The 71,356-nt window shown below is 42.9% G+C and overlaps 4 protein-coding genes across 7 annotated transcripts; all 4 read left to right on the top strand.

Moving 5' to 3' along the window:
* The first annotated feature begins 2,260 nt into the window (after positions 1–2,260).
* Positions 2,261–8,003, top strand: nbl1 (NBL1, DAN family BMP antagonist). Its single transcript, XM_042088523.1, has 4 exons — positions 2,261–2,876; positions 4,123–4,303; positions 4,654–4,765; positions 6,943–8,003. The coding sequence occupies exons 2-4, from the start codon at positions 4,131–4,133 to the stop codon at positions 7,252–7,254; spliced, it is 597 nt and encodes a 198-aa protein (XP_041944457.1). The 5' UTR covers positions 2,261–2,876; positions 4,123–4,130; the 3' UTR covers positions 7,255–8,003.
* Positions 8,004–13,051: 5,048 nt separating this feature from the next.
* LOC121706624 (transmembrane protein 88) lies at positions 13,052–18,938 on the top strand. 2 transcript variants are annotated; one of them, XM_042088525.1, is made up of 3 exons: positions 13,052–13,433; positions 14,533–14,833; positions 17,104–18,938. In XM_042088525.1, exons 2-3 carry the CDS (start codon positions 14,534–14,536, stop codon positions 17,329–17,331), a joined length of 528 nt encoding a protein of 175 aa, XP_041944459.1. In that variant the 5' UTR covers positions 13,052–13,433; position 14,533; the 3' UTR covers positions 17,332–18,938. The 2 variants fall into 2 exon arrangements, with proteins under 2 accessions (XP_041944459.1, XP_041944458.1); XM_042088524.1 differs by having other exon boundaries at positions 13,054–13,559.
* A 26,150-nt stretch (positions 18,939–45,088) lies between these two features.
* On the top strand, positions 45,089–56,300 carry LOC121707655 (von Willebrand factor A domain-containing protein 1-like). The gene is made up of 6 exons (XM_042090356.1): positions 45,089–45,720; positions 48,284–48,838; positions 50,641–50,973; positions 51,985–52,269; positions 54,389–54,670; positions 55,207–56,300. Exons 1-6 carry the CDS (start codon positions 45,639–45,641, stop codon positions 55,218–55,220), a joined length of 1,551 nt encoding a protein of 516 aa, XP_041946290.1. The 5' UTR covers positions 45,089–45,638; the 3' UTR covers positions 55,221–56,300.
* Positions 56,301–57,524: 1,224 nt separating this feature from the next.
* On the top strand, positions 57,525–66,435 carry LOC121707408 (cyclin-L1-like). Of its 3 annotated transcripts, none has more exons than XM_042089943.1 (10): positions 57,525–57,880; positions 58,209–58,283; positions 58,576–58,685; positions 63,274–63,394; positions 63,743–63,807; positions 63,937–64,036; positions 64,317–64,572; positions 65,310–65,400; positions 65,628–65,693; positions 66,046–66,435. In XM_042089943.1, the coding sequence occupies exons 1-10, from the start codon at positions 57,638–57,640 to the stop codon at positions 66,302–66,304; spliced, it is 1,386 nt and encodes a 461-aa protein (XP_041945877.1). In that variant the 5' UTR covers positions 57,525–57,637; the 3' UTR covers positions 66,305–66,435. The 3 variants fall into 3 exon arrangements, with proteins under 3 accessions (XP_041945877.1, XP_041945878.1, XP_041945876.1); XM_042089942.1 differs by having other exon boundaries at positions 57,527–57,880; positions 63,271–63,394; XM_042089944.1 differs by lacking the exon at positions 65,628–65,693 and having other exon boundaries at positions 57,526–57,880; positions 63,271–63,394.
* The last annotated feature ends 4,921 nt before the right edge of the window (positions 66,436–71,356 follow it).

The following is a 71,356-nucleotide window of genomic DNA, read 5'->3' as shown; positions in this document are numbered from 1 at the left end:
AAGTTGAATTTAACTGCAAAATCAATAGGTGAACAGCATATTAAAATGAGACGGTGCAGAGTCTGACCAGGAATGGGAGATCTGCTTGTTTTCCAGGGCTGGAGTAGTTTCAGCATTAAAGGATAATTGCACAGAGGAGAGAGCAGTTAATCATGTACTAATGAGTGTTATTTCCCATAATTGTCCTCAAATATGCCGAAATGGACGCTCTCAAATCAAGATGTCGTCCGACCACAGAGCAGGGCAGAACGGCCAAGCGATGATTTCATCAGCAGCTGCTGGGCAATCCACACATACGCAGAAACAGACCTGCACAGCGGGGAGAAGATAATCAGAGGCAGTGCTCCACGTGTAATGTCTGCGACGTTCTGCTCTCTCTCTCCTTCCATACCCTGACCCCTACATAAATGGCCTGAGCTTAAGAGGGTTGCAAGCACAGAACATACCTGGTGGAACAGAGTGGCACGTAACGATTGGCTGTCACTTTTTTTTTTTTTTTTTTTTTTGAAAGCAGACTCCCTGCGAGCTTCTGTGACTGAAATATGTCTGCCCCGGACTGGTTTTGTTAGGTGCCATCATTTATAGTAAGTGAGAGTGTGTATGCATGTGTGTAGAGGGAGATCATAAGCCGTGTGTTTGCCCAGCCCCCTGGTGCAGCAGAATGCTTGGAATGTTCTAGAATGCCAGCTCTGGACAGGGGCTCAACAGTTATTACTAACAGGTGAGTCCGGCCCAGTGCAAAAAATCTCAATCTCATATACAGACAGATACCGAACAAAAGCATGCATATTCACAGATGCACAAACCCACAAACCACAAAATCCCACCAAAGCTGAATTTTGATCATAGCTGCTTGCTCTCAAAGTCACTGATGCATTTATTTTCTATGTGGGCAGACATGTTTGCACTTTTACAAAAATGCCTCAGTTGTTTGTCTTCTCCTGTCAATCAAGGCATTTGTCTGTAAGTGAAGTGAAAGAAGTGGCTTTGGGTGGAGGTTCTTGTGGATGGAATCCAAGCTGAACACCTGCAGGTAGAGTGCAGGCACAAGTGCTAACCGAAGAGGGAGGCAGGGGTATGAGAGAAGCCTTTAGTACCTGTCTGTGCCTGTCTAACAGATGCGTTTTACATAGAATCATGATTCTGATGGATCACCAACATTTAGTGTCCTAAACAGTCATGGTCTGCTTATTGTGGTTCTTTTTTTGTTGACTTCTACTGATGAACTCTTGGCAGGCTCTCAGGATTATCCAGCATGTTATCAAAGAGGACACGACCTCTGCTGTTAGAAAGGATGGTCTTGTACTCTTCCATACCTGGGCTGAATTTAAAACCTTTTCATTTTCAAGTTCATTGACTCTTAATAAACATGTGAGTAAAGATATCATACAGTTTGTCCTCAGCCTAAGAATTTTCTTGATATAGGCTAACCCCTGTATGTGATTGCTACAGTAGTGTGCATTTAAGTCAGCAGCACTTCAGCTATGGGTTGCACAGAGATGGACTTACAGATTGTTTGAGGTGTGGATGGCCCCACCCCTGATTCTGAGCATTCTGATACCGATTGGCTACCAGAGCAACATTTCTTACTCTCTTCTGAAATCTAATTGGTCTGACAACCAAATAATGTTCTGGACAAAAGCTAGGATGTAGAATTCCCTTGCAAATGTCCAGTGGTGTGATCATGGTCTACAAAGGCTCTATTCAGCCAGGACAGAAATGAACTGCAAAAGGTGTAGTCTACTGCTACTGACAAAACATGTAATGCTAGGATTTGCCTGACAAACACAGAATATAAAGACAAAACACATAAACACAGAATGTTTCTAAAGACAAAAGTGCCTCCAACCTTACTATTTGGAAAGCATGATATCATATACACACCTCATATGTTTATTCAGAGGGATTTGTTTTCCTATTTTAGTGTATTGTATTTCATAGGGCTTGTAGGACTGTGCAAAACCCCAGAGACAGGACCAAAGATGCATAAAAATCTTTATGTCTTAGCACATATTACACATTGGTTTGTTGACCATATACCATTAAATTGTCAACAAGTTTCTCCACACATGTCAAATAGGGCTCTAGGTGACTGCATCATGCAATTCAGAGGGGGAAAAACTTCTGACGTAACCTACACCTACTACTGAACCGTTGCAACATTGTCCTCTCAAATCATAAGAACCTCGCCAAAAGCAGGGGGAAGTCACCAATTTGTCCTCAAACATTATTTGGCTAGACTTGACAGGGAGGGACACGCCTTGACGACTGTCTGTATGGATTCAGAGGGTTCACTGATGTTGTCACCAGGCCGTAAACATTTCGACCTGACGAACTCTCTACATCCCCACCACTTTTTTTTTGTTCAATCAGATACGCAGCGTGCAGCCAGGCAAGCCTCGATGCCGCGCCTAGTCAGATGAGCCCATAGCACAGCAAGAGAAAGCGGTAGCGACAGGAACAGACTGACTGCGCACAAAACTTTTCAAATTTCTAAAATCTGTCTAATTTATTCCATTTCCACGAAGAAAAGGAGGAGAAGAGATATAAAGTACAGAGGGGAGGGACCCACGGAAGTTGATGTAGATAGATTGGCTTTCTTACGTGCGCTCCTTCCACGGTTTTAGCTCCTCATCCCTCGTTCGGTGATGTAATTGTTTAAGATCGGACGCGAGAGGAACATTGTCTGTTTTTCCATCCGCATTAGAAATTTAAATTTCCTATCTGCAACTCATCGTCATCACTCATTTCTTAGTCTCTCTGGTGTCCAGTGGGTCGGACAGAGAGGGGCCGCGGTGAGAGGCGGTCGGTTTGGGAAAAGGGGATTCAGCGGGCAGTATCTCTGGTGCCAGCGGACGTTTCAGTGGTTCCCAACCGTAAGTATAGTTGGTTTCTACTTACCTTAGCAGTGACTGCAATTTGGGGACTACTGTAGTCTATGCGTGAGGAAAACATGGACAGGATGGTTTTTAAAGTAGAAAATGGTCATTGGTCAGCAATGAGTTTATTTGTAACAGTATTTGTAACATGACATGAAACTCCCTCTGTTTAAAAGCCAGCCCAGCCTATAGAGAACGTTTGTTCAAAAAGCCAAGGCTACATGTAGGCTTATTAATTAACCTAATCCATAAACCGATGTCATGAGGGCACATTTGTTTCAAGACCTGTGATTAAGTTTAGCTCGATTTTAGCTCAATATGAGATGCTTCACTTCAGCAGCAACTTGGCATCAAAAATGTCTAATTTACCAAACTAACGATTCATTGATAGACCTTTAGTCACCCCTTCATGCATGTGTCAAATGGCCGAAAACAAGCAAACATATTTATTTAAAATGTAGCAATTGTTTCAATAGGAAAATAGCCTATTTAATAACCAATTTAGTTATTGTCCCCACCCTCGCACACACTCTTACTCTTACTCCATCTCCCTGATGCTTCTCACGCACTCGCTTTCACCGCCGCAGGCTGCTAGGAAGTCGGGCATTGATATTGAATTTGTGTGGAATGCCAGTTGTGTGAAAGCATGGCAAAGCAGTATAGTCTATTTGGGTTTATATATATATATTTGGTTATAAACGCTTTTTGTCACTTTTAATTACACGTGGGTGGCTTGAGATCAAATGTAACTTTTTGAAGCCGATTTTTACTCTCATGTACATGCGGTTGCAGTTTTAAAACAAAGGCTCTCTTTCGTGGCCGCATCGTTACGCAGTGTTCCTGTAGTTTATTGAAGTCAGGCGATATCTTACAGACATCTTTCCCCGTCTCTGGTTGCCCTAGTCTGAGCCAGCGGTATTGTTCTTCTCCACTTGGCGCACACAGGGGCCAAAAAGGCCGACCACATGAATGATCCGAATTTGATTTGTACAACGGCTAGTTCAGTCGCACTGAATGACAAAAAGACAGGGGTGAATCAAATAGTGGTTTAAATTTCGCAATTTTGACAATTTCGTGTATAGACGTCAAAATAAATTCGGAGACCTTTAAGTCCCTCTCACTCACACACTTGCTTTTTCGAACAATGATGGGCGTCAATTTCTTAGCTATAGTAGCCTACCACACATACAAATAAGAAAGGGGGAATTGATATGTCATAAAACTTCTCCCTGACCTGTTCCAGGTGCAGTTATGTGGCTTGGTGCGCTGATTGGCTGTGCGTTCCTCGCGCTGTGTTCTGCGCCTCCTCCTGCGCACATCAACCGTTTGGCGCTGTTCCCTGACAAGAGCGCCTGGTGCGAAGCCAAGAACATCACACAGATAGTCGGGCACACAGGCTGCCAATCCCGCTCCATAGAAAACAGGTCAGTACAACTAGAGGAAACTCACTGACCGAGACCCACAGGCGGAACACCCCAGCTGTGCTTCCTAAGGCAGTTCCTCAAAGATGGTTGCATAGATTGGTACATATAACTAAATATTATGCATATCCATGTAGGAACACATGGTTGATTTGATAAGATCATAAGATTACTCATACTGGTCAATACTAGCCTTAAAATCGAAAATTATGCTGTGTGAGTTATTTTATGTGAGTTAGTTGATTTTGTGACTACAGACCTGCTATTGCTTCAGTCAGTTTTTCTTGCCAAACTGTATCAATCTCTGGTGAATGTAAAAGATACTGAGCGATGAACTCCTGGCTTCCTGACAGGGCATGCCTGGGACAGTGTTTCAGTTACAGCGTGCCCAACACCTTTCCTCAGTCCACTGAGTCCCTGGTGCACTGTGACTCCTGCATGCCAGCAGAGACCCAGTGGGAAGTGGTGAGTAGGAGAGGCCACGGGCCCGCGTGTCCAGCTGAACGCTCTGTGCTTCAAAACAAACTCTTTTTCTCTCTCGTTGTCTGTCTGTCTGTTCTCTCTCTCTCTCTCTCTCTCTCTCTCTCTCTCTCTCTCTCTCTCACACACACACACACACACACACACACACACACACACGCACACACACACACACACACACACACACACAGACACACACCGTGGAAGGTTACTTTTAAAATGTAACATACATAAAATTTGTAGGGCTGTCAATCGATTTAAAAAAAAATCGAATTAATTACATACTCTGTGATTAATTAATCTAAATGAATCGCATATATAATTTTTGCAGTGAAAGTATTTTAAATATTTAAATTCAAATGAATCATTGAATAATCAGCATTAGTGGCATTAAAGTTCTCTTTTATTATTATTTTAATAATAGCCATAATAATCTATGATATGACCTAATATGCTGAGGAAATAAATTCAAAAGTGCTTCGGGAAGAAGTTTTTTTTATATACAAGGTATTTCAGGTCACATATATAACCTAGGGGACACAATGAAAATAAATTAACACTCCCCTCAATGTCAACACTATTTCTTTGCATTGATGTGCGACTTTAGAGTTGATGAACTCCGGTGATATGCAAATTCCTTGCTGCAGACATTGCAGAGGACTTTATTTTAATCAACACCATCAGGCCGTTTTTTAAAAGTAAATGTTCCAATCAATGATCTAGGCAGCACATTTTCTTCTCTCTCTTTCATTTTACAGTCTAATGGTTACTGACTACAACTGCTCGGGGTCAAAGGTCATACGGAATCGATTAATCTGCGTTATTTTTTCTCAAATTAATTAATCGAAATTAATCAGTTATTTTGACAGCCCTAAAAATTTGTAACATATTCCTGTAGATTACTCAAAGTGAGTGACATATTTGGAATACTTTGGATTACATCAGCATTGTATTATATTTTATAAGCAGCTGATAAAACAGTTATGAGAGATTATGAGATTATGTGTGTGTGTGTGTGTGTGTGTGCGCTCAGTCATTCCCTGGTGCTCAGAAACAGTTTGGGCTCTGTAAATGGGAAACAAACAAAGTTGGTTGAGACTGAGTCATACATCATTCCAACCAATCATCACATTGCTTAAGGCAGTGTTTCTCAAACTTTTTCAGACCAAGGACCACTTAACCAATAAAAAAAGCCTCAAGGACCACCTAGCTAAAAAAAGGACCTACAACAGTAGGCTATATTACACAATAGACCTACTCACTGAACAACCTTGCTTATTGTCTTTGCACCTTGCTTAGAGAATTCATATGATTTAAACTGGCATAGCTTACATAGGCAGTGTTGCAGAGCTGTTTGGATACAAGTTGATTCAATATTGCAAATAACTCATCTATATTATATTTTACGTCTGCTCGCGGACCACTTGGGATAGATTGCGGACCACCAGTGGTCCCCGGACCACACTTTGAGAAACACTGGCTTATGGAGCCTGGAATGGATGAGTGTAAATGTATTTGCTGTTGAGCTCAAATATCAACAAACCTTTGCCAGAATCACAGACTGCACATTTTTACAATCCTGGTCAAGTTTGTCAAGTTACAATCCAAGTTTGGTCAGGCAGTAGTGCTGCACATCGACAAGTCTCAAGCAGAAAGAATACTCAGCTAAAAAGGATTCCTATCTTTTCATCTGTGACACTAAATGACCGAGTGAATAGGAAGTGGAAGATGCCGATTCAGATTCTTTTTTCCCCTCCCCGCCCTTGTCTCTTTGATCTGACACATCCTCTCACCTCTCTCAGCAGTTAGTTATTCTGCTCCTTTCATTTCAGTATGCTGGCTCCAAAGACTGAGAACTGTGCTATATTTATGTTGAGATGATGCCAGGTAGAGTGGATGAGTAGGAGTGCAGCCACAGGTGACTGTGTGACCAGCCAAATATTCATCATTTCAAATAGCATTGTGTGTGTTTCTCTCTCTCTCTCTCTCTCTCTCTCTCTTTCTCTCTCTCTTGCTCGCTCTCTGTTTATGTGAAAGGGAGTGCGAGAGAGAACTTTTAAAGAGAGAGTAAATGAATGGTGGACCTACAGTATATATGTATCCTTCATATATTGAGTCCTATCTGTATGTGTATGTCACTTCTCTTTGTACTGCCCCCTCAGGTGACTTTGCAGTGTCCAGGCAATGAGGACACTCCTCGTGTTGACAAATTGGTGGAGCGCATCCTGCAGTGCAGTTGCCAGTCCTGCAGTAAAGAGGGTGACCAGGAGGGGGCCCTCACGCAGCAGTCTCCCTCGGAGAGCTCCATCGATCACGCGTCCCTGCCTGACGGCAGCAGCGCCGAAGTCCACCCCCACCCGCACCCTCACCCTCACCCCCACCCGCACCCTCACAGGCACAAACTCTCACACCCACACCATCCCGACACACTCGCTGATCCACTGCCACACACAGACACATCTGAGGGAGGATAAGTTCAACTGTGCTCCTCTCTGTATCTGTCTTCACCCTCCTCCCTCCTTCTCCTCCTCTCTCTCTCTCTCTCTCTCTCTCTCTCATCACTGTTTGAGTTGGTCTGTGATTTTGTACTCTGGCAGAACTTCAGCACTTTTATGAATAACACCACATTTTGCAAAAATAAAGCTTTTAGACAGGAATGTATGAAACAAAACCAGCGTGCATATACACAGTTACCAAAAATGATCACAAAGCACAAAGTAAACTGAAAATCTAACACAAACACACACGCAGACATTCACATACAGTAATATATTTGAACACTTTTCATTAGCATAGATTCAGATACTCCAGTGGCACACGTAGCACGAACATCCACGCTCTGTGTCTGATTATACATTGAAAGCACACTTAAATCATTGCTCACAGAGGCGCACATACATTTTCCCATTTAAGAGACAATCAAAATCATGTACACACACATACACACACAAAAACACAAACAAACATACACGCACAAACACACAAATCATCAGATTATGTCTCTAAAGGCCTCTGTGTTCTGTGCTGCCTTTTCTGTCGCCTCACTTGCGCAAGTCTAACTAAACAACACAGTAAATTGTTGAGTCAAGAAAAATGCCTTTCCTCCTAGTAACACTTTATATGGAGTTTTAGAAAGGTAAAAAGTTCAGTTGATCCACTTGAAATGATTCATACATTGGGTGTATTGTGCTGGCTTGGATAAAGCTGTTTGTATTTACAAACATCTGGCTCTCCATCTGTGTATTTATTTCTTCAGGACCACATGAGCCTTTGTGGTGGCGTCCCTCAGTCAATACCACCATGTATAGCTTTAAGCACCATAACCCCTAAGCTTTTGAAAAGGATTATCAGAACTCTGTTGCTGGCAGACATCATACATTTATTTATCCAACAATACCTGCTTCAAAGAACCAGATCTCCAGATTTTTTTTCAAACTCTTGTGTTGTTGTTTGCCTTAAATAATGGAAATCTAAAAAAATTGTTTCATCACATTGGTTTTCCATTCCTGTAAACCAGATGAAAGACATATGTCTCTAAACCATTATTAGAGTTTTTATTAAGTACTTGAAAACAGAATGTCTCTGTCTTTAAAAGCTTATAAATAGATGATTATCCGTGAGTAATTTTTAAGTGGCGTATACTGAAAAGATGTAATTATCTCAGTCATAAATTCTACTAAGGCCACATACTTTCCTATCTGGTTTGTGTGTGTCTGGAATACTAATTGCACACACATTAATTTTCTTAACATTTTCGTCCACACATGTGTAATTAGCATTACATATCAAAACAATGTTCTATAAATACCCCTGCCTGCTGGCACTTTCTCTGGACAGTTTTGTGAGACTGGCGAGGACCCTTATCATGGGCCCAGTAAAATGCAAATACCCCGGTGCACTCTGGGATATGAGGGGTTTATGGGGTAGAGGTGGTGCGGCCCAGCTGTGTGGTGCAGGTGAAAGGGGAAATGGCACAGCCATGGGGAGAGAAGAGTGGGGGGAAAATGGCTCTGACCTTTCCATTCCGTTTAGCCGTCGGGAGGTTCGCTGTGTGGCGAGAGAGTGAGAAGACGAACACTAGATGCACTGTTCATCTCCACCAAAGTGTGGTTTGGTACGCTGGGTTCTCTTTCTACATGTGGCCATCATTTGCGTCGAGAGACCACTAAGGGCTTGTGTAGATTGTACGCTGCTTTTTACTGCGTGTGATGTAGCTGGAGGTTTTATTTAGGCAGGTTGCATAAAAGTGTCATATGTTGTTGATAGTTTGAAGCATTATAGCCATCATCCTTGGAGAAGGGAGTCACAGAGATGGCTGTGTCAGATATGCTTATTTTGAAGTTTCAATTTTCCATATCAATGGTCAAATTATGCAATTTATATTAGTTTGTTCATCTGATATTTGTTCGTTTAATTAAAATCTCCAATCTTGAGATCGGTAGAATGGACAGGTTGAAAGTATAGAGAATGACAGAGAATCATTAAAAGGATCTGTATCTCATCTTCAAAAGTTTATCAGATCTCTCATGTAGGTCCTCTGCTGGAGACTGGTGGTACTGCACCTCAGCCTGAGAACGCATGAGTGGACCAGCTGAGTGAACACAGCAACTCTGAGGGACTTTCAGACAGCCTTATGAAATGGAGAATACTTGAAACTCAACTACATAAGTTTTTTTTTAAGTATATATTTTTGGACTTTTCATGCCTTTAATGTGATAGGATAGTGGAGGATGACAGGCAAAGGTTTGGTTGCCGTCTTTTTTTTTGTGCCTGTAACAGGGAGGGTAGAAGCAGAGAGAGAACGCAGCAGATTGTGTTTCATAATGACTGCAGTGTAAAAGGCACATTGCTTCATCCAGTTCAGGGTTCAAATGAGGTCTAGAAACTTTCTTTCAGTGATGTGCTCTTATTAGAGACTGCGATGAGTTGAGTAACTGACAGCAATTAAAAAAGTTATTAGGGGAATAATTCATATATCTGATATGCTTCAATGAATTTCATCTGGCACATGTCTTTTGGAGATTTGCCAAAGAGAATAATTATGTTATTGCCAAAGAGAATTATTATGTTTTAACTCTGCTCTGAGAGGCTCCTATTAACAAGCCTAAGAGAATTCATGAATAAGATGTCAAAACGTATAGGTGGCGAGTCCACCCTTAGTTTTACACACAAGATTAAGATTAAGAGGAAGGTGAGGCCTCCTACACACCTCAGACCGCTGGCCATGAGATAAAAAAAAAAAACTTGACAAAGGCAAAAGGCTGTCTTTTTCTGGTGGCTGTAACCATAGTAACCAAAAACAGGACATGCGTCAGAGGTTAATAGCCATGTGGGTCGAATGATTTTTTTGAGAGGCAACCGAATATAAGGTCACGGTGAGAGCTCTCCATGCCATTAGTCCCGCACTCGGCCTGTTGCGTGCTGGGTACCCTGTAGAGAGCTCTGTAGGAATACGGAGAAAGCTCCTGTTCAGCATAAACCGTAAGGACTCTTTTGTCATGACTTTCTGGCTAGTGCTTGTAGCTGAATGCAGTAGCCAGAAAGTGGGTTTCAATCAATCTAAGTCAGCAAAGCAAGAAAATGGAACACAAAGCGTCTTCATCCGAAATGTAGACAATGATGTAACCTATTTTCCAGGGCACTGCTAGAAAAGTTGTGCCCTATGACAGACAATAATTCTGGGCCTTATACAGTGGGGAAAATAAGTATTGAACATTTGTTTGAGTAAGTATACTTCCAATGAGGCTATTTGCATAAAATTCATCAGACATTATGTATTAACTCAGATAATCCACCCATATAAAAAAAAATCCAAACATCAAAGTTCATAAGAAGAGTAATGTGTAATAAAGTGGAATGACACAGGAAAAAAGTACACGCTAAGAAAAAGCAGTACACAAAGGCAAGGAATGGCAAGGAACCAGGTGGAATCTCGACGATTCTAAGGGCCCCTGTCAGTGCTGGGCCCTTAGAATCGGCATAAGTCCCCCGACCCCTAGCCGTGCCCCTGCCTATTTTCAAGTTAAGACTTAATAGCTGTCAGTAGTTAGGTTACAGTATGTTACTTCAATGTTCCAAATGTCATGGACTACAAAGAATAAGTGAATGAGGACTAATGTTGCAGTACATTCACAGAAGTGTGATACATAAAATACCACAAATAGCCAGCAAGTGTCAGTATGACCATACAAATGTTGTTTTTTTTTTGTCTTAAAAATTCACAGTATTGTTTAAAAATTCACCGGAATAGCACCAAGCACAAACCTCAGGATGTCACTGGTAAGGGTGTGGGTGGTCCTGCCCCCGCCCCCCCAAACAGACCTAGATGGCTAGTGTTATGCCCATGCCTTTTTCTCTATATCTGTCCATTCTTCTCCTCTTTTCTGTTTGTCTGAAAATTTGTCTGTCTCCTGTGCTCTCAAACATTTTCCTGTTTCTGTGCTCTTCTGCTCTGTCCATTTAATGGACTTCCATTTTCTCCCAGTCGAAAGAGGCAGATAAGAGAGACTGCTATTAGCCCTGAAATGGCAATTTAATTATCCGTCATTCCCTGTTCTCTCCACCTCCTCCTCCTCCGCCTCTTCCCCCTTTCTTCCACCCCTCCCTAGAGTCAGTCTCTCTCTCTCTCTCTCTGACTTTCTCTGTTGCTTTCCCCAACTGTGTCTTGTCTGTCTCATGCTTACACTTTCTTTCCCTGTCTCTCCCCTGTCACCACCCCACATCCTTGTCCTCTCTCCCTGTCCTCTCTGAATTTTCTGTTCCATTACTTGTACTTCTGTCAGCCTCCTTTGCTGATGCTGGAAGATGGCAAGAGAGAAAAAGGCACACATATGAGAGAGAGACAGAGAGAGAGAGAGAGAGAGAGAGAGAGAGAGAGAGAGAGAGAGAGAGAAACCCTAAATGGGGATGGATTTAATGCCTCCAACGAATCAATCAATCTCCCTCTTATCTCCAAAACACAGCACTTGCAGCCCAATCCGTTCTATTTATACCAGGCTCATCAAATCATTCTCAGTTTGTCTAATGACAGAAATGAGTGAGTGGGTGAAAGAAAAAGATTGTGTGCATGAGAGAGAATGTGGGGTGGTTGTGGTGGGGAGTAAGAGAGAGAAAGAGAGAGAGAGAGAGAGAGAGAGAGAAAGAGAGAGAGAGTGAAAGGGCAAAGGACCAAGGGTATCATAACCAGCAGGATAAATGAGTGATGCGCCTATCGGCCGTCCTAAGTTCAGACCCGTACAACTTGTTCAGTTTTCTGTTATCACCTTCAGCACCCCCCCCCCCCCCCACCGAAACACACACCTCCAACACCAGCACCACCAGCAGCAGCAGCAGCAGCACCACCAGCACCACCAGCACCACCAGCAGCAGCAGCACCCCCCCCCCCCCAAACACACACCTCTAACACCAGCAGCAGCACTCACCCCACCCGCCCCCCTCTTCACCTCTACTCATCTGCCTTGTGCAAAATGTATGAGGCCCTGTCATGTCTAATGAGCTTAGGGCAGCTTACAATAGGATCAGCAGTCAGCTACTCAGAACAATGCCCTTCTTCCTCTCTCCTCCTCCTCTTCCTCCTCAACTGTCCCTCCTCCTCCTCCTCCTCCTCTTCTCTCATCTCATCTGATCTCTCCCCCTTCTCATCCACTGACTCTATATGCTCCTTCTCCTTTGACTCTCTTTCCCTCTCTTGCTGTATCTCATTTTCTCTTTTCAAGTTTTTAATTCACTTCTTCACCCCCTCATTTCTCTCTAAAATCTCTCATTGAACTATTTGCCCCTCTTCTCTTTTCTCCTCTCTCTGTGGCTCTCTCTCTCTCCCTCTTCTCTTCTCTTCCTTTTTCTGCTCACTCACTACCTGTCCTTGCCCGGTTGCAGTTGCCTAAGATGGACACCCAGCGACAGGTCCATTCCTTCTAGGGACCGTAATGTATTATGTATAATGTATAATATATCTTCCCCCTATATCCCCCTCCCTCCTGCGACACCACCTCCTCCCTGGTGCCACCTCAGCTGTGATGCATATTTGATTCCGCCGTTTATTGATTCAGTTCTGCAGTGGTGGCAGTGAATTGGACACAGCCTTAATAAGGTTTGCCTTTTACTACAGGCATTTTTGGGTGTCTTGGGGGGGGGGTGTCACTGGCAAGGAGGTCAAATAATAAAACAAAGGATGAATGCAGTGCTGTTTTAATTATTCTGTTTGTATTTTTCACTTGTTTGTTTCAGATGCCACATGGGATTAGAGAGGACAGATCATCTGGATTGGGTTGGAATGGGAGGGGGGAATGCATAATTATTGAGAAAACAAATTACCCTATTACTCACATGAGTGGTCATTCAGTATAATCTCTTGTTGGTAATAAAAGACTACTCAGGAAGAGAGATGTTTATGAAAATGGTGGGAATTTCTTATTGTGGTGACCAGGGTCTTTCTCTCTTTCTCTGTATCTCTCAGGCTCTCTCGCTCTCTCTTTCTATCCCTTATTTCGCAGAGCCACGCTGCAGGGATAGACAGGGAGAGAGAGAATCAGCAAGAGAGTACGGCAGCGAGAGGACAGAGAAGTGAAGTGTGTGTGTGAGAGAAAGCAAGTGAGCGAGAGAGACGCACGCTGGCAAATTTCGGACTGCTTATATCGGTAACAAGGCATTAGAGGTGTGTGACATTCTGCAACAGCAATATTGTTATAACACCGCGCGTGTCTGGAAATATTGTGAATTCAAAGCAAACCGAGCGCATTACTGGAATCCGAGGTCTTTTTTCCGGCAACAACATCAGCGGGTATGTAGCAGTTTTCGTAATGCAAAGGAAAGTTATAGGCTAAAAACACACAACATAATATATATATATATATATATATATTATATATTCTGTATATATATATATTACTTTTATCGTGATAGATTTGCTTTTAATTTAAAAATGACAGTTTGTAATAAATTTTGGCACGATGGGTGGTCGGGATGATGATAAAAATACTCCTCAAAAGAATGAAATGACATGTTGAGATGTTACGTTTTGGTGGTGCCACAGCTCTGAAGAAGAAAACCAGAGGTGCTCTAATAATTGAATTTCGAGTGACAGATCTATCAGAACCTCGGAGGATCGGATCGATTTGCGCAATCAATTGGCTTCAGTGAAATATGTCATTTTGATTCATCATTACTTAATCATCAAAACCAATATTTACCTTTCATATTTTAAGACTGTGAAACATCTTATGTCCAAAGCATGACTTCCCAAAAGCCATGTAATTCTGTGCGTAATGACATTTTGCCATGCGTAAAATGTTTTATGCACCCATGTTTTCAAACTAAACCTTAACCCAACCGAATGTATTTATCATATGTGGTCTATATCTGACTTACCTGGTTGAAATGTATTGGAATCGCCATTACATAGGTTACAGGTAACTTGCTAGAGGTGCAAAGCTTCTGGGTACTACTTCAAGATGTTTGACGACATTGATACCTTTGTAGTTGTTTTGACCCGGTTCAACTGTAGGAGGAATTGATTCTTTCTGTAAACGCCCCGGCTAGCAGTGCCATCCCATGAATCTCCATTTCTCTGCACTCATGCTTTCTCAAAAAGCCTAATGTAGTCCGATGGCAGCAAGTTAGCAATCTGTATTTTACCATTTTATTCTTTCTCATTACGCCTTGTGCGCTTGTTCCATTATATTCCCGCGTCTCATAGTCTACCAGTCAGATGTAATTTCTTCCTGTGTTTTGTATGTATGTATTGTATATACTAGGATGTGTGGCGTGGACTCGGATTTGGATGACGGTGGCGTGGGTGATGACGAAAGAGACCAAGAAGATGAGTTCGCCATGGCCGAGGGGGTCCGCATGCTTCCCCCTCCCACAGCGCACTGCGAGGGCAGCGTGTGGGGCGGCCGCCGGAGTCGGTGCGGCTGCCTGGTGTTCGGAGCGTGGCTGGTACTATGGAACGTGGGCCTGGCCGTGACATGTGTGATACTGCTGGCGACCGTCTTCGCCATGGTGCTGCTTCCCGCTGCACTGCTGCTTTACGCAGGCTTTCTCTGCCACTCGCGGGTGAGACGTTCAGAGTTGACTATGTGCCATCCGTTGCCTTACATACCCATTAAACACAACCATCATTCAGAGCCAGAGTAAACAAGGGCACCACACAACCTAAAATAATCCTTGTAAAGACGTAAAAGCAGTTTAAGTGTATTATAGACCCCAATGATAGTCTCCCACTGCTGGAGAAAGCAGCACAATCATTATCTCATTTGCTGCAACCTGCTGGCTTTGTTTACAATTATGCTAGTTGGCTAGAGCTCTTGATAGTCTTTTATATTAAGGTAATTCCAAACAGGCTGGACTGTGTCTATTTTATTGTCTTGTTAGAGCAGCAAGGCTATATTGGTCTGAGCTGTGGTGGACTATCAGCATAAAGCCAATAGTTTTAAATGAAACACCAGCCACACATGAGTTCACTCAACACAAAGGCAGACCACTCTGCACAGGGAAGCACTCCATGTAACTCTTGTCACAGAGCCGGGAAGGTCATACAAAAAGTGACACAAGATAATATTTTCTTTCATATTTGGCTAATGGACAGATCAAATGGAGCTATTTTGATCCACTGACTTACAATTCCCATTTTGTTAGACAAAATGCACTCAATGAGCCACAGTTGAAATTAAAATTGAAGCTACAGTCCCAAAAGGTCGCAAACCAAGTTTCTTTTCAGACACAGTGAGGGACTTTTGTCAGGATCACACATTAATCATTCAGTGTGTTTGGGCCGGGCCCTTCAAACACAACTCGAGGGAGTGTCTATCAGGGCCCGCAGCTCTGTACAAGCTTGTGCGGGGTGTCTGTGCAGACCTGACCCATAGCGCTGTCTGAATGAGCTCAAAACAAACAATCCAAGTTTTTTGGCAATCGGCACTGCCAGCCCCTCGGGCCCAACACAGGGGAAAGAGCAGGAAGGATGTGTGGCACCGCACAGTTGTCTGAGGTGTGCTGATGAGGCTGGTTGGAGGGGGTGATTAAGCCTCTCCCTAGTGATGTGGGCTGAGGGAGGTTATGGCATGCTTCTGAGAAATGCTGACACGTAAAATGGCCACATGTAAGGAGCTCTTTGATCCCTGTGTTCCACCTGAATCTCTCGCTCGCTCCACTTCCATCTCTCTCTCTCTCTCTCTCTCTCTCTCTCTCAGCCTGTCACCCATTTACACTCTCTTTCCTCTCTCCCTCTCCCTCCCTCTTTCTCTACCTTGCTTTTCGTCTATCTGTATATCTCTCTCTTGCTCTCTCTCTCTTTCTGTCTCTATTTATTGCTCTGTCTCCCTTTCTCCTCCTGCTCTCCCAAAGTGTGTGTGTGTGTGTGTGTAGTATATGAGTATGTGTGTGTAAACATTCTTTAATCTGTGTATATTTGTCTAGAAGGTCATTACAGCCGGACGATATCTATGATATATCTGCACATTAGTCCTCCAGCTATGTGTAATTTATGGGTGCTTCATGCAGTATATCATTTGTGTTGTGTTGCCCCTATTACGCTATTGGCTAGGAGTTTTATGGTTCAGCTCATACTTTCTCTTAATATTCTACTCATTGTCTTGTTCCCTATTTGAATCTCTTTTGTCTACGCTATGCTTTCATCTATCTTTTTTCCAGCCTCTGTTTTGTCTCTGACAGCATTGTCCTCCGCACCTTCTTTTTCCGTTTCTGTTGTTCAGCATTTGTGTCTTTGTCTTCTTTTCTGTTTTTCTTCCCCAACTGTCTTCTCCAGCCCCCCTCTCTTTCTCTACCTTCTCTCTCCCTCCATCCCCCCCCCTCTCCCTCCTGCTCTGATATTGTGTGGAGCTGGCAGGTGATTGACAACTCAGGGGGGAGTTATTGACAGCTCAGGGGCCTGTATCTTATCTAACATGAGGAGGGAGCCAGGACAGGAGCCTGTCACACACTGTTACCTTCTGTCGCACGGTCTCACACACACCCAGTATGATGGCACAGAGGCACACCTACACATATGTAAACACACAGTACAAACATTTACACAAACAAATACACACAAACCTGCACCAACACTTACAAACACTTGCACACAATGCCACACAAAGACAGATTCAGAAACATAACTATTTAAATAAATACATATGCGTTTGTCTGTCAGCAAAGGTACATATGAGTAGTGTACACACACACACACACACACACACACACACACACACACACACACATACACACACACCCACACACACACACACGCACATACACACACACGCACACACACACACACACCACTCACAGACTTTAAACCAACTTTAACCACCTTCTCCCCTCCACAGGTGATGGCGTCCCCCTCTGCCCTATGTCATTACCTTGACGACAACAGCTGTTCTGCTCTTATCATCCTTGGCTTTGTCATGATGTCACCGCTGGTGGTGGTTGCTGCAGCAACCTTCTGTGGGTTGCTTCGCCGGCTCCGCCTATTCTGGCTGTTTCAGCCAATCAATAGCGCCTGGTACCGCGGCCGCAGCTTTGGGTGGAGTGGGGACCTGCGTGCCTGGGTGTGACACACACACCCATACATACACACACAGTGGGGAGGTGACCTCAGTGGTCAAAGGTCAGCTTCTGAGGAGCATCATATAAACATCACTAACAGGTTTTCACAGTGTTGGGGACTGTGCGTTTTGACAAGCACCCATCCTATTGTTTTAACACGGTACTTTGTTTAGATCGATGCACTTTGCCAGCGGGAGAGTAAATGGTGATGCCAGGCAGGCTGTGTGTTTCAGTGTGATTCAACATAAATGACAGGCTAATACCAACGTTCGGCTATGCACTCAGAGAAGTACACCATAGATCTTCAGTTCATAACGAAATTCAGCAGGCCTAGATGATCTCTTTTTTATTTATTTGCAAACGGGCTAGACAGACGTGTTTTGGCACGTTCACAGAGGCTAGTTATGTAGATGATTCACACCCTTAAGGGCAGGCCGGTCATTTGTACCTCAGCTGTGTCGTTCCATTTCCACATCCACATCTGCAGGTATGTTTCACCTACCAGGCTGGAAGCAGGTTATATGCTAGAGTCGCCTTATCTCAAATCATAACAGCAACCTCATTAGTCTCAGGTCCTGGCTTACTAAAGATATTAGTGACAATTTGATATACATTGGAAACCCATACACACAATCTAATTGGACTAAAAAAGGTTGAGGTGCATGTCTGTTTGTCATTGAACAGATGCAATATTTACCCAGTTAAAGGTTAGGCTTGGACAATCTTTAATAAGACAGGAGATGAGAGGAGGATGTGTTTATGCAACTTTCTATCCATCCGACAGACTCTGTGATTCTTTAACTAGAAATTGGAGGTCAGTGTAGCTTAGCAAAATTCCCCTGGGAAATGTACTGTCTATGTCTCTTTCCGTGTTAGAACAATGGAGAGGGGTGCTTAGCAGGAGTATCAGAAGGGAAAGAAGGACTTTCACAAGCACACAGTACACCAAAAGTAATGTCCATCTAATGTTATGTATAAAGTGTTCTTTATTTATTTCCATCCAGTGGCCTACTATCTAACAGCTTCAGTAGTTTGTTTCTGTTCAGTTTGGGAAGCACTGCTTCAGAAAAGGATATCGTTGCGTAGAAAAGTACTGAGTTCCTGCAATCTCGTTTATGACCAATGGAGTAGTCTACAGCTGTGGGTGTAAATGTATTTTAAATATAAATACTGTATTTTTGTACCTTATTTATGTATTTATTTAACTTTAATTGTCAATTTTCAATATTCATTTTAAGGAAAGAAAAAATGAGCACATATGAAACTAAGGTTGCACTGTATCACTAGAGCTGAAAAGGATGCATTGTAAGAGTGTCACTCAACTTACAGTGTAACTCACTAGGTTATGTACTATACGAATGGGCCATGATACTGTAATATGCTGATGAAGTTTCTGGCATTTTCAACAATCATTTCAGCAGCCTAAAAAGGGGTGGACTCACAAATCTCATCCGTTTGAGGGTCTGCCTATGGTGACCTAGAACAAATAGTGCTGACTTGCTTTGCTTATGGGCAGTAGGCTTAGTATGTAGCTGTGTGATACACCAGATATAGAACTTTATTCCAAAGCTTTAAGGTCTTTCAGAAACACCATATTAAAGTGGCACTAAAACATTGCAGAGTGGAATTGTACTCTTGTACTTGCTCTTTCAGTTCAGTGAGCTCTTATGAGGCATTTATATAATCTCTGAAAGTGTACTTTCACTGGTCAGACACAGTGTTGATGACGGTACGGCAATGTGGCCATGATTGCATACAGATATGCAGTAGGCATTTGTTCAGTAAACAGCAATAATGCTGTGAAAACTACGGAATCTTGTTACACCACGAACACGTCGCATTTACAACAGCAGCGGCAGGAGAAGAAAAAATAGTGCATTTGTATCCCTAAGTTATATCTACTCTACATACCTGTCATAACAACTTTATTGCCATAAGGTATTTATAGCCACTAGTTATGCTGCTCACTATGAGTTTTATTTTGGGGATAGTGAGAAGGCATTATCATGCTGATGCTATCTTTTGAGTATATGAATATTTCCAGCTTTACGAATTATGTAAATTAATTAATGTTAGTGAATTAGTCCATGCTAGCTCGCGAGAGGTGCTCAGGGATGGATGCAGTTAGAGTGGAGTTACTGTACGTCAAAATAGAGCACAATATGTCTGTAGTATGCTATGTTTCAGTATGATAAATCTACGTTTAAGACTCAGTTTCCAAGAGGTTGGTTTAGATTTGTTTTATATTTGAGAGTCACTTGTAAACATCATTAGAAATGGTGTTTGTGTCGTTAAAGGAATGTGGAGGATGTGTTGAATATAGTGTGTGATTCAAATGTCGTGATCCAGAATTGAGTACACAGACTCAGGCACTCAGCCTCAGAACAACTAGCATTAGGAACCCTCTGGTGGTAATTTTCCAGATCGAGCGGATTGAGGACAGAAGTTAGCCTAGAAATCTAGACGCGCCCCTAGCTAGTCTAGCAACTCTCCGTTGGCTTGTGAGCTCCAGAAATCGAAACTCAATCAGGCCAATGAAATTGTGTATAGAGTCGTTAGGTGGGCTTAACATAATGATTGATGGCAGAGTTGCAACGGTTTGGCTCGAATTCCCTGCTACTTGAAAACAAATAAGATGGATGTTGCTGTTGGCGAACAGTGTGACACCGTTCCACTCAGTGAGTTGCACAGTTTTGAAAACGAACGTTTAGGGGTTGTTTTTGGACATGTTTGAGTAGCCTACTACAGTATGCCCATTGCCAGCCACCCTGAGAAGTCAAAGGCGATTCAAAACGAGTCAGAAAAGTCGAGACAGGACCAATCGTCAAAATGTCGGTGACCACCACTCTAGTAGACCACCCTCCAGAAAAGGGCCTTAAAGTGCTAAAAAACAGAATTTTCCTTTAAATGATTTCATCTGAGTAAGTAAACATCTATGCTTGTGAATTTCCAGATGCTGTTAATATGTATGCACTAATTTTCGTGTGACTTCTATGTTTCTGATTATCATAGTAGCAGGTCCGTGTCACTGTTACCTAGATGAATGTTATTAAAGAGAAACCAGTAAAATAAGAGAAACTTACTGAAGTTATTCTGTTTTGAAGCGAATGAAGATCTGTGACTCACATTTCAAAAAGGAAAACAACAAAACAAAACAAACGAAACAAAAAGTGACCAACTAATAAAAAAAAGACCAAATAAAAAATATTGGGTACATTCAAAAACCTTTTTTGGAGCCTTTTAGTTTTGGGTGAAGGCTACTATCAGACATTAAATGCGTTTTTGTTTCCCCCTAATCTTTCCTGGAGGTTGTGCTCATCACCTTTCACCGTCCTATGGAGGCCATTTTCCTTATCTCCAGGTGCTCACAACTCTGCGGGAGCTCCATCGTCCGCTGCCAACCACGTCGCTCCAAAACATGTCACCACACAGCATCACATTCCACAGGCGGCACAAAAAATAGGGTAAATGGACACGCGTAGTGCTATTACATATTTATGACTGTCAGAAAGCCCATCTTCTTTGTCTTCTGAAGCAGCAGCATGCTAATGCCATTTTCTGATGTATTTACTCAATTACTGGTGGCAGCTGTGTTGGTGGGAAGCCATTTTCTGGGACATTCACCACGACAGTCGCCCATACCAAACGCTGATGAATGTACGGTATTATACAAGAATATCACAGTAGAAGCTAGTGGTTCAGGAGCTATTTTTTGGCCTCAGGGGAAGTTCCGGTGGGTCTTGTGGTACACATTTCCTCCATATCGACAGGAAAATGGAGATTATAGAAATCTTTTAATCAAATCAGTGATTGATGAGGCGTATTATACACTACAAGATGTGAAACGTGATTGCGATTGCAGGACTCAAAAAGAAAAGAAGTCTGATGTTGGGCACACATCGTCAATTGAATCCCCATTCAGCGCAGGGTGTCTGGACACTTGGTTAAGTGTGTGTATATGTCACATGAGCAGGCGGCTGACAAGAATGCTGTTTGCACAAATGTCTGAACAGAAGGCCAGGGCCTCTGAGGATGCCTGCTCAAACAGTATGCTAATGCACAGCGTCTGTTTTTCTTTTTTTTTCAGGCACCACATATACACCTGAAAAAGATGCACTCAGGTCACCACAACAAAAATAATCGAAGCATCTGCAGTGCTGTAACCTGAGAGAAGCAATCGGTAGACTAGACCCATTTGGTATTCTATGCAGGTCGGTGCTAGATAAACCAAATGTGTTATGAAAGCAAAATGATGGCAGCTCTTGTCAAAGAGTTTTTTGAATGGGAGTTTAGCAGCCTAGAACTGGGACCTTAGCTTAGGAAAATCAAATGTTAAAAATGTTAAAAAGTGCCCTGTCCCACAACTACCACATACTGATTTGTCACCATGGCGACGAGGCTCTCGCCATGGCAACAAAATGAAATGGAAAAAGACCAGACATTTTCTGGTAATGATGGTGATGATTATTAGCCACACTGTAAGAACCCTGTACAAAAGGTAAAGAGATCAGTGATGTGTAAAGCATGGGATGGACCCAATTACACATGCTGACCTTAGACAAAATAGCAGAGAGAGGAACAGAGAAATAAACCCATATAAACAAAAGGGAAAAATATTAAATTGACAACAGTAAATGGTAGCTATCCTGAGGACAATCAAATTGCTTTAAAAATTAAATCCACATTGAAGCAACTTGTTCATAATGAAAAGCAATTAGAACCACTCCAATAATGGATCCAAACTTGTTGACCAAATATACACACACAAACACACACGAACATGCACACACACACACACACACACACACACACACACACACACACACACAAATACTGTTGACCAAAACTGCATTCGGTTATCAGAGACCCCTGTCCCCATTTAGGTGGATTCTTGCTGTTGAACGTTTATCAACCGCTGCAGCTGCTCTGTTCGTTCCTCTTTCATCCTCTCCTGTAAATCAGCAGCAGAAATATCCACCAAAGTCCTCACCAAAACTCACACACAAATCAAAGGCCAGCTCACACACGCACGCACGCAGAGTCATAAATATAGCCAGCGCTGTGGGGGCTGTACGCATCCAGCTTTGAAACAAACCATCGGCCCTCATACAGCGGAGCCTTCACATTCATACAGATGCATATGCAGTTCATGTACAGTCAGTGCATACAGTCAGATGAGGTATATGCATATACATTGCTGTATTACACATAATAAAACCCATATTTCCATAACACTGATAATGCAGTGATAATGTCCATAGAGTGGGTAAACATACATGATACATGGTATACATCAAATGCATCCATTTGATTATACAGTTATACATACATATATACATACATTTACAAAATACATTCACTCTGTACTGCATGGTACCTAAACATGTAAAATCCATGACAAATTGGTGATGATGAATGCCTTTCAATATCAGAAAGTGAATCTGTTCATAATGAAAGCTGTTAAACATCATGAAGAGATAGTAACGTTTAGTTGCAATGAAGGGAATTCAAATCCCCCTTTAATTAGATGAGGTGTAAGACAGCCTTTAATGAGTCTCCTATGCAGGTGTTGAGAGTGTGTCAATGCATTCAGCACTTACACACCACCACTCCTCGTGCAGAAGGCCTGTGCTCCACACATGGACCAAGCTGGACTGAGTCCTGCTCTCACATTCCCTGGATTACACCCCGACTTAGAGAGCTGTTTGAAGTGTGCAATGCAGACGAGGTGCATGAGTGGCCGGAACTGAAACGGGTGGTGGTGCTGAGGATAGGATGTGTGTGTGTGTGTGTGTGTGTGTGTGGTGGCTTGGTCTCGCTTCGTAAGACCACAGCTGTCAGCCCCATAACCCAGAGCATCTGGCTCTCTGAAATACGTCAATCTGGGCTCCTTTTCAAGGACTGCAGAAAGAAGTGACACTCAACATGGCCCACATAGGAAAAGCAGAGCAGTGCAATAGAAGAAAGAGAGAGAGATAGAGAGAGAGAGAGAGAGAGATATGAAAAGACAGACAGACAGACTGACAGACAAAGACAGTGTGTGTAAATAGGAGAGTGAGAGATGAAAGAGAGAGAGAGTGCTTTTGACATATTTATGTTGAGAGAACCTGACCCTATAATAAGATTTGAACTAGATCAACAGTGCACTCCTGTAACTGTCAACAAACTTAAACTTAAAAGGGCTAACCTTTTAAAGGTCAAAGGTAGTGCCTGTTATGCTATTACTCAGCAAAATCCTCCTTGAGCTAAGCAGCTTGTATGAAACAGAATTGAGAAACCCAGATGTAGCTGGCCTGAACCACAACTTATGGGAGTATACTGTATGTGTGTAATGCACCTGAATTTGAATTACGAATTGAACGTCCGGAGGCCACAGGTCTTCACAGTTGACTAGCCACATTTGGATCATGTGTTCTCTGACTCATCAGACTCCATTTCTGGGGCTAAGTGCTAGACGTGTCGCTCCACTGCTCTCTTGATTTACTGCATCCCTCCCTCATCACTCTCCCCTCCCTCCATCTTTCCTTCTCTCTCTCTCAGTTCAACTCAATTCAAAAAGCTCTATTGGCATGACAATTCATAAAGAAAGTGTCGCCAAAGCATACAGTACAATATCCTTATTTTTCTTTCTCTCCACCCCACTAAATCTTTTTTTCCAATATCTCTCGCTCTAATCGCGCTTTCTCTAAACATGTCAATATAACTGAGTCAATCTCCATCTCTCTCTGTCTCCCTCTCTGTATCTCCCTCGTTCCACCCAATCTTCCTTCATCTCAAACACATGCATGTTCTCTTTCTCTCTCTCTCTTTTTCTCTCACAGCCTCCCTCTCATCCCCTCATTTTCTTGCCAATTACTCTATCAGCTCAACACAATGGGCTCTGATGACATCTCCATAATGGTGCCGGGGCTCAGACACTCTCGTGCGGGCAGAAAAGAACAACATCATGAGCCTGAGGGAGGGAGGGAGAGAGAGAGGGAGGGAGAGAGAGAGGGAGGGAGAGAGAGAGAGAGAGGGAGGGAGAGAGAGAGGGAGGGAGAGAGAGAGAGAGGGAGGGAGAGAGAGAATGGTGCATGGTGTTTTGTCTCTGTTCTTCTTCTGCTTCCATGAAATCTGTGTGACTGCAGTCCACATGTGTGTTTAACGGTCCCTGAACTGGGGAGACAACTGTCTGTGTGACTCAGAGGAGGGCTCTGTTCACATAGTAAAAAGGTCTTCGGTTGCACACTTTGCCACCTGCCCCCTTGGCAGATGTGTGTCTGCTCTTGTGTGTGTGTGTTTGTTAGTATGTTGGTATGTTTTTCATTACATTTGTGTTTTCTGTGTGTTTTCGGATCTGTCTGTGTGTGTGCTTGTAGGTGTTTGTCCACGCAAGTGTCTGGGATTTTTGATTTATCTGTGTTTCTGGGGTGCAGCTGTCCGAGTATATGTGTGCTCAGAAGTGTGAATTTTTTTATTAAACTTGTGTATGGATGTGAGTCTGTGTGAGCACTTTCTGCTTGAATGCACACATTTTGAATGCACACATCTGTTTATGGGTTTTCGATTGTGTTTGTCTTAGAGTGAATTTTTGTTTATCTCTGGTCCTTCTGTAAATGGGTCTATATGTGTGTTTTTTATTATATTGTATGTGGTGTTTGTGTGTGTGTGTGTGTGTGTGTGTGTGTGTGTGTGTGTGTGTGTGTGCGTGTGTGTGTGTCTGACTGAGTGAATATCCCTTTGCGATGATCATCTCCGATTATAGCACTAGCATAGCACCGTATGGCTCTGAAATCTATGGCACACGGATGAATTCTCCACACATTAGCATAAAAGACTTCACTCACTCTCCCCTCTAAAGTCTGCAGCAGCAGGAAGAGTGCAGCAGCAGGGTGTGGTGCGATCAGCGGTTAATCATCACCATTAATCACCTCACTTCCACACGCGCTTCTCTCTGACGCTTCTCGGTTAGGACCAAAGAGAAAAGCCCTCACGGGGAACTTGACATAGGAAAAAAACCCTGCTGTAATGGCCGATAATTAAACCAGCTCTCGTTGAAGAGCCTGCTTAACCCACCGGGCTACAATTAAGCAATCGAGTTGCCAAAGAGGGAGAGTGTGAGGAAGAAGAGAGCGGATGGAAAAATGACACCCCACCACACCACACAATGGAGGGGATGATGTGGAGATCTGAAACACAATCAGTGCTCATTTTTACCCCCCCCCCCATGCCACGGGCCCAACTGTGGAGCCAATCAGCTCTGATAGTCTGTCTCAACGTGCCACCCGTCTGCTCCTCCCTGGGCAGTCTGACACACAACCACACAGTGTCACACAGGCTGCACAGGCTTGTAGACAGGGTAGTGGGGCTGCGGATAGGCTACGCAAGCCAGCAATATCTGGTGATGATACAGAGCATGATGCAGGGGCTACAATTCCATATATTGCAATATATTGTCATACTGTAAGCAAGTTGATATATTGTGATTTTTTAAATATAATTTATAATTTAATATAATTGAACTTTGGCCTCTCTATGACACGGGAAGTAGTCTAACTCTCAGAGTCAGTCAGTGGTAACATTACCAGTCAGCTAGGTTTGCTAATGCTAACATTAGCGATGCACCTATATACACTTCTTAAGGCGTATAATTGCTTCAGTGATATTCAGCTTTGGCATGGTTGTCTGTCTCTGATACAGTCTGAATGTGCATAATTAGCTGGTGGGTGTGATGTGATAGAGAGGAGGAAGGTCTGGAGACGTGTCCCTGTTTAAAGGAGGAAGGTTTGGAGATGTGTCCTTGTTTAAAGGAGGAAGGTCTGGAGACGTGTCCTTGTTTAAAGGAGGAAGGTCTGGAGATGTGTCCTTGTTTAAAGGAGAAAGGTTTGGAGATGTGTCCTTGTTTAAAGGAGGAAGGTCTGGAGGTGTGTCCTTGTTTAATAGAATAGAATAGAATAGAATAGAATAGAATAGAATAGAATAGAATAGAATGTACTTTATTGTCATGCCTGCATGAAAATGATCTTTGGTCTCACTGATAGGAATATCATAAAAACACATAGGAAACATAGAATAGACACATTCATTCCATTACACACAGACATATATCCATATATATCCATCTTCCCATCTTTCCCTCAACTCTCTCTCCATCCCTCTCTCTACCACCCCCACCCCCCTGCAAAATGTATCTGCCCCTTCTGGCCCATGTGCAGTCGTCGCCCTCTGCCCTCTCTCTCACTCTCTTTTCCACTATTTCACTCTTTCTTTTCCTCTCTCTCTCCTACTCTAGTGTCCAATTTCCCAACAGAGAAAATGACCATCATTGTTGTATTCGGCACCCACAACTCTTTACACATGTGAGTGGATAAGGGCAGCATGCATCTCCCTCCCTCCCTCTCTCTGTCGCTGTCTACCTGTCTGTGTATCGTCCACTCATCAGTCAGTGCAGTCCTCCTGACTGTCTGCATGGCTCTATTTGTCTCATGCTATTGATTCCTCTCTCTATAACTCAGTGAGTCAGGTAGACAGATAGTCTTTCTGTCTGACAATCTGTCTGTCTTTCTTTCAGTCAATCTATCTATCAATCTATATATCAATTTATATATCTATATCTATATATATCTATCTATCCTGTCCATTACATGTAATACTTTCATACCTATTCTTTTCAATGCGTTGAGCTTGCTCCCTCCACCCCCACACTTCACTCTTCCACACTCTGCCTATTTTCCTTTAGTGCTTTAGGAGCCCAAATTGAGCCTGCGATCACAATGGAATCTATGCTGCACCCACTCTCCCCTACCCCCGCTTGCATCTCCTCTCCATCCCTCGTAGAGAGCGCAGGCTGGCTGGCTGGCTGGGTGACTGGGTGGCTGGGTTGGGGGGAGCTTCATACCACAGGCATACGTAATCTCTGGCCACGCTCAGTTCTCTTCTCCTTCTAAGCTCACTCCTTCCTTGATTACTTTCCCCTCCAAATCCAGATCAGTGTGTCTCTTTTTCTTTTGTTATGGTTGTTATTGTGTTGTTCTGTCAATCTTTCCCCCCACTTCCCCCCTGTGTCCTCCAGCCACACTCAGGCGGTGTTCTTGCAGATGATGTGTTGGTTAGTCTGAATGAGGGCTTTTCATTTGGATCCAGGTGCTGGCAGGCCAGTTCTCTGTGAGAGTCCCTGGACACACGCAGGAGGTTATAGTCCGAAGCCTGGGGGAGGTAAATTGGATCTCCCTCTCGCCGAGGAGATGGAAAAAATTAATCTGCGTTGTGGATAACAAGGCCATGGAGCACCCAGCGGGGGCGACGGTCTCCTAAGTGGCTGTGAGTGTGTAAGCGCTTTCAGATATAACCTCCGGAGTATATGGTTTGTCAAACGGAGGTCCTACCCTTCGGATGATTCAGATATGATGCTAACCTGCGGACCTTATACTGACCTAATACGGATGTATGTGTGAACGACATACACGCACATTACAGAATCTCCGTGTGGTTGTCGAATGAGGGGTGGGGGCTTGTAAAGTTCACAAGATGCGAGATATGACGCAGAATATATGCGGCCGCTGCCTGTCACAGCTGCTTTTTGTTTACAAAGCATACCTGTCAACATTTAGCTTTCCAAAAACGGGAGATTTTTTTTCGGGGGGGGGGGGGGGGTCAGTATTTATACCGGATCTGTGTTTGCATATTTAATACGTTTCATATATGTGTTTCAACACTGCATTTCGGTCGTTGCTTTTACCTTACCATTACCTTACGCATGGCAGTTATGTATCCACCAGCTGCCTGCCTGCAGCCTACTTCCAAAACTCCAAAGCTGCTTGCTGTCAGATTTGGCTCCGAGGGAACAAGTTCAGTGTATCAACAACACTCAATAACAGTTTATGTGATGTGTTAATCAATTAAATTCCCAACAATTTCACAACAGCTAGTTCTGGAGTAGGCCATGCATTCATCTAGCCCGCTTGCTTATGACGAGACTCAGGCTGCGCAGTTGGCACCCGCTTCCTTATTTGGGTTTTGGGTTGCTAGGTTTAAGCCTATGACAAAACGGTTGAAATTGAAACTAAGTGATTGTGTATGTGTAGGGTGTATTTCATACACAATCTGGCAACCTGAATGCATCAATTATTTTAAAATGAAGTTTGATGGCCATGCAAATTACGGAGTTTTCCGGGAGAAATAACAAAACGGGAGGGTGCTGGGAGATGACCTTGAAATACAGGAGAAACCCGGGAAAAACGGGAGTGTTGACAGGTATGTTACAAAGTGTTAGCCTGGGTGTTCCCATGCTGCCTTGCACGCGATTTGATTCACGCTGCTAAGGCAGCCTGGAGACCATGGAGCAAATTTTCGCCTGAGATAGGGGACCAATCACAGAACAAGGGGGAAAGCAAGACGATGATGAGCTATGCACAGACGCATTTGATAGACATCCGTGGCACCCAATAAACGGATTTGGGCATTTTTTTCAAATATGAGAAAATTAACGTTTGGTTCCCAGACCACGTCTCATTGAGAAGTGGTGGCGCTAGCCAGGCTAACAAAGTGTAGCCTAAAGAAGAGAAATCTATTGTCCGTAGGCTAATACTTGAAGTAGGCTAGTCACGTAAGTGCCCACTTGAAATTGACCTACAGTATTTGTATGTGTGGTTCGAATAAATACATTTATCTGTTTTCAACGTTATGTACCAGAATTAATTGGCTATAGAACCCCAAATCGGGTTTGCGTTGGAGAGAGAGCATGCACAAACTTTATGGTAGGCTACCAGCCAATTCAGTAGGCTAACTCAAGTCTTCAAGGCCATCATACAAGGTTTTTAAGCAACAAACAAAATACTAACATTACAGTGAAGTTGTTCGTTTTTTCATGGTTTATTTTTTCCAAAAGCATCCTCTCATGTATCTATTGCATTTACGTAAGGAGCTAGGAACAAAGTTGCGTTTTCTTCGTTTTCATTTTCTCTAGCCATATTGCTCAACAAATATCAGCGAGCTCAGCTGTGAGGTCATGAGAAGGCTATCAATGAACAGAAAACCGTGTTGGCTAACAATTTATTAAATACTCCTGTTATTGTCGTCAACGACGTCGCTGTAGGCTACTGCCTTTTCACTTCTGCTTATGATTCAGTCTTTTGAATTCGTTTGGCCTTGCCATGCAGTTGTAGGCTACAACGTGCCGTTCCCTTCATGTGTTCTATCAAAATGTTGTATGCCCTCGTGGACAATAGCTCCGTGATGTCTGCATCTTTCCAGGTCGGAGATTTTCTGGACAGCACTATGCCACTCCATCATAACACTGGCATTTAAGTCAGATCTAACCACATGGACGCACGAAAGAAACGTCACCAACACGCCCTCTCACTAGGTGTGAATTTTAACCGCATGTTCTACGCCTCGTTCAGACACAGCACATTTACATAATGTCCGGAGGAAATACTAGGGGGGGGAGTAGTAGAACAACCGGCTAAATTCGGACTTCCATATGACCGATTATGTCGTTCAGATATAGCCTACGGCCCCACCGTTTAACATCGGCAGAACCTCCGGTCTTACACTTATGTCTGAAAGCGCTTTGTGTGTGTGTGTGTGTGTGTGTGTCTGTCTATGTGAGTAAGTGTGTGTGTGTGTGTGTGTGTATATATGTGCGTGTGTGTGTCTGTCTGACTGTGTGAGTAAGTGTGTGTGTGTGTGTGTGTGTGTGTGTGTGTGTGTGTATATATGTGCGTGTGTGTGTCTGTCTGACTGTGAGTAAGTGTGTGCGTGTGTGTGTCTGTCTGACTGTCTGTGTGAGTAAGTGTGTGTGTGTGTGTGTGTGTGTATATATGTGCGTGTGTGTGTCTGTCTGACTGTGTGAGTAAGTGTGTGCGTGTGTGTGTCTGTCTGACTGTCTGTGTGAGTAAGCGTGTGTGTGTGTGTGTGTGTGTGTGTGTGTGTGTGTGTGTTTGTATGTGTGTGTCTTTGTGTGTGCATGCGTGTGTACATTGTGCATGTATATGTGTGCATCTGTGTGGTGGAGAGGAGAAAATTTGTCTATGCACATGCACAGTTGCACTGATGTACTAACTAAAGTATTTTTTATATTTCACTCACTGGGGTACTATATAGAAACTCAGCAACAGCATATTGTTAAGTCCACATGTCTCTTTTTATTCTTCTCCAAAACTACATGTCTCTCAGTGAACTCCTGCATGTAACTTCATACTACTGCACCCTAGTGGCGGATTCATAAATGCAGGATACAACAGTATTGTTTTTTTAAAGTGCTGTTTTTTCAAAGTGATGACAAGTGACAAGTTACAAGAGAAGATTATATAGAGTTTCAACAAGCAGTTTTGAGAATTTCAGTTTTTATCTGAGAAATGTATCAAAGCGACTGACAAAAACTGCAATAGACAGAAGATACAGTATGTGACCTGACAGGCAGGAATGTCAGATTCTATAAAGTTTTACTAATACAGTAAATCTGGCTTTGCTCTGGCCAAGGGGTGTTTTACTGTATTTGTCATTTTCCCTTTGCACAGTGCTGTAAAAGCCTTTGTTTTCTTTATACTCAATGTCTGTCAACAGTAAAACTTTGAAACATATCCACTTTCTGCAATCAAAATACTTGCTTTTGAGACATAGACTAAGCATTTTGAGCCAGATAAACTCTTTTGCAGGCAACACACTATGTGGTGCAGTTTGCACAAATTGTTTTGAGAAATGCACTAACTGTTATACAAATTTGAGAAAAGCACCAAAGCAACTGAGAAAAACCTCAGACTTATTAATCTACAAACACAGCAAAGCAATTACACACAGTGTGACGCAATGAACTGGGAGACACATTCTGAGTAACATCTAGCAAAGCAAGCATACTGTATACTGCAAATATGCATTTACAATTTCTGCAACATTACTAAGAGTGAGAGCCACTTATTATAATAATGATATATTAATTTGATTACAGGTCACTGCCAAAATTATCATTATCATGCATCACAGTGAATACTATGGAGTACTATTACTGTAGCTAAATGTTTTACAATGATCAGTTGTCAGTATACGCCCACCTTACATATCTTCAGTAATACAAATGCAAACCTAGGCAAAAGCGCATTTGGTATATAAGACCGCTGTACTCACTGGTACAGTTCTACTAAGTCAGTGACAAGACCACCATTACTTTGAAAATATATTGAAACTGAATGAACTATTGAAACAGTATTAATTATTTCCTCTGTCACCAGCGAGCATTGCTGCCAGGGAGCATTGAAATAGACCTCTTCAGTTTGTCATGATCTGAATAAGTATGAAAGGAATGTACTGTAAATCAAATAGAGGCGGATCACCACCAAGTGATACCTGCTTCAGCTGAGAACACAAAAGTGGAGAGCCAGTAAGAACATGATGAGAGTGCCACAGAATTAACTAGGATACTGTCTTTGTCTTTCTCTCCCTCTCTCTCTCTCTCTCTCTCTCTCTCTCTCACACACACACACACAGTACACTCATCAGTCTCACTCAACACATGCAGACACAAACAAACAGACACACAAACACAATGACACAGACACACTGACACGCACGCACGCACGCACGCACGCACAAACATTTAAAGGTGTTGATGAGGAGTTGCGTGTCAGCCAGCAGGAAATGGGAGAGTGTGCAGTTAGTGAGAACAAGAAGAAAGTGCTTCGTCAATCATTCAGTCATTGAGTCATGGGCCAACATACTCTGTCAACCACTGTCAACTCTTTCTCACTTAGAAAGTCACTCAGTTCATTGCTAGGCACACACCCACATGCACATATGCACACACAAACACACACACACCCACACGCACGCACGCACGCACGCATGCATGCATTCCCTAACCAGAAACCCTGGATGAACAGAGAAGTTCGCCTTCTCCTCAAGGCTAGAGATGCAGCCTTCAGGTCGGGAGACCAAGAGGCCAGCCAGATCCTACCTGGGGAAAGGAATATCTAGGGCCAAACACACCTACAAGAAAAGGATTGAAGAGCACGGCCTACATAAAATCACCTACAAATCCCCATGCAACTCTTCCCTACCCTCCTCTACTTCCTTCCCAGACGAGCTGAACCACTTCTATGTTCGATTTGACCGGGAAAACAAGGACAGACTCAGACTGAAGGCAATAGGCAGCAAACTCGCTCAGTATTTATACAATTGCATGAACTCCACCAACACTGTGGCAATACTACTAACATGAGGATACTGAAAACTAATGTGAGTCTGCACACGAGGGCACCACACCCTCAACAAAATAAGAGTCTTTCATACATGCACACATGCACACACACACAAACACGCGCACACACACACACACTGTGTCTCCATAATGTCATGCACTCAGCCACAGGGCAGTTTAAACCCAGGAAACTCTCATGTGCTGATGGAAGCCATGCAGGTAAGACAGGTAGATGTAGGGGATGGGGTCTGGCGGAAAACACTGCCTCAGGGAAACTCCTGCACACACACACACACACACACACACACACACACACACACACAGACACACATAGACACACACACACACATGCATGTACACCCCCTCCCTCCAACCAGCACATGAGCACATGACATGACAGTACATGCACACTGATAATCTCCTCTACACCACTTTAGGAGCCAGCAAAGAAAAAACAAGAGGAACAGAATGTGAGTTCTCACTAGTGTGAAAAAGAGAGAGAGAGGAAGCGAAAGAGAGAGAGGGAGAGAGAGAGAGAGAGGGAGAGAGAGAATGCTGGTTTAACAAAAGGCGTGTCGAAGAGGAAGTGAGATGAAGAAAGGCAAAGGAGAAAGGAGAGGTTTGAAGGTGCTAGAATAAATATATGTGACTGTTTAAAAGCAAACAAAGGCGGGGAACAGCTGCTTCCTTGTCATCGTAGGATCACCAGAGGCACATCTTGCATTCCTCACTCTCTGTCACATCTGGAGACAGGAACAGGTGTGACTTGTCTTCTGATCTCTCTCTCTCTCATCCTCTCTCACTCTGTCTTTCCTTCTTCCTTTTGCTTATGTACAAACAGGCCGCAATGATGTAAAAGCGCAAACTGCCTGTCGGAAGCTGAAAGTGGCAGATTGCGTTTGTCATGTCATGCATACCGGTATGCATTCATGGGAGGATCCAGGGGAAAGTGGGAGTTTAGCGTAAAAAGATGGGAGGGGAAGAGTAAAGAGCACCTAATTATGTATTCCGCGGTATGTACAAAGACTGCTCCTGAAAGCGCACGTCTATTCTGCGCCTAAATACTTATTTTTTGTGGTGAAAGTATTTGTACTACCAAAAGCAACCTTAACTTTTGTTGGCCTTTCGAATGTCTTACTTTCACTTTCACGTCATTCACTTAAACTTTCCTACTTGCTAGATTTGACCAATCATCCATAGCCTACGTGCACAAGTAGTTTGAGTAGAACTACTGATCTTCATTATCTCTCTGCTTGTTTACATCTTATCATGTATGGTATTATTTCATGATCGCTAAACATTTGATTCTTTTTAATGTTGTCATCAGTTAACTTCATTCAACTGCGCTTGTATGTAGGCGCTGCAATTCAGTTGTGGACGTTCGTAAATTGCGTTTATGGGCGGAGAAAGGCTGAGAAAGGCACAGTTTACACTAAGCGTTGAACGATTGATAAGTACGACGGAAACTTGGGTCTGACAGCGTTCGCAATCTGCGGTGTGTCCATGACGCTGATAACGCTACGTTCGCAAATGTACATCTGGCCCTATGTGTGCATAAGATAAATTGCTGATATCCTCATAGGGGCAGCCGTGGCCTACTGGTTAGCACTTCGGACTTGTAACCGGAGGGTTGCCGGTTCGAACCCCGACCAGTAGGCACGGCTGAAGTGCCCTTGAGCAAGGCACCTAACCTCTCACTGCTCCCCGAGCGCCGCTGTTTTTGCAGGCAGCTCACTGCGCTGGGATTAGTGTGTGCTTCACCTCACTGTGTGTTCACTGTATGTTTCACTAATTCACGGATTGGGATAAATGCAGAGACCAAATTTCCCTCACGGGATCAAAAGAGTATATATACTTATACTTACACTTATACTTACTTATTAGGCATGGGCCAAATGATTCTATTCCCGGAATCAGTTCTTTCAGTTCCCTTCACCTTCACAAATCGTTCGTTTGATTCGTTCTTTCAGTTCTTTCAGTTCCTTAAGTCAAAATATGCTTTAGAGCACCGTATTGGTTGTCTTAAGTCAAATATCCTTTAAAACACCGTCTCATATGGTGTGTTACATCATTTATATAAATATGAAGCTTAATATTAAGCACAAAAGTGCCTTTTTTCATAAATATACTGAATAGAATTCAGTAAGAATCATATGGCGTTTTTCCAAGTTCTAGCGCTGGCAGGCAGGCACGTAAGTAAAGCCAGGCCTATCATTTGTTTACCCATAGCAACGCGGTTGCTACCTGCTGTAGTACTCTCATTCACGTTTTAGACTCAATCGCGATATACGGTCGAGGGAGATGAAGCTCTGTTCGTTTGTATCTTTTATTAGGTGACCATATTTTTGTATGTTAAAAATAACCAGTTCTCTTGTTTTGGGAATCAGTTCTCGTCGTTCACCTTCGGGATTCGTTCTTTCTGACCGAACTGCCCATGCCTATTACTTATCCTCATAATGAACCTTATCACATCCCCCTTCTTTCTTCGCTCTTTCTGCCACCTCCTAAATAATGAGAAAAAACTTTTCCGCCGTGTCTAGATTCTCTCACTGCCACCCAGACTCGCTAGAGCCTTGTTTATACCTCAGGCGCTGTACGTAATTGCCAGCAAAAGCCTCTGCCCAGGAGAGACTTGGCAAATCCCATGCAATTGCATGCTCAGGCAGCTCTCAGGAAAACAGGAAAAACATACAGACATACAAGTATGAGTACATAAATAGAGTACATTCTGAGGGGTGATACAGTACCCTCCAGAATTATTGGCACCTCTGCTAAAGTTGATTAAAAACAGGTATACAAAATAATCTGTTGGTGATTTATTGTAATCTCACAATGAAAAAAATAGGAAAAATCCAACCTTGAAGGGAAGCAAATTTAGTTTGAGAAAAAGGAAAATCTCATAAAGAAATAAATATTTTTTTTAAAAACACATTACTCATAATTATGGCACCCCTGCTTATAATACCTTCTTAAGTTCCCTTTGCCAATAGAACAGCTTGTAATATTCCTATGACACCCCATAAAGTTGGAGAATACAAAGCAAGAGATTTAAGACTGTTCGTCTTTACAAAATCTCCCCAGGTCGTCCACATTCCTAGGTCTACACTTGTGCATTCTCCTCTTTAACTCACCCCACTTTTTATTCTATGGAGTTTAGATCAGGGGACTGAGATGGCAATGGCCAAAGCTTGATTTTATGTTCAGTAAACCATATTTGTTTCGATCTGGACGATAGTTTTGGTTCATTGACCTGATGAATGATCCAATCATGACCAACTTTTAGTGTCTTGTCAGAGATTGACAAATTTTCATTTGAAAATGTTCAGGTTTTTCATGTTGTTCAGGATACCATGCACCTTAATTAGATTCCCAGGGCCTTTGGGAATAAAAACAGCCCCACAATAGCACAGCCTCTCCACCATAATTCTCATTGGGTATGGGGTTCTTTTCAGTATAGTCATTCTTCTATACATGCCAAACACACCCAACGTGTTTCTAGCCAAAGAGCGCAATTTTCATTTCATCTGACAATAGACCACACTTCAAGACAAAGTCACTGTACCATTTAGTAACTCCTGCCCTTTACATTGGTAATTAAATGACTGCACAGGCTGTTATCTATGTGAAGAAATTTCAAGGGTCCAGGAGAAGGACCTTGATACACTCCATGTAATGATCTATGTTCTATTTATGTATCTTTTCAATTCTGTTGACGTTATTAGTGCATTTTTATATAAATATGTATCAGTACATTTTCCTATAAATATGGTTTGTGGTAAATGCCAATGAACGTTGAACTTAAAGCACTAAAATGATGGAGGTTTTCCCAATTTAGTGGGTCTAGGGATTATTGACAACCTTGTGTGTGAACAGGTCAAAACTGAAACCATGTATCAACTAGGATACAGTTGAAAGTGGAAACAGCCACTGAAATTAGATTTGATTATATTTGATTAGATTAGATTAGGTTAGATTCAACTTTATTGTCATTGTGCAGAGTACAAGTACAAAGACAACGAGAAGTGCAAAAAAGCAGAAAAGTGCAATGTGATATACAAAGTATAAACAGGTGGTCCATACAAGACAAGAAATAGGGGGGTGGGGGCTTAGTTGGTTGGTTGTCACCGAATCTCATAAATAATGTCAAAATGTAACAATAAACCAAATAAATCTCTTGAATAATGTATCAATTAGTGCTGCCTGAACATTAATGCATGTTAGCCCAGATTAAATGTAGGTGTAGCAACAAAGCCTCGGCAAGTCCCAATAATTGGGGTTGTTATGGGCAGGCATTCAAACATGGGCAGGCATTCAAACTACACCTCAACCAAAAAAAACAAACAAAGGACTACTCATTCCGAGCATATCTCTACACTATTAAAATTATATGGAATCTTTATCTTTTCATGTGCAATGAATATGGCAGAGCATCAGGAACATTCCAGAATTAGGACGTACCCTGAGGGGTGCTGAAATTATGTAAACGTGATAACGACTCTGGATTTTATCACAAATATTGGACAATATGAATATTGTTTTGGCTGCTCTCGGGGGGATGCTGTCAGTTTTTGAGAGGACAAGGGTTGTTTTATGAGGGATGAAATCACCTGTCTCCACTTTCAGGTTAAGGGGAAGGATCAGCAGGTAACTCAGAGGCCTCAGCTGTCCTTACTCTGCTTCCACAAGTGTTATTTAAATACACAGACATGCACACACTTGTGACAGTTTGACACACACACACACACACACGCAGATACAGAAGGACCAGCCCAGACAGATCCATAAAGAAAAACAAACCACACTGCAGACATCTCGTGCCTCTGTCCTGTGGATTGTCAAAACCTTTGCATAGCAACGTTCTCTGCTCATCTTAAGTGGAAAAAGCTCTTTTCTCATTCAGACTGCAGGCCTGGCAAGACTGACCTACTCCACTGCTGCAGGAAGAACTGAAGTGTTTTGTGAAGCACACAAAGGAGACAGGGAGGCAGTGAGGCTTGGGTCAGATGCAGGGGGTCTTTCAGTGGTTTTGTGTCTGACAGTGTGTTTATCAGGTGTCATCCAGAAAAAGGGATAACTCAACTGAAAGTTCCACGGGTATGGCTAGACCTGGTTCCCCCTGTTACAGTTGGATGGCTTCGGATACAGATGGGGGGATTTGTGGAGGGATGCTGCTACAGATGTGCTCTGCATGCACTGGTCTCCTGGCATTCCTGAACCGAATTTATTGGTCTACGGAGGGATGTATGCTAGAGCGAATTATACAGTGTGACAAAAATACCAAGGCAACAATGAATTTTAACAAGCTTTTATTTTTGCCTCAAAAATCTCTACAGGTCCCAGGCCTGCTCTGTTGTGTTTCCTATTCTGGCTGCCTATCTTCCCCATGTGATACTGACTATTATACAACCAACTCACCAGACATTTAGCACTGTACATCAGAACAATGTGATTCAGACAGAATTCTATATAATTATACCACAAACCTCTAGTTTGTCCCTGCCATGGAAATGTCTTTATCCTGTTTCAGATGTTAAAAAACACTTCTGACCTGTGTGCCAAACTGTTGCGATGAATCGGAAACAAATTTCAGATGAATCAGATGAAGGTGCCAATTTCTGGCGATGAGCGACAATTAAAAAGATAGTGACCGCTGGCTTGGTGTGTCAGAGCCTGAGCTGCCAGAGCTCCACACCGCGGTCCCGCTCGTCGGTGACTACCATTTGATGTCTGAAGCTTTGAGCTCAATTAATTACCACCTTTCCACCCGCTCAGGAATCCCCTGCGGCCCTGCTCATTTTTACACGTTTTTTTACAGATGAAAGACCCTGTGATGGGGATGTATGAATTTGTGTGTGTGTGTGTGTGTGTGTGTGTGTGTGTGTGTGGGTGGGTGGGTGGCTGTGTGTATGTGTGTGTAAGGCCCTCCAGGAGCTCCCGAGCTGCAACAGTAACTTTGTTGTCAACTAACTGTCGACTAACTGTCCAAGGACTCGGTAGATTCCTCTCTTCTCAGTTGCTCAGTCTTAGTTAAAGTAGACCTTCCCTCTGTGGTTTCAAAACATTAGTCACTATACTGCCCAGGCAGAGTCTATTTATAAAGCACAGATGAAGCACGTCTGCTGAGCAAAGTGATGTTTAAATGAATGAAATAAATAAAACACAAAAATGAAGCAGAGAATTAGAGTAAACTAGGACACAAAAACATCTGAGAAAAAAGTACATTTCAGACTGCTATATCAGAGTTGGCTAGTAACTTTATTGTCTCTGTAGAGAAACTGTATCTCAGTGAGTACAACATTGTAGTGTCCACAGTACCCCAGTGTGACACAGAGATCCTATACATTTAGTTGTTACCAGTTACTCAGGAAGGGACGAAGAATGAATCCTGACCACCACCCAAGAGTTATAAACGACTTGATTTGTCAACTTGATTGTAATTGATCATAAACTGTCAGGTCAGTTTTTCCGCAGTCATTATGCAGTAACTATAAAGGCGCGGTCGCCATTTAACAGGGGCCTTGCACTGGGCAGGAGTGAATCTAACTGAAGATCTTCAGTGACCTATATCGTTGTGCTCCCCCTGACACAAGCATGTGCGTAATGAGAAAGCCAAATTCCATCTCTCATTATTCCCTCATACCGTAGCGGTTAGCTCTACACATAGGGGACAAAGAGAGCTGTGGGGGAGAGTGCGTGTGTTTCAGGACATCGCTTTTTGGCATGGAGCCTGTGCATTCTTCCCCACATTCTCTGTCCGCCTCAAAGGGCCTTGAATCCTCCTAACGACTGGACAGCCGACGGATGTTTGCTAACTCTGTCAGTGGCTCTGGTGATTTGTCGTCTGATTTTTATTTATTTTGTGGTCAGGATTGTGTAAATGCTCCAGTGAGGATCCTCATGGCCTTCCCTCCACCCTCACCCTCCTCTCCACCTCTCCTCACAGGTGACAGGATATACAAGTGGTTTATTTTGGCATCGGTTCCAGTGCTGTAGATCACCAGAGGAACATATAAACAGGCTAGCGGGGCAGTCCATCAAGGACCTGTGAGGTGTCCAGACGAGGGTTGGCGCGCATGATTGTTTGCTGTTGGCCATCTGGCTGGCTGGGATGAGTGTGCCTCTCCTCTTCCTCACTCTTCATCTCGCCCTTTTGCTGCCATTGCCGACACCGCTGATGATAACATAATCACTGCTCCTAATGGGATTAGTGTGAAATGTGCTCAGACAGATTAATCTCTCACCCATATACATATGTTCTCACACAGTCATATTCACATTCACATCAGCAGACAAGTGCTGTTATCACGTTCACCCCACCACACAAACACCACCACCACCTATTCTTTCTTTCTTTCTCTCTCTCTGTCTCTCTCTTTCTCTCTTATTCACACACACACACAGGCAGACAGACAGAGAGAGAGAGAGAGAAAGAGAGAGACACACACAGTCAAACACACACACCACACCCATACACACACACACACACACACACACACACACACTCACATCACCATGATTCACACACACACACCCAGTTTCACACTCATATGCTCTCTATTGCTCTCACTCTCATACAGGCTCTCATACGTGCCCACTGCACACAATGATTTGTGAACCGTCGGTGACTCTCAGCACCGTGTGTAATCTCAGCTAATTTCATGGTTGTTTCCTTTCCGCTTTGATTCACGCTCATGACATTGTAACAATCTCGGCTAACAAAGAGAAACCAGAAAAAGACCTTCCAAATCAGGATTAAAAGGTTTATAATGGTTGGGCTCGTTTCTTTTTCCCCCCTGGCTAAAGAACGCTCTCTACTCTGCTCTCCTCTTCTTTGCTGCTCTGGTATTTCCAGTTTCCACATGGCCTGACTCTGCTTCTTTCCAGGTTGTGTCATAGCGAATCAGCCCTGGCATTTTCCTTCCTCGGTTCCTCTCCCTTTCTCTCCATCTCCACAGGACTCTGCCCTTTACAAAAACACCCAGACACTTCCCTCTCTCTCTCTCTCTGCGCACCCTTCCCAAGCAGCACACTCGCTCAAGGATGGAAAAATCTAAATTATTTCCATAAAGTTCCATCACATTTATTTCTTGTAACTGTACTTTTTCATGCAGGCGTCATTGTAAACGCTCCCAAATAATCATTTGATCACGACAGTCCAATAATTGCAGAATGGTTTGAATGATTCCCGCTGCCTGACATCAGCAGGAAGAGAGACGGGTCACAAGTTCACTCCGATGTCATTTGACAGACATTATATTGGGGGAGAACAAGAGCCATCCCTTCTAATTGAAAAGGCCTGGATGTGAAGGACTGGCCTGAATTAGTAAGATCATCATTGGTTTCAATTAAGACTTCCTTCCCCAATCGGAGGTTAACTCAGAACAGATTCTGACATGGCTCCTTTTGTCTCAGCGCCACTGGGGGGCCTTTTCAGCACGAGAGATTGACAGGCAAATCGAACGACATCAGACATCTGACATTTAGACGTTGGTGAATTTGCGACTCTGTCAGCCTCAATGAGGGCTTTGTCACACCGGGCGCCACTTCCATTCGCTCACTCAGCTGGGCATCCAATGCAGCTCTGCTGTGGCCGGCAATGGCACAAACCCACTCTCTATTGGCAGCACACGCAAATGCCAACCTCCGGTATGATGACATAATTACTGCAGTGGCATTAAGGGCAACAACTGCAGCCATGCTCGGCCGTCGTTCCGCGCCTTGCTCTTTGTGAATAATCACAATCACTGATGAGAAAGTGGGACGCTCCACAGAGCGTCTTGTTTGTGTGTCACAAGCGTTTTGCACAGTTGCTGCTGAATGTGCCCTGTGTGCACTACTGTGTGACTGTCAACAAGAGAGGAATCAAGAGAGGAATCAGTTTCGCTGGGTTCCCATACATTTGGTGTTGTATATACAAGCGCACACTCTTTCATGAAGCTTAGATAGCAGATAGCCATCTCTATCCTGGAATGCACTGAGATTGTGCTGTGCTAGCGAATCACTGCCTCGAACAAGTTTCCTCTGAATTAAACGTTTTAGTGAACTAACCGCACTGCGGGTTGACAGATATGTATACGTACATAACATTAAAAACCACACATGTGTAAAGAACACGCTGCCAATTTGTTGTGCAAACAAGTGCAGAACCTCAGCTACATAAGGGGATTTCCAAACACCTTGGCTGGTATGAGTTCTTCAGGAAGCGCTGGGTAGGAGTGAGGGGACCAGCAGGTCCAAACAGATACCTGCGCAGGGGAGGTGTGGAAAATGACAGCGGCAGAAAAAGAAAGTTTCCGTCATCCCTCGTGGCCTTTAGTTAATTCGGCCCCTGTAATGTGCCCCCAACCAGCCATGTAGGGCTCCCAGTATACCTGTGATGTTCCTGTCAGGCCGCTCCCTGGCTTTACGGCACCGCGCAGGAATGTGCCCCATAGAGCTGTCAAATTGGTAGAACTTTCCACCATCTAGAAATGTGTGTGTGTGTGTGTGTGTGTGTGTGTGTGTGTGTGTGTGTGTGTGTGTGTGTGTGTGCATATGTGAGGTATATTGAAAAGTGTGTGTGTGTGTATGGGGTGTGTGTGTGTGTTACAAAACAAAATAAGCAGAGGTGAAAATCAGAGCCGGACAGTAACGGAGTACATTTACTTGAGTACTTTTGAGGGATCTGTACTTTACTCGAGTATCATTTTTGGGGAGTACTCATGACTTTACTCAAGTACATTTGAGAGGCAAATATTGTACTCTTTACTCCGCTACATTTCTAAAGAAAAATCTCGGAAACCCTTAATTTGTTGTTTCACTTTCAAATGTGATTGGATTGTGCAGGCGACACTGATTGGGACAGTCTATTAGCAATCACCTTCTGCTTTCCGCCAAAGTCAACTCCATGGTCAGATTTAGATAAGAGACGAAACCATGGACGAAACAATGGATGAAGATGCAGCAGGTCCATTCTGGGAATGTGCCAACCCGTGGCCCCACCTCGCCAGAGTATTTCAATTTTCTGAACAAGTTAATGATAGTTTTCGCTTCAAGTGTTTCAATTACAAAATAGTATTTTGTATTTGAAATACGTATTTTAAATACATGTATTAGAAATAGGCTACTGCCTATCCCTGGCAACATGGTAAAAAGATGAAAATAACTTGATTTTACTTTCAATTCCTTTTACATTCTCCAGGGTATTAACATTAACATTTTTCATAACTCCATGTAGGACATTTCTGTACATAAATGTAAGCACTGTGGCAGTAGTAATGCAATATTTAGAAAATGTAGGCTACTCTTGTACTCTTGATACTCAAGTACTTTTAAAAACAAGTACTTCATGACTTTTACTTAAGTAGACATCTGACTGTTTACTTGTACTTTTACTTGTACTTGAGTAAAATTTAGCAAAGGGTATCTGTACTTTTACTCAAGTAATGAAGTCGTGCACTCTGTCTGCCTCTGGTGAAAATGACATCAACCACTGCAGTGATATGCAAAACATCATCAGCCAATATGCAAAGGCAGTACAAATGTACAAACCCGCACAGCCCTTAAATGTCAGAGCACCAAAAATGTATGAACAGCCTATTGTGTCTCAGCCATGAAGTGCTGTGCAGTGCAATATTTCCAGAAACATCAGGTCCTTGATTCACCATTACAGTTGTCCAATTGCAAACAGACTGAACGTATGCATACAGATCTATGGTCTAGAAGTAGTACGATGCTTTAACACATTCTCATGTCAACTTTTTGTTTTTCAAACACTTAGAAATTTGCATGGAGAAAAGGTGTGCACTCCTTCTGAAGCTCATCTTTCGTGCTGAACATTTAGTCAAAACCGTCTGTTTACAGTAATAATTCATCACTTTGCTCCCTCCAAATTAACAGCAGCCTGACCCAACACCACCCCGACCATGACTTCCCCCATTAAGTGGAGACACAACAGTAAGAGGCTGGTATTTTATCTGCTTGTGCCATCAGTGGAGGAAGGAAACTTGAGAGAGATTGGATGGATCCCTTAACAGGAATATGCGGTGGCCTCCTCAACAGATTGAGTGATGGAGAGTGTGTGTGTGTGTGTGTGTGTTTTATGTACACCAATGTCCAGATCGATGGATCCCTCTGTCGTTTCAATTGCTATGACAGAGTGACCCATGAAAAGGTGAAAACTGTGGGTGGCTCCCTTCTGTTCAATTACAAAAATAGAAACAAAACAAAACAAAACAAAATGAAAACACGCCCAAGGGGTACCGGATCTCTCACCTCCCAGACCAAACATTCAGCAATGGCAGTTCACTGTGTTTGAATAGTCATGGCAATCAGAGAACCACGATTGCATTATCACAAGCCTTTTCTGACTGTTTGTAGTCTGGCCAGCTTATCTCTGTGAGCTCAACCACAACATAGTCCACTCATGCATGAACTCTCTTCACTCACACACGTACGTGCTCACAGAAAGCTTAAAGAATGTGAATTTTCTTATGAACTCTCCTTAGGGACAAGCAAACTACATGTTATTTTTGTGCCATATTGTGTACAGTAAGGAACAGTGATTCAGAAACTGTTTTAACGTCTGGTTATTTATCAGGCCAGTGAACTCCCATCTATAGTCTTTATGGATGGAGACCTTAACCTCTGCTTCTCTGATAAATCATCATTCCTGTTGCGTATTTTTAGCACTCTCTTACGGGCACGCGCACACACACACACACACAGACTCAGGGGATGAGAAAACGCTAAACAATGGCTTGGTGTACAGATTACAAACACACACACACACACACACACACACACACACACACACACACACACACACACAAGCATCCATAAACCCCATTGTATGCTAATGAAACTTTTTGTTTTATCTTGCATTACTGAGGAAAAAATATCCCTATCTTGCAGTTTTACAGGGATATATGGATCAACCTGGGTGAGCTGTTATCCAAGGTTACATTTTCCTCACTTCGCTTTATCATAGGCCTATGCAGGCACATGCAGGTAAAGTGTCACTGAAAATCCTGGACCTGTCAGGATACAAAGACACGGTTACAGCTGAAAGATGGATGTGATGCCAACTCTTCTACATTTTCACTGCCACCCAAGGACATGAATTTGATAGAACTATTTGATCTCTCTCTCTCTCTCTCTCTCTCACACACACACACACACACACACACATTCAGAAACACACACATTCAGAAACACACAGAGACAGAGCAGAGACAGACAGACACACACACACACCTGTCTCTGCTTCACATTTCACAGTGTATCACAGTGTATCTCTTCTTCTAGATAGTGTATCTATCTTCTAGTATTTATCAAAGAATGAGGGGGAAGAACTGGTGAATAGCTTTCCACTTGACACTTGTTACAATACACACACACATACATTGTAGAAACATGGATAATTGCCCATCACGTTCTAACATGCAACAAAGTCTTCTTTGTTTGGATGAATTTACAGTTTCAGAGGTGGAGAAAAGAGAGACAGATACGTTTCATATTAGTTTATTTAATCACCTGACCTCTCCATGTGAAAACTCCCTTGTATGGTTGTTAACTGCTAACAAAAGGGCCAGTTCCAATAATGGTGACGCATTAACTCGTTGACTGAGGAAGGGAGTAGGCACGAGGCCAAGAAGACAATCAAGGAGAGGAGCAAAACGTCGTAGTCGTCGGTAGCCGTCCGGAGTGCTCAGGGGGAGAGGAGACGCTTGTATCATTTTGCTCTCACGGAAGGAGGGTTTATAATTCAGTAATTGACATAGAGGGTTGGCCCAGACTTTCAATGAAGGTATGCCAGACTGGAAAGTTGCGCGCAACTTTTGTTAACCTGTTGGAGGAAGAGTTTGCATTCCAATCGGTCAGGATATGCAGGTGGCCGAACCGCGGCAAGAGTTTCGACGCAAATTCTTGGGATTTGTTGTCATAACATGTGTCAATTTTGATCGCAAAAGAGGCTTGAAATCGATGTAATGTAATATAGGTTAGTTTCGAGACTGATATGTCCGTGTTGGGCGAAATCCTTGAAATGAGGGACGAACTGCGCAGCATCTTTGTCAAAGAATTAATCGGACGACGTCCTAAAGAAATTCGGCAGTAGAACTGGTCTCTTCGCCTTGTTAGTACATTGTTAGTGAGCACGTCAAGATGCGCTGGACAACGATAGCCCTCCTGATCGCTGGAGTTTTCCTTCGGCCCTCAGAAACGCAAGACACCGTACCTGTCACAGGTGAGTGTAGGCTAAATGAAGAGATGGTCAGTTTAGTTACTCATTGCCCACATGGTTATTAAGGGAACTGTTCAAAAGCAAAATCACTTAATTTGAAGATCATTAACTAACTAGAGTTCAATAATGAAGTATGCAGAGGTGCAGGACTTCCAGAAGGTAAACCGTCAAGTAGGCTAAGGCACTAAAACTGTTTTGTCCAAAGTGTCCAAACCTGTACAGCCTGCGTACACACACACACACACACACACAAATATGCACACACTGAAACTATTTGTTATACTTATACAATATCTACCCTTGGCAAGGTTAAAGAACATTTGTGATCCACTGACTTGGTGTCATCAGATTTGAGACTAATGCATACATAAAGAAAGGGCACAGCTGTGAACTGAATTAGAGGGATAGCCTAATCTCAAGTGTGTTTGTGGTGGTCTATGTATGTGTGAACTGATACAACACAGCATCACAGTTAATCTGTCATTCTCTGTGTGTGCGTGTGTGTATGTGTGTGTGTGTGTCCAGGTCCAGCAAAAAGACAGTTTTTCTTCACTATTATTTCAATCACAGAATCCTCAATGGCTCGCTTGCCAAAAACTATTGGCTGTAAATCAAAGCCATTTTTGTTACTATTAAATGTTAATTTGGAAGGCAGATAAGAAAGGTTACACCAGATGCACATAAATATACATGGCTCTGAAGTCTTAATCAAAAGGCAAACATGTGGCTTGCAGGTACAGGGCAGCACTCTGTTTGAACTAAGTGCCGAGAGGCTGTGGTTGTCCAAATGAAAGCTCTCAAAAACACATCCAAATACAGTATCCGTGTCACAGGGGACTTTTTTCCCATTGGAATGCAGGGAAGGCACATTCTTTTGATCCTCCATGTATAAGTTGCCAACACTAATCCAGTCCTTCACCCTCCTTCTGTCATTCCGGTATCCCTCTCCCTTTCTCTCTCTCTCTCTCTCTCCCTCCCTCTGTTTTTATCCGTCATTGAATTCCAATGGCTCTCCTCAATTGTATTTCTTCATATTGCTATTTTCATCCACTACTTTTAGCTGTTAATATCACTAGGCTGTTTGACACTGGAGTGAGAGGGAAGCGTTACATAACATTGCCTCTTTCTCTCACCCACTTTCTGTGTCTTCTGGTCTTTCCTGCCTCTTCTGGTCTTTCCTGCCTCTCATTTGTTCTTGAGCACTTCATAAAACTTTAATGGCCACCGGCTCTTCTTTTCAAGTAGTCTTCACCCCAAGATGAAAGAATAAAAGCAATACACGGGCTCAAAGAGAGACAAAAGAATGGAGAGGCAATGCCATTATGTTCACAAGCATGCTAAGAGCATTCATCATAAGATTCTAATTATTGAGTATTGATTTAGTGGGGGAATGTGTGTGTGTGTGTGTGTGTGTGGTGCATGTGAGCATACCTCGGCAGGTGTGGGCTAGCACCATTGTTCTGCGGTCTACCTTTGCACTATTTCACACAGGGCTCCGGGTTGGGCCAGTAAAAGCGTCCCCACATCTCTACTCCCGGGTGCTATCATGTTGCTGCTTCATTAAATGCACTCAGTCTCACACAATGCCCCTCAGGAGTCTATGTGTTTTTCTCACAACACAGAGCCAGGGGTGTGAGTGTGTGAATGTGAGTGTGTGAATGTGAGTGTGTGTGATTGTGTGAGTGAGTGAGTGTGTGAGTGTGTGTGAGAGTGAGTGTGTGTGACAGTGTGATTGTGTGAGTGAGTGAGTGTGTGAGTGTGTGTGAGAGTGAGTGTGTGTGACAGTGTGATTGTGTGAGTGAGTGTGTGTGAGAGTGTGTGTGAGAGTGTGAGTGTGTGTGAGAGTGTTTGAGTGTGTGAGTGTGTGTGAGAGTGTGATTGTGTGTGAGAGTGTTTGAGTGTGTGAGTGAAGCTAGAGGTGTGTTCTCTTCTCATTTTCTCTTCATCTCTTATTTTCCTCATCTCTTTCTCTTCCTCAGGAATAGGGTTCGCTTTGCTATCTGGCCACATTAAGTGGATTTAAAAAAAGAGAGAGAGAAAACAAATATGTGACGTTTATGTTGCTTGAGTAAAAACAAACACCTGTGGTGAATAATACCATTAGCAAACAAAGCTCTCGGTGGGTGTGAAATGGAGTTCATTATAACAAGCCTGATTGTTCTCTAAGACCCCCAGCCTGTGGAGGTAAACAGTATCTGAGCTGGTGTATAGGCCACAAGTACAAGGTTGGCTGCTGTTGTCTCCATGCAAATTTAAGCTGCCATGCATAACACACCATAACCATGTATTTTCCAAAAGGTATAGCAAAGAGATTCTCTTCTATGAATGTCGGTTATTTGTTTCATTTATCGAGGCAAAAGAAAATGAATAGGATCTTTAAAAAAAAGTACATATTACACTTTTGTGAGCAAACAAGCACTGTGTCAGGGGGTGGGGGGATTTCCACTGTTTGCTATAATGACAACATTGTGACTGTGTTTGCCTTTCTCTCTCTCTCTCTCTCTCTTTCCTGTATATCTCCTCCTGTCCTGGTGTGTGGTCCCCTCTCCCCCTACTCCGTTTCAAGTGTTTAACTGCTGCGAGGGGGACATTGTCATCGTCCTGGATGCCTCGAGCAGCGTGGCCGCCTATGAATTCACCCACATGGTCCACTTCCTGTCCGACCTGCTCCGACCCTTCCAGCTGGGCCGCGGCCACGTCCGGGTGGGGCTCCTGCAGGTGGGCACCGAGCCTCGGATTGAGTTCGTCCTGGACGGCCACACGGCCCAGAGCGGGCTGCAGTGGGCGATACGCAACACCCAGCAGCTCCAGGGCGACACCAACACGGTCGAGGCCCTGCGTCTGGCCCAGAGGCTGCTGGGAGTCCGTCCCGGGGACAAGAGAAGGGACGGCCCCCCCAAGGTGCTCCTGTGGCTGACGGACGGGGTGGAGCCAGGGCCGGTGGAAGAGCCAATGGGAGAGCTCCGGCGAGCAGGCGTGGCAGTTCTGGCGGTCTCCACGGGTTCAAGCAACTACCAGGTGCTCCGTCGCACAGTGTCTCCACCTGTGGAAGACCACTTGCACTTTGTGGACGTAGATGACATTAGCATCATCACAGAGGACCTCAGAGATGCCATCATTGGTAAGAGAAAATGGAGAGAGAGAGAGAGAGAGAGAGAGAGAGACACACACAGACACACACAGACACACAGAGACACACACACACACACACAGACAGACACACACACACACACAGACACACACACACACAGAGAGATGGGAAGGCGAATGATATTGAGATAAAAATATTGAGAGAGAGAAATGTAGAGGTCAAAACCAAAGGAGTAAGTGATTGAGACAGATTGTATAAAGAGAGAAAAAGTCATTTGGGAAAAAAATTAGATGAAAGATAATAGATGGTCGGGTGAGCTATATTGAGGCGCTGTCCGAGCGATGGTGCAGCTGGGCCCAGAGATGACAACGTGCGGACAGTAAGCGCGGCTAATTTAGTTTCATGAGATGACTGATTTGGAGCTCAAAGCGAATTACGAGGAGATGGAGAAAACTCACAGGCTCGTCAGAGAAAAGAGCAGTGTCCAAAAAAGACACCCTGGAACAATCCCCATCCCCACGTGTGCCTATTCAGTTTAATGTAACAGCGTTCACAATCGACAAATAATGAATCTTTTCAGATTTGCACGTGGCAAAACATCTCAGCTGTGCGGGGTGGGTGGCTTCTCAGGAGCACAGTGAGAGGGAGGCGAGGAGACGAGGGACGAGAGCTTCCTGACAGCGGCTTATGCAGCCCTCCTCCACTGCTCCACTCTTTGACTCGTTAAATGCTCCTAATGAACCCTGGGTTGTCTCCTTTCATTTCTCTCCTGCTTTTCTGTAACACACTTTCTCTCCCTCTCTCTCTATTTCTTTCTCTCCAACTTTCTCTCAGCCCCTTTCTTTCACACTCACTCACACACAGACACTCACACTCACAGGCTGTATGTATCAGATCAATCTAGTTTTTTGCCACCCGAAGGGTTGTACGGATTAAAACGATCGTACCGCACCTTTCTGTCTATTAACAGTCTCATCTACACCATCAAAAACAGAATGGAGGCTTTTAGTGCCCACTAGGCTGAAATGTAATTTTCACTCTTGCTTGAGTGGTGAATAAAAATGAATCCTTTTAGAATTACGAGTGGACACTGCCTCATAATGCCTTCTATTGCTAAAACCCCATTTGCAACTTTGCTTCAGCAGAGAATATCAATCTGTTTTACAGTTGTGGTTTATGGTTGATGAGAGCAATCTGTGTGGCTGCAGCTCCTCATACCAGACAGGCTCAGAAGTGTTTTGACTGCAGTTGATGAGATGAGTGGAATCAGTTGCCTGCCATACAGTTGTAGTGTAGTGGAGGTTTCTTCAGTCATGATGCTTTTTGATGAAGTATATTTTTTATGTGGATATAGGACAGTTGAGAGAGACGGGAAGTGTGTGGGAGAAAGAGTCAAGGGGGGTGGGATTGGGAAATGATCAAACCAAGGTCTTTATGGACATGTGCGGCTACGGCTGTCACCCTACTGAACTCTAGCTCTGCGTCCTGGTGACAACCAACCAACTAAGCCCCCCCACCCCCACCCGATGCCTCCTTGCCTGTGCCTGTTGAGGTGTCCACGACAACAAGGAGGCGGACTTTTTTGCCCATCATCAGCCCCCTCTCCCCCAGACAATTGCCTGTTAAGGTGTCCACGGCCATGGCAACCTTGACAGAGACAACAAGGAGGCGGACAGTTTGCCCATCAAAAGCCCTCAAACTGTATTTCGTTGACTTTGTACTTACACTCTGCACAATGACAATAAAGCTGAATCCATCCATCCATCCATCCATCCATCCATCCAATGATAGTTTTTCTTTATTTGTACCATTTGTTCTCCTCCTTGTGTCAGAGATCATCCGTGCAGATCGACTCCAGGTGCGTGATGTTACTTCCAGGAGTGCCATCCTGCAGTGGAGGCCTGTTTTGACTGCACACACTGGGACCTACGAGCTGAACTACGGGCCCTCGGCCGACGGAGTACCGACGGGAGGGCATGTCAGGGGCCCAGGGACCAGCACCAGCTCCAACCAGTGGTCGTACGTCAGACAGACCCTGCCGGGAGACCGCAGTACGTGGCAGCTGACCAATCTGAGGCCGGGTACCACTTACACGGCATCGCTCAGACCTGAGTCCAACCAGCAGCTGCTCAAAACTCTCAGTGTGAGCTTCACCACACTATCAGGTGAGAGACAGAGCAGGGAGGGTTGGAGTAAGAAAAGGAGATAATGAAGGAGAAGAAAAGGAGAGAATGACTGAGAAGGAGAGAGAGAGAGATAGGGAATAAGAGAAAAGAGAAGCAAAAGAGAAGGAGACCAAGAGAGATATGGAGAGTTGGAAGATGGAAAAGACAGAAGGCTTAACACACATTATTAAAACAATATTGGGTATTTAAATACTACAAAATAGAATCATTGACAGAAGGAAGAGAGGAAGACATGTAGAGAGACTGATGAAGAAAGAAAGAAGAGGGTGGGCATATAGACCCCCCCCCTCCCCACACACACACCCACCTCCACCTTCCACCTGTTCAGCCTGAAGCTACTAGACATTAGCTGCAGCACACCACCTGCTGAGACAGAATGGAGGGGTGGGGGGGGGGGGGGGGCGATGAGAAAGGGAGAAAAAGATGACCTGAGGAAGTGAGAGAGAAAGTGATACAGAGAAGGAGAGGGAGAAATAGATACAAAGAACTAGAGGAGGGCTGTGCAGATGGATGAGATGATCTGAAACTGTCAGTGAAACTAATTCCTGAAATATGAAGGAATAAAAGTCAGTGATTGTAGAATTAAAGAATTAAATGATGCAGCAATCATCAATTGGATTTTTTTTTCTGCACCACAGTGCAGTAGCCGGAAATTTATGGAGTCAAGAAGTAGCTCACTTCACTGGGTACATTAGCTCATATCTTTCTTTATCTCCCTGCCATATAGAAAAAGGGTTGGATTGAAGGTTAATGTTCTCTAATGGTTTATGGTTATAAAATATAATAGAAAATGGCTCAAATGGTTCTACAAAGCATGTTAGAGGAACCCATGTGTTTTGCTTAAAGCCATAGACTGGATGAATAAGGCTGAAGACTGTTCTATTTTAATGTTTCTGAAGGACAAATTCAATATCAGAAGTCTGCCAAAAGGCTTGACTGGATGTGTTCTCACTTATTTCAAAGCAAATACATGTCTTGCTACTTTTTCAGATGTTCCAGAAATTCTAAGTCCAACCACGGTCTCTATTTCTGAGTCGGGCCCAGACAACGTGCGTGTGAGCTGGGGCCCGCTGCAGCCCAGTCGGGTTCGGCGGTACCAGGTGGAGTATGCGGTACTACCCTCTGGAGTGGTACGAACAGTCACCCTCCAGAGTCACGAAAACTCCACCTTGCTGACCCAACTGCAGCCAGATTCGCAGTACCTGGTCACAGTCACCGCGCTGCACTTCAACGGCCAGGAGAGGACGATGTCGGTCAAAGCCTGCACTCAGGAGGGTAAGACAGGATCCTTTGTGTTTGCATCTACAAATGGACAAGACAGGGAAACGATTTATTGCACTGCCACAATCCATGACAATCCATCCTTTTTTAATAAACAGAATATTATGTAGTCAGACTTATTTGGCTTGCACTCTGAAGAACCCATAAGATAAACACAGAGCGCACTTACTGCCCAAAGAGAATACACCATGATGGGAATAGTACACAAATCCCAAGAACAGACTTTGACATTTGTTTTCATAGTCTCCAAAATCCTGAGAAATGAATGTCATTACTGAAGAGAAAGCATTATTCTCTTAAAAGACTGGTCTATATGTTGGATCTAGCCTGGCATCACCATACCACAAATGTCTCTTCAGTCACTTAAAGTAAGTCATTGAAAGTATGGTAATCCATTAAGATTTGTTAGTGGAAGACACTTTACTCGTGGGCACAGAACAATAAAAATCATTGAATCAGCTTGTGCTGTATTGTGCTTTAAAGAGCTTGTGAGGGGCATTCTGAGATGTGAGAGGCATTCAGAGTTAAAGTCTATACTCAGGTTTCAGCCAGTGTATTCACATCACTTCAGATAAAATGAATCCACTTGCTGCAGGGATGATGATAACCACTATCACATTGTTGCAGCAGGTTTCTCAAATCATTGTTTTATATTATCAAAAACACTCTGCAAAGCTTGCTGACCTCTCCAGAGGAAATGTGCTCAGTCTATTTCTGCTCTGGGACAGTATCTCAGAGCAAAAAGTGAGCGAGTCAGATTCAGATTGGCAGTGCCATGCTAGACTGGGGTCATTTATCACTATGACTACCTTTCTGAGAACTACACTGTGTAGCTGACTTGAAAACAAATAAACCAAGAAGGGCTCATTAAGTCACAGAAATAGTTTCATTCACTATGCCTGTTCACATACTTTCTGTCAAGTACTTTATTTTGACGGTAAAAATGACGGCTTGGTTCTTGATTGGCCACTGCGTGAAATCCCCCACCTGTACATGTACATGTTATCCAGCTTGTCAGGTTTAGGCATGATGCCAGTGTTTGTTTTGATATTTCTCTGCTGACACAGATGTGATATACCCCTAACCCTGACAAGCAAATACATCACTGCCTTCTGTTGGTGTGCACAACAGAGTCAGGGATGAATATTTCCAGTGCTGTAGACCTATCCAAATCTTATGACACATTCATTTGGCTACTTCCTACTTGTAGTGGATGCTTTCACCACATGCTTAGTGTAGTTGACCTCGAGAGATTTATATTTCATCATTGCCTGTGCAGTTAAGAGTGATGAACGACAAGGATATAGCCAGAGGATTATCTCTAAAGGTCAGCGCCTTTTTTAGGGAGGGCTGCCACCCCGACATTCCTGAAGCTGTTATGAATAATTTACAAAGTCAAAAAACGTCTGTCTTCTAGAGAAGAGACTCAGCCTCTTTAGTAACCTGGTGATGCTCCAGACCTGATGACCTTGACACGGCTATATTACTTTTTAAGATGTTTTTTACCTTCAGAGGAGGGGGAGAGCAACTTGGGGGTGGGGGCGGGCAACCTCTGGTCTCTGGCCCCTGACCCAGATGTGGCCCAGATCTGATGCAGATACTTAACCTGGTTGAACTCTGAGAGCTGCCACTGTCAGCTGTACTCTCAGACTAAATCGTGTCTATTCTTATCTCATCACTTGTCACTCTCTCCCTATCTCCCCCTCCATCTTCCCCCATGCTTCTCGCTTCATGTCAACCTCTATCTAATCCCCCCCTTTCATCTGCATTTCACCATTTCCCTCTTAATCTCTCCACCTCCAACTTGCACTCCTTTTCTACTCTCATCTACTCTCATACCTGCTGTTTTTTCTCCCTTTCATCTCATTTTCTTTATCATTTTCCTCTCACATTTTGTCCTACTCTCTCTATCTTCACGCTTCCTGTCTCTCTTTGCCCTCTTTGTCTCTCTCCTCACCCCCCCCCCCCCTTTACCTCCCTTGCTCCTATTGCATCTCCCTTCTCCTCAATTCCCACTTCTGTATCTCATCTTCATTCTTTATCTCTTACCCCCCTCTCTATCTCTTTACTCCTCTCTCTCCTCCTCCATTTCCTCTCTATCCACCTATCTCAGTGCTGCCACCTCTGGAGGACCTGCAGCTGAGGCCCATGGGCCGGAACTCTGTGCAGGTGGAGTGGAGAGGTCGCACAGGTGGACCACAGGGCTACTGGGTGAGCTGGGACGGGGCCAGACCTTCGTCCTCCCGCTCGCCATCCTCATCCTCATCCCTCTACCTGCCGTCTAGCTCCGTGTCTACCTTCCTCACCAACCTGGCGCCTAACAGCCGGGTGTGTGTGTCGCCTGTGTACAAGACAGCACGGGGACAAGGCCTGTGTTGTACACACAAACATTCAGGTTTGCATGTTTCTGCACCTATGTTGTAAAATAACAATGAGATATTAATAGTAAAATAACAACGAGATATTAATGCACGTTATGAATAACGTAAAATAACATATGTTATCGATATGTTCATATTTAGCATGTGAAAAAGAACATTAGCATTGGCTAAGAAAAAAGCACTGAGCAAAACTTGAATGTTCACTCCTCAGAAAGGAACTCCCTTGCTCAAATTCTGTTTTTTAACTATAGCTCATCTGAATGTAATCATCTGAAGCGATCCAAATAATGCCTCTCTAATTTGTTGTCTAATTTAACACCCGAGTTCCTGCATTTAGGCTCTTATCAATAGACCTCTGTTTTGTCAGTGAAATATGCTCTAAACCCTGAAGTGCATAAGCACTGTAACAGCCTCTCTGGAATTTAAATATACAGTCGTCTTCAGTAGATCCATACAGAGATACTCTCCACCATGTGTTTATCTAACTACATTTTCCCTTTCCATTCCCCATCTCATTTTCCCTGGCTGATCCTCTTACCCTTGCCTGCAGACTTTTGGCAGTAGATGTCCAATTCTTTGAATCCACTTGGAAACCAAGAGCAAATACTGTAGGCACTCTGCTGGAAAACAAGGCCTTATCATCTCTGCTCTGCAAACCCCATCAAGTTCCATTGTTGCTTCTCAGTGTACAATTATAGCCTGCAAATGGGCAAATTAATGTCTTGTTTATGGTTAGAGTTTGAATGAAATTGGGCAGTGGATGCCATGAATGATAGTAACTGTAGATCAGAGGACCAAAAGCCAGCCCAGAGACAAAAAATGGATGAAAAGGATAGGAAGAGGCAAATGCATTTAAAAATCAGACAGATAGACATTTTACATAATTTCAACAGAAGACGTTGCCTAGCACTGTGCTACTGACGACTGAACTTTTGTTGCGGTCATCTTCACTGGGATACACACACACACACACACACACACACACACACACACACACACACACACACACACACACCATACCCTACCCTATCATACAAACACAGACAGAGCAGATGCAAAGACATAACATCACATACAGCTGCCCTTAACTAACAAATATTCAGCATTTTTTATGTTACAAACATTTCTGCTGTAAGGCTTGAAAATATGCCATAGGCATACATTTAGTATGATCATCTCACTAGCTCATCTAGAGTCTAGTGTACTTAGTGTTTGTGTGTGAACAGTGACACTCAGTGGTCATTTGATCAAATTACACCTGACTGTCAATACATTTGTTATCAAACTATCTAAGTAATTGCTTCAATTATAGTATAATGTATGAACGTCTAATGTTTAATCTAATTAATGTATTTGAAATGAAGATGTATAGCCTATATCTTGTCTGCTTTGAGATGTAAAAAATTATTTTAATATGTATTGTAAAGAATTAAGACATTTGGTGCTTTTACATTGGTTTGACTATTAAAACATGCAGTTGTTTCATTGTTTTAGACCATGAATTTTGCATAACATGTTTCATTGCATAACATGAAAATACACTTTTTATGTAAAATCATATTTAAGTAAATATCTGTCACTTCTAAAAGTCATTGATATGTTGTGATGTAAACCAGATTAAAGGAATCAATATAAAGACTGTCATCTGTCAGTGACTGTCTTCTCATTGCACGATGTGTAAGAAGTGAAAATAAGAAGACGTCACAGTGAAGCTCACCTGGTTCGACCTCTCACCTCCTCCTCTAAGCGCCCTCACAATGTCTTCACTCCTTCAACAGACTGCCACACTGTTCACACATTCTACTCACACCACACACTGCCTTTGAAATCTCCCACACAAAAGCTATATTGTCAGCTGAACTCCACTACTACAAGCAATTCCTGCATTCCTGTTCTATGTTAGGCTACTGTTCACTTTCATCATGCATGAGTCTGAATCTGAATTTGCACAGAAGACAGAGGAAGAATAATCCATAATCCATAATCCATTTATCAAGTTGGTTAACTCTGGCCTTTCATGAGATAGAAAGGCCTGTTAAACCCTGTCAAGGGATGCTGACACACACTGATTCTGAGGACAAATTGCATCATCTGATTAAACACTGGCAGGAATTCGGTCATGATAGCTAAACATGCCCCGTTCTTTTCTCAAAAGAATTAGATTGCATAAAATAGAAGTAGGCCTAACCTAGCTGTGTGTTTGAATAACACGTGCATGCACTCATGGGCGGATTATGAACTTTTGGGCCCCTGGGCCCAGATGTATTAAGGGCCCCCCACTAATTGCCGTATATGTGGGAGGGGGGGTTTGGGGGTCCTCCCCCAGAATTTGTTTTAATTTGTTTGATGTGATTTCCTGTATTCTGGTGCATTTTGGGGATTGCCAATACTAAATTCAATCAGATTCATAGCCTACATCCTGATTTGTTGATATTGAGGCAATGATTCCATGCAAAGGCTTGGGCTTCAGGGCCCCCTGACCCCTTGGGCCCCTGGGCCTGGGCCCGGTAGGCCCGTGCAGTAATCCATCCCTGCATGCACTTAGGCCGTTTTGTAGGCCAATCTAACCTATATGTAATGTTAATTATGTGCATTTAAACTGATTAAACGGTCACTGTCTTTGCATGTTTAACTCACCTTCGATTTTAAAATAATCCAATAAAGTTTTAAGTCTTTCTATGAGAGCTATGTGAAAAAGTGTGTACGAAACGTGTGAAACCAAAGGAAAAAGTCTACATTTGTAAGCATGACTTCTGCAGTCCTAGGTGAAGATCAAGTGGATCAAGAAAACTGTGAATGGTCGGTCTAGGGCTAGGCTAGGCCTAGCCTACATATTCTGTTTTTATTTTTGTGGTGAAGTTTGTCCAGTCCACATCTGAATCCGACCAATCAGAGGCCACCAGGAAGTTACAGGTTTTGCTAAGCTTGTTGTGCCTTCGCTAGAGTTCCTGCCCCTGAGCCTCGGTCTCTCCTTGCTCCTGATGCCCTCCCTTGAGCACACAATGGCGGCGGGAGATATGAGGCTGCCCGGGGAGGGGTTACTAATTAAGGACAAATTGTATTCCGGAGTAATGCTCACACTAGAGAATTGTCTTTTACCAGCGGAGCAATTAAGTCAAACCCCGTCGGCTGAGCACGGGCTGTCGGGGGAGACGGAGGAGCAGTTACGAATCAGTGGCTGCGAAAGGATACAGGCCGCAGGGATACTACTTCGACTTCCACAGGTTGGCAATGATGGCTCTTAAGTCTTTATCAAATATTTAAACCATGCCCTGATGTGCAACTGTATGAAATAGCATAGCTAAATCGGCTTTATAAGGTGTTACACTTCTTGCTATTGCTACATTATTCTGTAGCCCAGGCAAGTTGTGATGTGTGCACGTGCCTTTTTTGCTGGCCCTTTCGTAACCTATTCTGTTTAGAGAGCCATTTGACGGATTTCCATTGCATATGATCTAATTTGAGCGCTTTTGCAGTTATAATTGTGTCTATCGTCGTAAATGGACCATCTTTGACAGACCAAAGCGATTCATCTCATATTGAACTCTGCAGGTTGCCATGGCCACTGGGCAGATACTATTCCAGAGGTTTTACTACTGCAAGTCATTTGTACGGCACTGTGCAGAGGTAATCTGTAAACATTCATCTTTGCAACTTTGGTCTAAGTGAGCCTAGTCCTTTGAGGAAAGGCAAAGGGTGTGGTGTAATTTTCATTTCATCATCATGCTCTGTGAATCTATAGCTTCCATGCCTGGCCTACATATGCAACTTTGCTTCATTCTTGTCATGATTCCACATTATTATTCTGGATTATTTAATTTCACCTGTCCTAATCAGATATATAAATGTATAAACCTATATTTGTGTTTCCAGTAACCATTTGCTTCCTCACATACTACCTTCACCTCACTGCTCTTAGACTGTTGCCATGGCGTGTGTGCACCTGGCCTCGAAGATTGAAGAAGAGCCAAGGAGGGTCCGTGATGTGCTGAATGTGTTCCACTTCCTGAAAGAGAGTAGAGGAGGCAAGTGAGTAAGCATGCTTATGCAGGTACACACAAATGAGCAAGCAAGCATGCATTGTCTTTCAAGAGCATGGATGCTCTCACACACACACACACACACACACACACACACACACACCTGGGTACTCTTTCATGTGCACAGTTGATTGCATGACATCATTCCTTTTTCCGACTCGATTTTATCTGCGGTTACCAGGATCAACAGTGGTCTGATAGAGTGACCTGTTAAATCTGAGCAACATTGACATTATCTATATAAAGTCTCTTTCATTCATTCATTCATTCATTCATTCAGTTGATGGTGACTAGTCTGTACATGTCAGAGTTAGATGGGAGGTAAAGATGACGTGGATGGAAAAGATGACATTTGAATACTGTTGTCCTCAGTATTGATTGCAAAACGCAGTGAGTTGATCACTAAATTGGCCTTCAAATTTGTTCATTGCATCAAAATAATGTGATAAGTAGTTGATGGATGTTGTGTCATATCTAAATGAAGTGCATATCCATCACAAGGATGTCATCTTGCTTCACCTTTTGGCTTAAAATGAATAATGCTAAAAATAGCTAAGAGTTCCTAATGGAATAGCCTAAGAAAACGTGCCTGAAATCTTGCATCCAAATGATTGTATTCGTATTTGATGGGACACGTGAGCCTCGAGCCTCAAGCTTTGAGCCTCTGCCTACGCTTGATCATCTTAAAATATTACCTAATTTATAGGGATGCACGATATATCGGCGGCCGATATATTATTAGCCGATAAGTGAAAAAATGAAAATATTATTATCGGTCCGATAACAGAATTCTGGCCGATAATTTGCGCCGATATTTTTTAAAGTCCTAATTTAGGCCTACGTAAGGTCCGTCTGGCTACACTGAGCTAGCCTACTTGACAGTGTTGTAGTCAAGTCACTATGCCTCGAGTTCGAGTCCCCAGTGTTCAAGTCCGAGTCAAGTCCAAGTCATAAAAAAAAAAATTCCGAGTCGAGTCCACTACTCATCCGAGTCGAGTCACTATTGATCCACGTCGAGTCCGAGTCGAGTCCCTATTGATCAAGTCGAGTCCAAGTCCAGCGCTAAAGTAAGCATAGGCTACATGTCGTTCCATTTTTTTCCATTGCAGATGAAATCCTTAAAAGCAAAACGGACAATCTTCTGTCTCCAAGCAGGGGTGCCATCACTTGTGAAAGTAGTATTGCCAAATTTCTTGCCAAACCCAATGTGTTGTATTTATTATATCGGAGAGAATACCATACTATAGCCATACCATAGCCTATAGGCCTACTCATAACAAATGAGCAATCCACATCCCAATCACACAGGCCATTAAGTCACATTATGCTGTTACTGACTGCTGACAATTGTATAGGCAGTGTTGTAGAAGTTCATACTTCACAAGAGCTAGATGGACGTTGGAGTAGGCTTATTTTGTAAGAGGTAGTGTGGATCATAAAAGGGCCTCCCCCGCGCATTCTTTTAAATTCTGGCTGTTAAATAGCCTACACAATTTTAGCGCAGTTTGGGAGGGACAGAAACAGAGCAGGGCCCGTCTTGGTGAACACTGGCTACCGGCAACTGCATAATTATGTTATTACTTCACTGACACTATAGAGACATATTTTACATCAACAATAGAGATGAAAACTAGCTTTCGGTTAACGGAGATGTAGATCATCTGCCTAATTAATTTCTTTGCGCAACAGGCCACATTCTACATTCATTTCAGCGAGATGAGTGAACTAAATGTTTTTTTTTAAGCTGCCATCGCCATGGGCTACTATTTGCTACGATATTCACCTGTTAGAAATAGAACACGTTGCTATTTCCTTTTTTTTCGTGCAGTGGATTAGGCTATCAAATCGCTCGTTTTGACAATAACAGTAATCCAGTTCATTCGTGGTTTTAAATATAGTTGTTTCTGGCCTACCCACGAGAGTTTGTCAGTTTCACTTGCGCAGACACGTAGGCCTACATTGACACTACATGGACACTCTACTAGGCAATTTACAGTAATGTTATGGTTCTATATTTTATGACACCAAAATTAAGAAGTATGCTATATCTTGATCGGGAAAACTTTTAGTTTATTTTTCTTTCATCCGATAATAGCCTGCTGCAATTTAACAGACAGAAGCACGGCAGGGCACGCCCCGAATGAAAATGAATGAATGGAACCTCGCTTCTCGCGTCAGTCAGGGAAAACACTGTTCACCAAGTCATGATGATCAGCTATCCAGCAGCAGTGTGTATTGTTTAGCCTAGGCTGAGTGTAATCTTCGGTAATGTTATGTCATGTATGAGAACTAATATACAATAACCTACTACATTGAAATAGCGGCGGCCATATCTCCAGGCATTTTGGTGTTAAAGTTAACGTTAGTTTGCTTTGCATATGAACATGATGTGACTTGCGATGTACGACACGAAGCAGTAGCCTAAAATTCCCTTGAACTAAAATTAGTATTACGAATAATTTAGATATTAAATGTATCATGTAGCAAATTATAGCCTAATGACATACTCCAATTATAGCCTGATGATATATTACAAAAAAAGTCGAGTCCTCGACGAGTCACCGCGAGTGCGAATGCACGAGTCCGAGCCCAAGTTCGAGTCATTAAGTGCTCAAGTCCAAGTCAAGTCACGAGTCTCTAAATTTAGCTAATGACTCGGACTCGAGTTCAAGTCTCGGACTCGAGTACTACAACACTGCTACTTGAGCTTGGTTGGCCATACTGTTTCCTCAATATAATGTCAGCGGTGTGAATGTATTTCACCACTCTAACAAAATCTGTGGATATGTGTTCATTTGGGAATCTGTGCATCTCAAAATCCTCTTATGAATGATCCGCCATTTAACCTTAACAGAGCGGAGCTCAGCCCTATCTAGAGCCATCTTGTGCTGGTGTGTTTGCACTTTACCGCGCTGGTCGGGGAAACAAATAAACAAACTCGTTAGTGGGACGAGTACATAAGTAGGCCTAGTTCTAAGTTGTGTTTTAGTATTATATTTGCATTACTTTAGCTTAGGTTTTGTATTATTACCTAGAAATATGCTAACCATTCGTGCTTCAGTTCCAGACAGGTCATCATAATAAGTTATTAAAACCTTCGGGGCTAACGCCTTTCATTTCTGCTGCAGCAGGTTGTACGCAACAGAGTAGACGGACATAAGATACAGTCTAAGGAGTTGCAGCTTTATTCAGTTACCCGCAGTTGAAACTAAACCTAAAAACTAAAGTTTCCCTCACAAACTCTGATTTGGTCGCTATACTGTAGCTTATTCCAAGCTGAGCCGTTTATGAGCGTTTAGTCCTAAAACGATTCAAACTCTCTAGCCACTCACTCGCAATTCACTGACGTCAGGTTCACTAGGAGCCACACATACTGTAGGGCTAGGCTACTGTTATGTTGTTGACTGCCGTACTATTGAGGACTATTATGAGTTCTGTCCATCATTTGGTGGTAGGTAAAATTACTGCAATAAAATTATGCTTATTAAATGCTTTCCCCAAATGACTTTTCACAAATTTTTTTCAAGAGTAATATTATCGGTTATCGTATCGGTATCGGCCACAACAAACCAATAAATATCGGTTATCGTTATCGGCCCTAAAATTCCATATTGGTGCATCTCTACTAATTTATCAAGTACTTTTAATCACCCGATGATATCAAATGAGTTCGATTCAAGCTGTGGGTTTACAGACACAGCTGTAGTACTGCACTCATCACTATATTTCATGTTTTCGCTCCGCTCACTTTCTCTCTTTGTGCTCACCAATGCCTGGCATGTTTGTGAGCTGTGTGATGTCAGACGCATCACATCCTATGATTTGTGACATGAATGAATGAATGAATGAATGAACGAATGAATTCGAATTCATGAACGAATGAAGGATCGCCTTAAGCTGATCTTATTGGGCTGCTTATTGGGCTGGCTTTTCGCAAAAGTGATCTTCACTCAAGTTCTCTTTTAGTCCAGAACTAACTGGCCCATTTTGCATGAAGTATCACTAACCACATTCACGCCCTTGGTACAGTTGCATACCTTGTGTCCATGGAGAACACTCAGCAGGACATTTAAATTAGTTACTTACTTACTTATCCATTTGGCGGATGCTTATCCTGCTTGATGATGCTTAAAGCGACTTACCTACGTTAAGTATTACAAGAGCATGTCTCCCTGGTTGCCCTGCTTTGCTCAAGGGCACAACAGTGGCAGTCTGGAATTGAGCCCACAACTTTTCAGGCAGCTCTACCTCAAGTGATGGACCAATGTGCTAACAGCACCAATATCATGCCCGTGGAGAACACAGACTGCTGGGAATTTTTTTTTGTGTGCATTATGCTGCAAGTTGCACAGCCCCCAGCCGTGACTCAACTGGCTGGGGCACCTGCACCGTACGCCGATTCCAGCCCCATGGTCCTTTCCGGATCTCACCCCGTCTCTCTCTCCAACTCGCTTCCTGTCGTTCTCAACAATCCTATCACATTAAAAATATAAAAAGTAAATTCAAATATACTTTAAAAAGTGTCCATTAACGTATATGTGTAATTGTTAATGATTTCCAAATCCCCTCTCCAGTAGAGGGTACTACCCCATGCCCTTGGATGGCAGTTACATCAACATGAAGAGTCAGGTGATCAAAGCGGAGAGAAGACTGCTGAAGGAGCTGGGCTTCTGTGTGCATGTCAAACACCCACACAAGGCAAGTCCTGGTCACACACCATACACACACACACACTAATATACGCGTATGCAGATGTGGCCCTGTCTGGCTATATTGGTTTAAATACTCCAACTTATTTTGATAAAAGCTATATGAGAGGATTTATGAAATTGTTGTTTTAAGGGAGTCCATTGAACAAAGCATGTCTCTGTATTCAGTGCAAAAGCTGCTAGTACTTTGAAAAAGCTCAATTAGAATTTGATATGAGGGATATTGTTATGGTTTGTGGTTTGATTTACTTTTTTGTTATTTTCCTTTTTTCATTTAAACAAATCACTTCCTGTTCTCGTGAAAGCCTTTAGTAACAGTTAGTCTTTTTGTTTTTAGATCATTGTGATGTACCTGCAAGTTTTAGAATGTGAAAAGAATTCAGAACTAGTTCAGATGGCGTGGTAAGTGCTTGCGCCTCCTCCTCCTCCTCAGTTCTGCTGTGTTCGGTGCTCAAAATGAGCATTACATTTCAAGAAGGTAATACATAAATCTCTGACTGCTCTCCTCATTTGCCTCCCATCTCTTTGCAGGAACTACATGAATGACAGTTTGAGGACAGACGTGTTTCTGAGGTTCAGAGCCGAGACTGTGGCCTGTGCCTGCATCTACCTGTCCACCAGATGCCTACAGGTCTCCCAGCTCTTACCATTTTTCCTGCTAGGCAAAAGCATGAAAATACACTCCGTTTCTGAGAAAGTTTGTGCCTTCCACAAGTAATTGGTGACAAGTGCCCCTACTTGCACATTGAGCAGATTTCCTTCTTTCAAACCTCCTGCTGGTAATTGTCATAGTCGGTTAAAGCTACCATGTGATTGTTTGCTCACGGTTAGTTGTACCAGTTTATAGTTAGTATGTTGTTTTCTGTTTGCTTGTATTTACTTTGTTTGTGTCTGTTTAAACTCTTGGTCAGATCCCTCTACCAGATGAGCCCCCATGGTTCCTTTTATTTGGGGCGAGGGAGGAGGACTTACGGGATATCTGTGGAAGGATTCTGCACCTGTACACCCTCCCGAGTGTCCCTCTATCCACCCTCCTGAAGCAGGTAGAGGAGACGCGTCAGGCCCTGGATGCCCTCAGCAGCAAGGGGAAGCCCAGCATGGCGATGTCTGCTGCTGCCACCCCCAACTTGGAGCCATTCAGTAGCTTCTCCCCTGCCTCCAAAGCCGGTGAGGGTGCGGAGGTTGCCTGATTTAATGTTGTACAACAATTGGGTTGGCTATGGAACTATTTATTTGTTTCTGATCGGCCGAGAGACGTTCCATGAGTTGGAATATCCCTGGACTGCTTGAACAAGAATACACCTTTGCGTTCTACTCCAGGTTTTGTATACAAGCATAATGATTTTTGTGGTGGTTAGACAATGTAGTGCAGTGTTTCTCAAACTTTTTCAGACCAAGGACCATTTAACCAATAAAAAAAAAAAAAGAGTAAAAGAGACCTACTGTATTTCAACAGTATATTACACAGTAGGCCAACTCACTGGACCACCTTGCTTAATGTCTTTGCACCTTGCTTATTATGTCAGAGGATTCATATGATTTAAACTGGCATAGCAAAGCCTACATAGGCAGTGTTGCAGAACTGTTTGGATTTACATACAAGTTGGTTCAATATTGCAAACAACTCATCTATATTATATTTTATCATGTCTGCTCGCGGACCACTTGGGATAGCTTGCGGACCACCAGTGGTCCCCGGACCACACTTTGAGAAACACTGATGTAGTGTACACTGTCATGCACCTCAACTTATATAGGCTTTGCACGCTTTGCATGTCTGCTCATGGACAGTGAATTTCAATTAAATCTTAAAATGAATTAAAATCTTTGTTGTAAATTTGAAGTGATTGTTACAATGTTGGTTGAGTGTTTGCTTTTGCCTTCTTTGCATTACCTCCTCACAGCTTCCCCTGCGGATGGTCGGCCCAATCACCAGACTTCTCTCAACCAAGTGGCCCTGAAAAATGCCTGTCGGAAACTAGCCAACGGAGATGAGTAAGTACTCCCAATATTTGCCTGTGCATTGGTGTGACTTGGTCTCCCTGTGAAAAGTATTATAGAGGTTGGACCTAAAATCTGAGAAATTAATTTCACACTAGCCAGTTGTGGATACCTTGCAGTGTAGATTGATATATTTGTCTACAAATTCAACATTTAAATTGAATTTAGTTACATATTGTTATTACATTACATACATAAATATTTTTTTTGTTAAATTGTAGGCAAGAGCGACTTAGTCGCAGTGAAGAGAGAAGAGAAACCAAAAGCATTTCTCCCCCGAGACGCAGGTATGGCAAGGAATTGTCTCTGCAGGAGTATATATTAATTATAAGCACTAGTGTCTATTCCCTCTTCTTGCAAAGCACTCCCTTAAGCATTTCTTACTCTGTCTTTTGATTAGGGCTGTGCGATTTATCGAAATAATCAATTGTGATTATGACTTCTAATGATTATGAAAACAAAATGATGATTTTGCTACATTCAGTTTCAAGTTTTGAAAGTGGATGAGTTCCAAAATCACTGAGTAATCGTGTTTAATAATCGTGATCTCAATATTGGACAACATAATGGTGAATGGTGAAAAAAAAGATTTTTGCCATAATCAAGCAGCCCTGCTTTCGGTCCCTGTCTTCTCCACAGGCGCAGTCGCAGTGTTGCCTCCCCCCATCACTCACTCTCTCCACAGCGTCACAAAAAAGTCTCTCACAGAGAAAGGGATGGAGAGAAGGACCGGTGGAGGGATAGAGACAGAGATAAAGACCGGAGTAGGGAGAAGAGTAGGGAGAGGGAAAGAGAGAAGGACAGAGAGAGAGACCGACAGAGGAATCACCGAAGAGAGAGAGAAAGAGGGGAGAGAGAAGGACCCAGGAAGGAAGTGCGTTCGTCACACAGAAGATGACCCTTCAGATCAGAGGACCACATTCCAAGATGTATTATGGACCAAAAATCAAGTTGTAATTTTTTAAAACTTTAGACAAAAAGCTGTGACTTTCATAAACAGTTTTTGTAATAAAAAGTTGTCATATTTTATGTTTTCTTGGTCCATAAGTATCTTTGTGTGTGTGTGTGTCTACTCCACATCATTGTAAATGAGGGCTAAGCTCTCAATGATTCCTCAAGTTTAAATCAAATCAACAAAAATGAGAGGAAAAAATCTAAATGAAAAGATGTGTAGTGATAAATCTGACTTTTAAAAACACTTCATCTGTGTTGAAAAAGTGAGCCCAAAGATTGTGGTCGCCTCTCCACAACCTCCCCCAGGGCTGAGACAGATTTAATGAACAGCGGTAGCTGCTAACGGTGCACTCTGACATCACCATGCTGTTATTAATTACTGTCCTGTGTGCCTTCGAGACAGCTGTGTAATACTGCTTTACCTATAGGTTCAGTGCTAAATCAGAAAGAAAAGACTGTGAACAACTGAATTTACATATATTTTAAATGATGTAAAGATTTAGTTTAGACATCAAGAATGAAGTAACCTATAATAGTCAAGTCAAGTCAGATGTATTTGTATAGCGCATTTAACATGCACAGAGTGCAACCCAAAGCGCTCCACATACAAGACATTGTCATTGACACAGACTAACAAAGACAATAGATGCCGGACGGAGCGGCGTAGTCGCCAGCGTACCCGCGACACCCAGACATACATGTAAGAAATAACAAACACAAAAGATGCTGGACGGAGCGCCGTAGCCGCGACACCAAGACATACAACAAACAAATTAATAAATAAAATAAATACAAATTAAAAATGAAATTAGTCCAATTCCAATTTCCAACCGGCTGAAAATGTCCTGGCAAAGTTGACCGCGTGAAAACTGCGCACAGCTGTGTCTTCACAACCGATGCAACACCAACAAAGTTCTTTATAACTGACCAACCCGGAGAATTCACTGGCAGTCTGGAGAGCACTGGAAGAACAAGACAGTCCGAATTTGTGATGGGCGACCCTGCTGATTTTTAGCTCGGTGGTCCTAGACAGTGACCGTTTGTTTGTTGTTTCATGGTTGACGCTGTCATCAGAGTTTCTTAGCACTCAATCCAGACTCAGGCACCGGTAGATGCTAGCATGGCAGCTAGCATGTCAGCCGCAGCTCGGTGGTCTTGGCAGCTGATCTTGCAGATTAACGTTAGGCACCCTTGCTGAGCAATCCCTCCGTCCAGACATTGGATGTGCAGCGTCACGGATGGATGAGGGACTTCAGAGACATAAGGCAGGCTAGCCAAGGCGCTCATCAGCCCAATGGAAGCTGGTTAACGTTAACTTGACGTTGATGGTGTCAGCCGAGTTTGTTAATCAGAAAAAGGACTAAGAATAACACAAAAACGATCGAAAATAACATAAATAAAGAGTGATTACATTTAACTAGAAAAATAAATAAAATTACGAACATTACATAAAAACAAACAAAAACATGATGCCAGATGGAGCGGCGTGTCTCCACGTGTCTAGTGTGACCATTAAAGGATTTTTGGTTGGAAAATGTTGCCTCAAATTATAATAATGGAAATAATGATATTGGGGTAAATCAGAACTGATTTGTATCAAGCATTGGTGTCCACAATTGTGCTTTCAGAATCAAATTGTGTGAGGATATGACTTATTTAACCCTTAGAACCCTAAGCTGTTTTTAGGGCATTTTCACTACCTTTATTCCTTTATACCTTTACTCTTTATTCATAAGGATTTATTCTGGTCATTGTAAGTGCCACACACACACACACACATTATATATTGTTTTTTTTTCCAGTAGAGTCTATGCTATCCAGATCTCATTTCATGTATTAGTACTAGCATTGATTTTATTTTGATTTTTAAAGAATTAAAATACAAAAAGCTTATTATAAAAATTCTTATATTTTGACATGTATCTCACCACAACAAGCTCATAGCTCTACATTGCATTTCATTTGTGTGTAGGGCAGACTGTCCTGAATCTGGCAATATCATTGCCATGGTGGAGGGATTCTCTGGGGTTGAGCAATTTACAGAAATATGTGGTGTGTGATTTACGGAAATAAATGCCATTTTTTATTTAGTGATGAAAAATGACCTTTCTGCGCTCCATATCTGTGACACGAACTGATATGACCTGACTTGACCCGAGTTTGCGTGTTAGCCTGCGTGTATGCACTCATAATGATTCTCAACTTTTTACTGCATTGCCATAAACAAAGTAAAGGCAAAAAAGGTTTTTCTTTGTTGAACAAATTGGGATGCAATGTGAGCCTTGAATTGGATGCCATGCAGGAATTTGGAAGGATCTCAAAACCGGATTATGAACATGCTTTGCCATAGAGAAACACACGATAGCGTTGGATTATAAACATGCTTTGCCACAAAAACAGAGAAAAACGTGGGGTAAGTCCAGCTATATGAAGTTATTATTTTGCTGTCACGTCGTCTGTTTTATAACCCAGAAGGATGTGGTTGGTATCAAATGATAGCTCTGAGTCTCATCTTTCATCTGACATGCGTGGCATATCTATCCGATCACGGGTCCGCGAGTAATGCAAACGAGAGTGATGGGTGTGCGGCATTGGTTTGTGTACATGACGTTATTATTTTGCGGTCACTTCGTCTGTTTTTATAAGCCAGAAGGATCGATATACATGATATCAATGAATAGCCCTGTGTCTCCTCTTTCATCTGATATGCTTGGCATATCTATGCGATCACGGGTTCGCGAGTAGTTCAAACGAGAGTGATGGGTGCGCAGGTGAACGCAGAGAAGTATAGGCTGTAAATATGATGCAATTTGATTTAATTTCAGGATTTTTTTTATTTACATACTTGATCGTACAGACAAGTGCGTGGTCTTTTTGGAAAGCCCCACTTCTGCCCTGTCACGCTATAAAGGTTTCATCTCGCTCACAGAGAAGAAAGGGTGTGTTTTTTGACGCACTTCGCGTCAATCGGGTTCTAAGCAGGGATGGTTTACTGCACGAGCCTACCGGGCCCAGGCGGTGTAGAAGGACCCAGTGTTACTGTATTAATACCTGGTGTACATAATTAAGATGGCAACTGGGGTGTTAGATAATCAAGGATTGGGATAGACATGCCTGCTTAACTTTCACATGGCTAAAGAGACTGTGCTTCTTTCAAAGGAACTACCCTCGCCTGTCAGCAGACCTAGTTTAACTCGGGAAGTCAGATTGATCAACTGGGGGATATACAGCGGGGAAAATCAGTATTGAACACGTCAACATTTTTTTCACTAAGTTCAGATGCAAAACCCTCTAAATCCGTCTGACCACTTTTCTTTTAAATGAGCATTTAAATTCAGGCTCCTATAGGTTTTTGCCTAAATCGATATTTCAGACCAGGAAGAGAGTGGTATTTAGTGGGTTTAGAAGTTAACTAATTTGATTAATGTATACTATGTGTGGAGAGCATCCCCTCATCATCTTTATCTAATTTTTGACATAGGTGACATTTAGAGGCTTTTGCATCTGAACCCTTCAAGTATACTTCCAATGAGGCTATTTGCATGAAATTTTCACCAGACATTATTACTAACTTGGATAATCCACCCATATAAAAAAAATCCAAACATTAAATTCCATAGGTAGAGTTATGTGTAATAAAGTGGATGACACAGGAAAAAAGTATTGAACACGCCTGCTGAAATTTCTTAAATACTTTGTGGAAAAGCCTTTATTTGTAATGACAGCTTCAAGGCATTTCCTGTATGACGAAACTAATGACTCACATTCTGGTGTGATTTTGGCCCATTCTTTTAAACAGATAGTCCTTTAATATTGAAGATTCCAGGGCTCCCTCTTGTGAATCCTGATCTTTAATTAACTTCCAAAACTGTTCATTGGATTGAAGTCAGGGCCTTGATTTCCTTTCTCTGAAACCAATTGAGAGTTTCCTTTGCTGAATGGTTTGTATCATTGATCTGCTGGAAGGTCTAGCCATGTCTCATCCTCATCATCCTGGTGGATGTAAAGATTCTCCCGGAACAAAATGACTCCATTCATCATTCCTTCAACTGTATGAATGAAGTCTGCCAGTACCATGAGATGAAAAACAGGCCACACCATGATGCCACCATCTCCAAACCTCACTGTTGGTAGGGTATTTTTAGGGGGATGCACAGTGCCATTTCTCCTCCAAATATGGTGTGTAGTATGACATCCGAAAAGTTCAATTTTGCTCTCGCCTGACCAGAATACATTCTCTCAGTATTTCATAGGATTGTCTAAATGTTGTGTAGCAAACTTTCAACGAGCTTTGACATGTTTTTCTTCAGAAATAGAGTCATGTGGGATGAGTGCGCATAGGCCATGGCGGTGGAGTGCATTACCTATGATTTTCTCTTTAACAGTTGTACCTGCTGCCTCCAAGTCTTTCTGGAGCTTTCTCCGAGTGGTCCTTGGCTCTTGGGCTACTCTTCTGACTATCCCTCTGACTTCCTGGTCAGAAATCTTGCAAGGAGATCCTGTGCATGGCCAGTTGATGATGCAGTGATGTTCCTTCCACTTGCAGATAATGGCTCCAATAATGCTTGCTGGATGATTCTGAAGTTTTGAAGTGCATCTGTAACCAGTTCCATTGATATGTTTTGCAACAATAAGGTTGCAAAGGTCTTGGGAGAGCTCTTTGCTTTTACCCATCATGAAATGTTTCTTGTGTGACACCTTGGTAACAAAAAACCTTTTTATAGCCCACCAGTATATACTAACCCAGCTTATATCAATTTGCACAGATAGAAGGGATAATTTCTTATAGATACTTATAGATTCCAGTTTGTTCCTTGCCTTTGTGTACTGCTTTTTCTTAGCGTGTTCAATATTTTTTCCCTGTGCCATTCCACTTTTTTACTCATAACTTTACTTTTAGACATTAATGTTTGGATTTTTATATATGTGTGGATTACCTAAGTTAATACTAATGTCCGGTGAAAATTTCATGCGAATAGCCTCACTGGAAATATAC

Source organism: Alosa sapidissima, chromosome 4 (genome assembly GCF_018492685.1).
Source record: "Alosa sapidissima isolate fAloSap1 chromosome 4, fAloSap1.pri, whole genome shotgun sequence".
In the NCBI taxonomy this organism is placed as follows: Eukaryota; Metazoa; Chordata; class Actinopteri; order Clupeiformes; family Clupeidae; genus Alosa; species Alosa sapidissima.
Note: the sequence above shows the minus strand (reverse complement) of the source record. Positions and strands in the feature narration are given on the sequence as shown.

Excerpts from the sequence above, each read along its gene's own strand:
- nbl1 (XM_042088523.1), top strand. The coding sequence starts at position 4,131 with ATGTGGCTTGGTGCGCTGATTGGCTGTGCGTTCCTCGCGCTGTGTTCT. Across the intron at positions 4,304-4,653 it reads TCCCGCTCCATAGAAAACAG|GGCATGCCTGGGACAGTGTT; the intron begins GTCAGTACAACT and ends GCTTCCTGACAG. Across the intron at positions 4,766-6,942 it reads CAGAGACCCAGTGGGAAGTG|GTGACTTTGCAGTGTCCAGG; the intron begins GTGAGTAGGAGA and ends CTGCCCCCTCAG.
- LOC121706624 (XM_042088525.1), top strand. The coding sequence starts at position 14,534 with ATGTGTGGCGTGGACTCGGATTTGGATGACGGTGGCGTGGGTGATGAC. Across the intron at positions 14,834-17,103 it reads GCTTTCTCTGCCACTCGCGG|GTGATGGCGTCCCCCTCTGC; the intron begins GTGAGACGTTCA and ends TCCCCTCCACAG.
- LOC121707655 (XM_042090356.1), top strand. The coding sequence starts at position 45,639 with ATGCGCTGGACAACGATAGCCCTCCTGATCGCTGGAGTTTTCCTTCGG. Across the intron at positions 45,721-48,283 it reads AGACACCGTACCTGTCACAG|TGTTTAACTGCTGCGAGGGG; the intron begins GTGAGTGTAGGC and ends CTCCGTTTCAAG. Across the intron at positions 48,839-50,640 it reads CCTCAGAGATGCCATCATTG|AGATCATCCGTGCAGATCGA; the intron begins GTAAGAGAAAAT and ends TCCTTGTGTCAG.
- LOC121707408 (XM_042089942.1), top strand. The coding sequence starts at position 57,638 with ATGCCCTCCCTTGAGCACACAATGGCGGCGGGAGATATGAGGCTGCCC. Across the intron at positions 58,284-58,575 it reads TTGTACGGCACTGTGCAGAG|ACTGTTGCCATGGCGTGTGT; the intron begins GTAATCTGTAAA and ends CACTGCTCTTAG. Across the intron at positions 63,395-63,742 it reads ATGTCAAACACCCACACAAG|ATCATTGTGATGTACCTGCA; the intron begins GCAAGTCCTGGT and ends TTTTGTTTTTAG.